Source organism: Drosophila ficusphila, unplaced genomic scaffold (assembly GCF_018152265.1).
Source record: "Drosophila ficusphila isolate 14025-0441.05 unplaced genomic scaffold, ASM1815226v1 contig_791, whole genome shotgun sequence".
Classification (NCBI taxonomy): Eukaryota; Metazoa; Arthropoda; class Insecta; order Diptera; family Drosophilidae; genus Drosophila; species Drosophila ficusphila.
In genome coordinates, this window is record NW_025064737.1 from 220557 (window position 1) to 286785 (window position 66229).

The 66229-nt window shown below is 39.7% G+C and overlaps 2 protein-coding genes across 6 annotated transcripts in view; both read right to left on the reverse strand.

Moving 5' to 3' along the window:
• The window catches only part of LOC108096140 (solute carrier family 25 member 40), a 2199-nt gene extending 1996 nt beyond the window's left edge, over positions 1 to 203 (reverse strand). For both annotated transcript variants that reach the window (XM_017197521.2, XM_017197522.2), the window contains exon 1: positions 1 to 203. This exon is cut by the window's left edge and continues 650 nt beyond it. In XM_017197521.2, the coding sequence (XP_017053010.1) occupies positions 1 to 48 (48 nt within the window). In that variant the 5' untranslated portion in view covers positions 49 to 203.
• A 9187-nt stretch (positions 204 to 9390) lies between these two features.
• On the reverse strand, positions 9391 to 49859 carry LOC108096132 (neuroligin-4, Y-linked). Of its 4 annotated transcripts, none has more exons than XM_017197511.2 (12): positions 49425 to 49858; positions 44748 to 45572; positions 40016 to 40213; positions 39204 to 39356; positions 38953 to 39141; positions 38694 to 38865; positions 32781 to 32912; positions 30152 to 30319; positions 18723 to 18912; positions 13368 to 13519; positions 12581 to 12696; positions 9391 to 12416 (listed from the first exon to the last, which is right to left on the reverse strand). In XM_017197511.2, the coding sequence occupies exons 2-12, from the start codon at positions 45340 to 45342 to the stop codon at positions 10399 to 10401; spliced, it is 4083 nt and encodes a 1360-aa protein (XP_017053000.1). In that variant the 5' UTR covers positions 45343 to 45572; positions 49425 to 49858; the 3' UTR covers positions 9391 to 10398. The 4 variants fall into 4 exon arrangements, with proteins under 4 accessions (XP_017053000.1, XP_017052999.1, XP_017052998.1 ...); XM_017197510.2 differs by having other exon boundaries at positions 44748 to 45668; XM_017197509.2 differs by having other exon boundaries at positions 44748 to 45671.
• Positions 49860 to 66229: the final 16370 nt, after the last annotated feature.

The window sequence follows — 66229 nt, forward strand, 5'->3', positions numbered from 1 at the left end:
GGCGGGAGGCGCCTCTGCGCTGGACCCACCTGTGTCCTCCTTTGCCATGGCAGCCGTCTCTCTGGAGCTTGAACAGTTGAGCAAGAGTCGGTCTGGTTTCGAAGTAGCATTTATAAATTTACATTTCTGAATTTTACATTATTCGGGGCCAGAAGTGAAGTCTTAGAAATCTGACGTTTTCGGTGGCAACTCTAATGACGGGCAGGTGTGAGAAAGAAATGGGGCTTATAACTTTATAAAAGAAGAGCTTACTCTGTTTTTTTATATCTAGTAATAATTAATTTTTACAAATATTGAACAAATATACAAACAACCTACACACACAAGTATTCAGCACTTAAAATACCAATATATCCAAGTTAAAAATTTAACACTTTAAGAGAATACATTTTAATGAGTAATATTAGTTTATATAGTTTTATATGGATCACTATAAACTCAACTTAAGCTAATTTTGAAAATGGAAGGTCGGTTACTTTTGCTGGATAAACCAAACGTTTCCAACGATTAATGTTTTCATTCAATTATTTTAAAAGACATAAGTTTCTATCCATTCTACTTCATTTTCGGTGATTATAAATTCCATTTGAAATTCCTCTTTATTTATATTATTCGCCATTCCACCGTTAGCTGTTCTTTCCTCACTCCTGCCAAAGCAATTAAAATACTTCTGTGCCAAAGTAAAAAAGCAGCCATTCCGGAATTGTTGTCGCTTCTGCTTTACTTTATTTTTGGCAATTAACATGCAGTACTCTCATTGCTGATGGCATTCGCACCAACTGTATCCGTACTTCCGCCCTCGATTTCCCATCCCCTTCGGTTCGTGGCGCCATTGGAAAAGGGGGGTCGTGTTCATTATGCCAGGAGGATCCACTCTCCCACAGGAGTTTGCACATCCCACATCGACCGCACCTTCAAGTCATCCCGCTTCACAGCTGAAAATGTGTCAAAGGTTTGACGTACTCGTAACGGGTTCGCGGGTTTCAGTTTGCTGTTGAATGGGTCGATTTGGGTTCTGCACTCGAAAAATCATCGAACAAATAAAATAAACAATTACAGTGCAAGAAATTGATTCAAATTGGAAATGCAGATTACTGTTCTTAATAATACTCGCCTATAATATTAATTATTCAGTTAACGATTTCCTCAACTTTAAATGGTATTCAATGGGTTTGTAAAGTATATATATTTTTTCATATTAATATTTCTTATATTGCTTAAAGTGTGAATATGTGCAAACCGAGTTGGCTTTTGGCGTAAAAAATAATTGATGTCAAAATGATGCCACCAGACTGATGCTTGTGTGCATCTGACACAAGTGCCACAACCTGTCGCCAGTTTATTTCCTTTCCCATTAATGCACAGAACAAAATATATATGAACAAAATAATTTTTAATCGTCTGTTTTAATGAATATAGATTAAGATGTTTGTCATACTCAAACATAATTCTTTTATACTCTTTTTTTGAAAGCTTGTGCCAACTTCTTTATTTCATTTTACATTTTTAAGAAAAAATATCACAGAAGCTTGGATCTTGTGATTATCTCTTAAGCAGATTACAGATTATTTTAAATTCAATTTTGTTTTATTTTCTTGAGTGGGTTAAGTTGTTTTCTCAATCCTTCCTTAGTGGCAGCAAGGCCAAGCCGAAGACAAGCAAAACAAGAGGAGTTTGGAAGGACACGTTGTAGCGCTTCTGAAAAACACGGGAAAACACTCGCTGAAGAACAATTTGGTTTATGGTAGGAGGCGGTGATTGCCGGAATGTTACCCTAATATGACTACCTTGCTACATAAGTTTCTTGCATGGCCACGACGAAAAATAAAAATGAGTAGTTACCTACTACAGAAAATTCTAAGTACGAATAGGCCATACTACCATACTAAATCTAATTCTATATACAAACTTTTAATTTCAAATATATAAATATTAAATATAAACTCGATGCATTTTTTTGGTTTACCTATTTAAAGTATTTGTTCTATAATTAAACTATTTTTAAAAACTCATTGTTAATGCTGTATATTCAGAAGAGTGTTCGGAATTTTTACTTATGAGAATTATAAAACATAAAAATGCTAAGTATTTCTTCACTATTTTTTTTTTTTGGTAGTCTCAGGAAAAATTACTTGTAAAGCAACAAGCCTCAAAGTGCAAAAGCGATTCTGCAAAACATATTGTGTACAAACAGCATCACAATGAAAACGCTTTACAAAAAATCGTTCTGGGGTGGCCATAACTTTTGGCCAACTTCCAAGAGCTTCTGAAAGAGTATAAAACTGTTCGCTGTGGAGAGAATGGGAAGGTGAGTTGGCGGTTCTGCAGGTAAGTCTTCAGCGAAATATGCCAACATGCACATGACATACTAACTAGCGCTGCTTTGCATCGCCTAACATGTTCCCCCCTTTCAAGTTCCTCTCTCGGCCAAGTTCCCTTCCCGGAATCTCATTCGGCTGCGTGACAACGTACCCGTCATCACATCACACGCAGACTTTGTCTTACAGTTATGACTGGCGTTGCTATTTGGAATTCGACACGTACGCGGGCATCCCAGGACACGTAGGACGGTGTAATCCCGGAGTGGGGATGTTCCATGGGCGTTGGAAGCCAGAGGAAAGGGGGTTGCAGGGGGAAGGGGGAGGGGAAGCAGGTGCCGGTGTCGATTTTGACACGTTGCCAGCGTGTGGGAGCTGGTAATTGCGGTGTAAAACTGTAGAATAACAGCACTTAGCTGGCTGCTAATACGAGCACGTGTCTGCTTTGTTGCACAACACGGCGTATGCGCAATATCCAGTCCTCGTTGCGAATCAATATTAAAAACTGCACTCAAAACGCAAACACAATCGAGATGAACTCGTTAGGCTTTCAATTTGCCATTAGCATGCTCGTTTAATTACGAGTTTCTGCTGTTAATCAACTTCCCAAGTCATTTGTCGATTGAAATTAGAGAAACATTTGTCGGGAATATTCTCCATTGGCAGCATCTGGGCAAACAGATAATCATTATAATCAGCTTAGGGATTGGGAGGATTTCCATTAAGTGCTGCCAGTTCATATGCATATTTTTATTTAATTAAAGTCGAGGGTAAACAGCAAAGGAATGTTGACAAGCGCCGGTGGAAAGCAATTGAAAGAACTTCCACGGGTGGATTCGACATATGGCGAGTCAAGGAAAATTCACAGAAACCGAAAGTCACAAAGGCCAAAAAAAGGAAAAGGACTAAGGGAAAGCGAGGCAAGACAAGGAGAAAATGTGGCACGCGGCATTCACCGCACAATTCCATTACGTAAAGCAAACATCAGATGGCGAATTCTGCGCTGCATGATTGGGTTTGCTGCTCCTTGCGGCTCCCCTTCCCATTTTCTCCCTTTCCCAACCGCTCTTCCCATGTGGGCGTGGCGCCAGTAAAAGCAACATATTGAATATTGATGCGCATCGATTTCGACTTGAAAGCGGGAAAAGTTCAAGCCAGCAACCCACACACACGCACGCATGCTCTTTGTTTATAATAAAAACATTTGCAATTTCTTGCAGCCACGCATTCACCAGCTTTCAACACTGTGCAACAGGGTTCAAGTCAAATTCGTACGATGCGTAATAAAAAGTAAACTTGGTTTTAAAAAACAATATAGTTTAGTAATAATATAATAATATTAAGGGGGTCAACAAAAGTTACATTTATTCTGCTAGTATGAATACATGTACATTCTTTACACTTTCTCCAGTTTTAAAATACAATTTTTTGTTCAATATAATATATTTTTGATTAAACATGTCGGTCCTATATTTATTCGAATGTAGGGTGTGTAATGGTCTACCAATAGACAACTTAAATAAATAATTCGAAACTCAGAAAATTGTAAAATTGAAATTTGGGTCAAGCTGGGGTGGAATAAAATAAATACATATTTCAGTAAAACCTCCACCTCAATTTAGCAACATGCTAAAAAACAGATGCTGTGAAAAAGTGATCGTTAGAAAATAGAACTTTACCCGCATACGCTAACTGGAAGTTTATATTTTCTTTTAATGCTTAAATAAACTTTCAACCGTATTTTCATTATAAGCTCTGCAATTGAACTTTTATGTCTTTCTCGACTTTAATGGAGATACTTCGATGCGGGTCAAAGTTTCGACAGGCGAGTGTAAGTGCACTCAGCGCAGTTAACTGGCTGCGGCGTCGGAGAAGCAATTTGTGAACGCTCGTCGAGCATTTAAAACAATTGGTGCCAAACAATTACGCGGAGGGTGCTTTTCCGCGGAAAACTGGGGGACGCAGTGCGTGGAAGGAAGCCAAAGAGTTCCTCGCCAAATTAGCGACAAATGTGTGGCGGCGAGGGGGGCGTGGCAGGAGGGGGGACTAGGGGCGGGGCGGGGCAGACAACGACCCAAATTGCAAATTGCAACAAACTTGAACCAAAGTGGGGCAACGATGGCGACAACGAGCGCGACGATGGCCGCTTTGTCTGCGCAAGTTGGTAATAAGCAAATTAAATGCCAAGGGAACGCGGCCCGGCAAAGTAGGCAACAATAAAAATCCAGCAACTGCCAATGCGAACGGAGTGACTTGGCGCATTAACACCCCGATGACGCCACATGCCGCCAGCAGCCACCAGCAGCCACATGCAGCCGAAGCGCAATATCATGGGCGTTAATTGCCACTCAATTTATGGGGCAGGGAAGGAGGGGGTGTGGCATGGAAAAGAGCTCTTTGGCCAAGCTCGGTTGTCCCGCACGACCCTACTTAAAGTAGCAATTAGGGCCAAAATAGTTCTGATAAATCTAAAAAGTATTGCGTTATAATATGTTGGTAATACCAGTACACAATAGCTCGTATTATTTTTTTTTAATAAGCTCTTACGTTTGACAGCATTCCATTCATTGATACTAAAACCCTTTTTAAAAAAATACAGCCTTTATACTGTGGTTCCTCTACTTATTTTATATTTGTGGTAAATTTTTTAATTTTTTAATAAAAACAAGCTTAAAAAATGGCAATGTGGCTTGTTTATTATAAAAAAAGGAGTTTTTTTTATAAATGTTTTACTTATTTTTCACGTTAATTAATTTATTATAAAAGCATGATAATGATTTTTTATTAAATAACCAAACGTATGTCATATTTTAGTTGTATTTTTTTAAAAAGGCTTAATTTTTTCCACAGTTATATGCTGCAAGTCACGTTCTATAAAGTTTTCTGCGCTTTTCTACACTTTTATTTACTTTTAAAGGATCTTTGCGCAGTTTCCCTTAAGCCCTCACAATGTTTTTTCCTTGTAATTGCAGTTTTGCTTTTCTAGGAAAAATATTTATGATATAAAAGAAGCGAGAGCAAAAATATGAGAACAACAAAAGTCATAACGTACATATATAAATAAAATGCGCTCTTCCATAAATCTCATACGTGAGAGTGTCCATGTGGGCGATGGTGTTTGTGCGAAGGGGGATTTCGGTTGGTGCGTGCTGACTTGCCAAAGATCCTGGCTGAACAGCAGAGCAGAAGCAGCACAGCTTTCCTTTCTGAAATTTATAAATTTAATAAAGGGAAAACTATGGAGGATGTACATGCAAATGGGCACTTGTTTACATTTAAGCTCTGTGCAATGTGCTCCTGCAGATAAAAAGGCATTTGTGATATGCGCCGAATTTTATTTATTTAAATTTGTTTCTGATATTTGAAATGGGCGGTCTTCCTCGCCGAATTGCATTTGTTTACTCACCTCAGCGAACGCGCGAATAAAAATATACATATAAATGGAATCACTATTCAAAACTCATTAACATATTTAAACATGTTTAGGACGCAACCTCTTTTGTTTTAGTGCTGGCCTTTTGCACTTGGCCAATTTAAATCAATTGCTGAAAGTTATTTTAGGACAACGAAATTTTACGTCCCATTGAACTCTCGACCGCAGAACAAACAAACAAACAATAGATACGTTTAATTAAAAAAAATAATTGTACTGAAGGGCAATCGCAACAAAAAATGTATAAAATTAAATATTTATATTATTATTATTTTGCCCCGTGTAGACCTTTTTCTGTTTATTTGCAAATTTATATTCATTGAGGTTTTCGATGCGAATAATTTGCATTTAACACATGCGCACACGCATACGAATTTAACCGCAAAATTAATTTAATTCTCGTTGCACGAAATTATCAACCAGCAAATCCGGTTATGCACTTGATGTCCTAAATGAATTTTGTTATTGTTGCTGTTCTTATTTTCAGTTGTCTAGTCGGCAAAAACAATTAGTTTAACGTTTTCAGTTTGTTTAGAAAACTTAATTTTGGATGCAATTTCGGCAAAATTAATACACGCCTAAAATAATACTTGTAATAAATTTTTTCTGCAAATTGTTTTGTACATTTTCCTTATGCCAGCGTTTGTGACTAGAAATACGCTAATAAAACATTGCATATCCTAGTTTAAGTCTAAACAATTTTCCTAATTCCTAACTTAAACAAATTCTATCAACTTTAATAGTTACAGCAACCGCTCAAATTATTCAGTATTATTTTAAAGAAATTTGGGGCCACTAAACTACAATAATTGTTGGGCATTAAATGATTTACCATTGTTCATTTAAGCATGTAGCTGTGTAATTTGGCACCTATTAAATTATTAAAATTTTCATTATAAAGTCAAACAAACGAAATGAATGAAAAAGGGGGAAATAAAGAAACATAATTTGCATATTTGCTGACGCTGTTTTTGTTTCTGTTTGCATTCAAATTGCTGGTCGGGACTCGTTTGTTCGTATTTGCATTGTTGGGGAATGTTTAACCAGTTTATTGTTCAAGGCTATTGAATTGAGGACCTGTGTCCAGTTGCCATGTGGCAAATGCAACTGTAGAGCTTGTGAATAATCGTATTATAGTCATAAAACATAAAAAAATGACAATAATAAAGTACATTAATTAGTCATGAAGCACTTAAGCTGTGTAATTACAATCGCAAAATCTTGCGCAATTAAAATTCGTTGTATATCACATTTCTTTTATATTAGCTGTGTCACTCTCAATTAGCTTCAATTAAAAAAGATTAAATATGTACGCAATAATCCGTTTCGTATCCAATTTGAATTTAAGCCGATAAAAACGGAAAGCGAAATATTTTGTGTTTGCTCGTGGCCTTCCTGTCATAACTTTGCATTTGTCTCGCTCAAATTCCTGACATTCCTTCGTCCTTCCCAGCCTCCTCCACTTAACCAGAATCTAGGGAAGTCCCTGAACAGTAAATCAAATCAGAGACCAGAACGACGCTATACCAGTATTAATGCATGAATCGTTCTGTGAAAGTCGCCCCCAGTACTTGTCCTTATATTCTCGTTATTTACGACTAACCCGCCCTCTACATATTTGCCTTTAATATACTCTTGAGTTACTCTAATTTGTGGTTGTCAGCAAATTTTGGACTACAGTCCTGCTGGGTAAATCTGCTTGGGGAATTTAATTTTTCCTATTTCTGTTTTGGTTTTGCTTCTGTCTGAGTTGCCAGGATACTCTGATTTGTTGGGCTAAACTATTTGGCTTTGAGGTTTTGCGTAGTTGTTTATGAATTATTCAAAATGGGGAAACCAAGACAGGACATGAAGTGTATAAAATTGATTCGAATGCTTAATATTTAATGGGGTATAAGTGTTTTTTCGAATTCCGAAAAGTCATTAAGAATAGACAGCAGATTTGTTGCTTTTCAATTGCCAATTTTGTTTGCAGAAATTCCATTACACGCATATCAAACTAACAAACTTCCATTTAGTACTTTGCAACTCGCCACAAAACTTGGGTTGAGTTTATTCAATTCAAGTACCATTTTGAACACTTTGCACTTCACAGCCAGAACTGAAAGACTGGGCAGCAGGAATTTCTCCCGGCGAAAGAAAACACCAACGATACATGGGGGAAAAGAATAAAGTTGAGCAAAGAAACGCCCGAGGAAAATTACGAAAAACTAGCCACAGCACTCTGATAGATAGGCACGGAAAGCAGATGGACAACTGGGAAAACCGAGCATCATGTTTTCCTTTGAGTGGAGGGCAAATGTGGACACATTCTGCAGCATCCATTCATATCAGGTTGCTCAGGCAGTCATTATATCAATTTATGAGCTTCAACTTGATCAAAGGACTCTGATAGAGCTGTTCTTACAGGGTCCTTTCTCTTCTCAATTAATTGATTCCGGCAGGGTATTTTCTCATAATTAAGGGTCTTTGTCAACAAAATTAGCGCCAACAAAAATGCAAAACGGAATGGTAAGAACAATCCATTGGGTCAAACAATTTAATTATGAATTTTTAGGGGCGCTCCGGGGGGAAAACACTTTTGTTAGTCCTGTTTATGACGGAGATTTTCAATTTCACCCGTAGCTCAGGACGAACTTTCAGCTTAACCTGCGTGAGAATCAACAACAACTCGAAGAAAGACCATTTGCATAAGGGGCCAACGCAGAAACGACACAATAACTCAATTCGCAGCACAAAACCGAGGAAAAAAGCCAAAATCAAATGCCCCACAAAGGGAATAAGGCATAAAACCGGCGCAGAAACTTTTCTGCCAAGGCAGTAAATCCTGCAGGATATGGCCCAAAGCTTAGCAACAAAACGCACAACTATTCCTCGGCGTCGAGGGGAGCGACAACTTTGATGTCCTGGCCGGGAGGAGATCCAAACTCTGGCAACTGGAGAAGAGTTAACAACTATGCACGAAACGCCAAATATTTGAAATATGTGTAGCAACAGAAATGTTGACATTTGAACTGATTTCCAGGCGGTATCCCCAGCTCTCAATTTTATCTTCCTACCAAACACTTGGAGAAAATTGTGTCATTTTGCTTTCAAAATAATCTTGACTACTAGGACATTAGGGCTAAAATATATTATCAAATGTGAAATACAAACCACAAATATTTAAGCAACATTTTCTGATAATTTGTACTTTCCCGTGTTATATTTACCCTCTTACAAATAGCATAATGGAACTAATTTTGAAAAAGTGTTTCTGTACCTTTAATTTTGAAGCTTTAAGAGATAACATTTTCTGAAATGTTGGAGCAGGGTGATTTTCCTTGTCATGGGTTCACTTTTTCCGAGTGATGTAACAGGCGAAATGTTGTGGCAAATTAAGTTGGCGGCAGTGCGAAATTGCTTTGCCCGGGGAGTATTGGCAACCAAAATGATAGAGAAAACAGAGGCAGAAACATAAAAGAGGAGAATACATGGTCGTAAGTAGCTTTTGTTTGGTAAATTGGCGGCAACAATAGTTGACACAACTTCTGGTGAGCGAGTGGCGAAATCCAAGGCATTGTTATTGGCAATTTCAGCTGCAGCTATTTTTGCTGTCGGTTGTCAGGGGAATAAATGTAAAATCAGCCACATACAAAATGCTTTCATTGTGTTATTTTTTATTTCACTATATTTCTGAGCATATCTATATGTGCGTATGGTGGCTTATGGTTAACGTAATTTACATTAAAGAGAATACAAACATTTATCTTATAATACTCGTTATTGGGATTGTGGTGAACTCTAAAGTATTTTCTTGAGTTCCATGTTTTCTTTGGCGTTTTATGGCTATTTTCTGTAATGGTAGTCTAAATATTTTCAAGTGCTTAAAACTGGTTGCAATGATGCCTTCTTATTTAAGGTTCTATTTTAAATACTGTGACTTAAATTGTCTAACTTTGATTAAAGTTCAAAGGAGGAGAAATAATGTGTTTTTCCTGTGAAACTTGTGTCTCTATTCCTCTTTTTTTTTTTTTGGTTATACACCTTTATTATTATTTTTTAATCTGAAATGTTACATTTTTATTTCCTTTGTTGTATATACAAGCCATAATTTAATAATTAAATGATCAATATAAATCCGACAATTATTACTAAATAAACAAAATCAAGAACTTAATATTTAAGCTAACTGAAGTTCAAGATGCATGAATATCCAACTAATATGATTTGTAATTACTTCCAGGCAACTGGTTAAAGCGACTTTATCTATGTTTTATTAGGTTGAAAACAAGTTTGCCTCACGGGAATCGCTGCTTATATCGATACGGCGAAGCATCGCTGCAATCTCCAAGGAAACCTTCTCTGCAATTTTCCTAACTAATTTACGCCGGCAGAAACTTTCCACGCAGAAAAGTCAGAGGACCAGCAGTCGGAGCTCTAACCACGAGCAATGCCGCCGAGTCAAAGATAAACTTTACACCAAAATGTATTATTAAATTTTACGCAGGCTCCATAAAATTCCGGACTTGGGTGAAACCAGAGAGATGGCCTGGCTTGGGATGCCGACAACCAATGGAGAGGACTTGGCAGGCAGCTGTCTGTCGCCGCATTGCGGGCCCGGCGGGAAGTCCTTCAGGACTTCTTGGCAGCCGCTCCCTGGCGCTCCTATATATTGGTCGTAATACTTCTCCCCGGCGACGGCTGGAACTGCTGGAGCTCGGTGCGCACGGTGCCAGTGGACGAGGAGGAGGACGAGTCGGTGGTCGAGGCATTGGAAGCCGACGAACCCGATGATATTGTGGAATCGGTTCGCTGCTGGCATCCCAAAGGATTTGTGGTGGTGTCGGTCGTGTTCGTTGTTGTTGTTGCAGCTAAAGCTGTTATAGCTGTTTGCAAATCCTTGCCGGAAGCCTGACGCTGCAATTGAGGAATGCGGCTGGCCGGCGTGGTCGGGGATGAGGCTCCGGGAGATTCCCCACAACCAGCTGCAGCTGCAGCTCCTGGCGGGGATTCGCCCAGCTTTACAGCTCGTGGTATAAGCGATGTCCTCGAGGGCGACTTAATGGGCTGCGCGTACAAATCGCCATTGGGCGCCGACCAGCTGCCGCTCACGGGAGCGGGCTTAATTGCGTAAATGCACTCGGTCCGCTCGCCCTGAGGGGGCGTGGTCTCGTGGGCCGGCGGCACGGACTCGAAGGACTGAAAGGATCCGCTGAGCGAGGATTTTGCCGGTGCCTCGGGCACTCTCTTCACTCGCTTCAGACTGCTGGCCGGCGATTTGGGCACAATGGGTCCCACGATGAGGGTGTTCTGCGAGATCTGCGGCTCCCTGAGCTCCTCCTCCTCGGCTCCGCAGTCCCTGGCCACCTGGAGTGGCGAAGTGGTTATGTTGCTGCTGTCCCTCCGCCTCCTGCCCAAGGTATTGCTTATGGTTCGCGGAGGAGGAAGGGGAGCGCTGAAGTTCTGCGGCGGCAGGGAGTTCCGCTTGTAACTGGTGCTCATTGGATCCTGTTCCGTGGGCAGGACCTTCGGGTAGTTGCGCTGCCGCAGGAGTTCCAATTGCTGTGCAGCTGTCAAAGGGATGACTTCCATGCCATCGGAATCCTCTCTACTGGTTACATTGATATCCACGTCGTCGGCGTGCACAAAACTGGTGACCTGCTCATCGGCAGCCAGGATCATGTCCACAGGATCCGAGTGGGAGTGCGAGTGATTCCTGAAGGGATACTGCTGCTGGAGGACATCATCACAGGGTTCGGTCAAAGCTGAGTGTTGTCTCTGGAGTAACATCTCGTAGTGCTGCGGTTCATGGATATTTTGTGGGATGAGTAGAGCTGCATCGGCCACCTCGATGTCCTGGCAGATTATGAGCCTGCCATCCGATAGAATCGGTTGAGGAGGAGGCGTGGCCGTGTTGAAACTACCCGACTTTGGGGCCTCCTGATTCGACATCCATTCACAGACCTTCGTGTGGGTGTCCACTGTGGAGCAGCTGAGCGATCTCTGACCAGTTTTGATGGCCTCGTAGGTGTTCGACTTCCTGGTCATTTCCAAGACGAAGCTATCGTCTCCATCGCGGGACTTGCTGCACCGCTTCAGCTCCTCATCGTTGGCGCCATCGTAACTTAGGATGGTGCCCCCTAATTTGGGAGCAGGAAATGGCAAAGCCTTCGCCCTCCGACGACGTTGCCTCAAGAGGAAGGTTCCGTAAATCAGTAGATTAAGAGCTATTATAATGGCTATTAGAGCAATCAAGAGGTGCATCGTGGCCTCTGACTTGGCCACCGTTTCAGGTGGAGACTGCTGCTGATCCTCTTCGCTTTCCAAGGGATTCGTAGAGGTCACCAGGTCCTCGAAGTCACTGCCACCCTGCATCTTGTGCACATGGCCAAAAGTGGGCGGGGCATTGTACATATTCTCCGCCGCCGTTTCCGTGGATTCGCCACTCTGATTAGGACCTGCCAAGCTGGGTTCCTGAAGAAGCAGCTTGAGTGTCCTCACGGGGTCCTCCCCTCCGTGGTCCCTTGGCCCGTACTTGCTCATGTGACCCGTAATCACCTCTTGATGGGGGAAGTGCATCTGCTCCTGAATGGCAGCAATCTGATTCAGCTCGTCGGGGAGTTCCTTGTTCCAGAAATTCATGTAGATCTGGCGGTATTTATAACCCACTGTGGGGGGAATGCCTGTAGAAAAAAATGTATAATAAAATATTTAAATAAAATATAAAACTTTTAAATACAAAAAGCCTTTAATAATGTTGATAATCGCTTGGGATTATTTATTCAAACAATGAAAATCCTTGATTTAAACATTTATTTGACTTAAAATTATAACTGAAATCACTTACCAATATTCAAGTACGCCTGAGCCCTCCTATTGAATTCCGGCCAGTCCAGATCATAACGATCCCACTCGAGGGCATGGGAATTAAGGAAGATCCCCTTCCATGGAGCCTTGGGATTACTGAAAAAACATCAAGGCATTAAGAACTCGAGCCAACGGATGTGTTATCGTCTAGTTCACATTCACATCCCCCCTCTTGCCCAGAAATGACTCTCATTTTATCGACATAATCCGGCCATTCATTTGCTCATTTAAATGACTTGGTTATGGCCACTAACCACACTCGCCGGCAGCCAAATGCCGAAACGTCCTGCTAACGATCTCTGATTTCAGTTTTGATTGCCGCACCCATTTCCATTTTTTCGCCAGCCTTTTTTATCCCAGAGCGGCGGCCACTTCAACTAATAATATTTGCATGTGCCGCCACCCGATCCGGTTGCTGTGGAATAATAATAAAAGCGGCACTAAAAATTCTATTCATTTCGCTGTCCAAGCGTTGCAGATTGCAAAACGTGCCGCAGTCGAAGGGAAAGCCAATGCCAAACCAAAGCTAAGAGTCGTAGCCATTGAAAAACTCATGAATATCCCACACAGCATCCGCATTCGCCATCCGCATTCGCATCCGCATCCGCATTTGCATGCAGCACTGTGACTCTTCGTGTTGATGTTGATGGCCCTCCCAGTTTTACATTCCTCACCCACTTGCACTCGCAACTCCCTTCTAACTTTCTTCAAATGCACTTTTCACATCCGCTTTTGGCCGCAAGTCCAGCAGCCAGTACTCAACTCACCCAGTCTTTACGAAATTCGTCCAATATGCCATTACCGCCTCGGAAAGCAGCTTTTCCTGCACCGTATAGTTTCCACTGGGAAAAGGACCTGCGGGAGCCAGAGGAGCCCCGAAGATAAACGCCAATTCCTCGCCCATAATGCTATGCGGTAACTGCAAGTGAAATATATATGTATTGCCAAGTGCTCGGTGTGGGTCAAGCCGGTGAGGGAATACTCTAAAAAGCAGGCTATTAACTTAGGAAGGGAAGCTATAAATTATAAAGCATAAGTTGGGGACGGCAGAACGGAAATGCCATTAAAGTTTGGGTATTACAAAGAAATCAATAGTTGGGAAAAATTAAAGACTAACTTATACATATTAAAGGATTTATAATCAGATAAGACAGGGTTTTCCTAAAGAAGATCTTTTTGGTTATAACGTGAAATCCCAACACAAAGATTAAAACATTTTTAATTTTCAATCGTTTCTTCTATAAATGAATACTCATATAATAGTAAACTTTTGAATAAAAAAGTTTTAAGTTAACCAAAACAAAGCACACCAGATGCTATTGAAAACCTTACTAATGGTAGTGAAGGCTTTGTTCCTTTGATTCCAAAAACAAGACCCTAAATTTTATTAGCATCGACCCTAGAAAAAGATTGATTTAGGACTGAAAATCTCATAATGCTTTCAACCTTCATCACGAAGTTTATATACCTCCAAGCAAAATTTAATGCGGTTAGGAACTTGGTGACTCGCAGATCGGTGTGAAATGTTTTCAGCAGTATTTTAACGGCTTTTTTTTGGCCATTGTGACCAACCGGCATCAATCTTCTCAGACGGCCTGCATAAATATTTAGCTAGCCGAAGACAGGCCAAAAACGTGAGAGGGCCAACGAGGAGAGAAGAAGGGACCGCCGGAGGGAGTCGCTGAATGTAAGTAGGTAATAAAGCCAAGTTTTTATTGTTGCCATGAAAAATGTAACAAAGTCACAAAGCATTTCTGTCTGAGCACATCAAAATGGCACTGTCCTGGAGCTGCTGACTGTTCTTTTGGTCCTCGGACGATGTCCTCTCCGCCGCTGAAATCTTTTATGGCATTTATGAATGATGAATTTCGCCTTTGATTTTCATTTTGCAATTGGGTGAGAATTTGATGAAACGAGCCAGCGGAATTCAATATTGCTCCTCAATGGCAAGGCTTAGTCTAAGCTCTTTGTTAAGCATTCTGCGATGAATACACGGTTCAATAGCCTTCTAACGAAATCAAAGCGGGTCTTTAAGATTTTTTACGATTGCAATTGAATCGGCAGGCTGACGTAAATATGTTTATTTTTACGGTTAACATTTTGTTGACATGCCAGAAAAGCAAACAGAGGAATATTTTCGAATCAATCAAATGGAGTGTTTGCTAACGGCAATATTTTTTTTATTTTTTTTAGCGGCCGAACAATGTGAATTTCCATCACTTTACATATTGCTAAAAACGATAACATAAAATCTAACTTTTGAATAAAACACTTCCGTTTAAATCTGTTCGATCGAAATTAGCACACAAAGCGAATGCATAATTAAAGCGTTCAGAAATTGGACGAACATTATTAATGTATTTATACAACTGGCGAAACGTGGGCACTTCCTGTAACAAATTATCTTTATTGGCCGGCCAGCGATTCGTGCTTTAAAGTTACAAATAAAAAATTACCGGAGCGTAGGCGGAAATTCAATTTGGAATAAATGCGTAACTTTTGAAATTTATGCCCCTCCGTTTTGCCCACTCTTAAGTTGCCGCTTTGTGCCCACGGCAACGGAAGCAACAATTTGACTTAGCGCCATTTGTCGTAATAAACCTAATGGAGTTAATGGCACTCGCAGCGTGTAAAATTTCCAAAAATATTTCCCCGAATCGGGTTTTTGTTGGCACTGAGGATAGGAAACCTGCGGCAATTGCCTGGGCGTTAATTTGGAAAGAGGTCGGCAATTCCCTCACACAATTTGCTCTCATCTTTTTATCATTTTATTGGATTACACAAGAGTTGTCAAGGCTGGGACTCTTTAATTCTGTATTTTTGTTTCTCGGTAATTAAATTCTTTTCGCTCACAGAAATTTCGACAAAAAGTATGATGTACATTAAGCATAACCGGCACGTTTTTCAGTATTTGCCATACACTCGAGTTGCCGAAACCTTTTTGCGGACTGCGGTCGCAAAAACTTTCAACCACGCACAAAAATAAAACTTTAGTTTCGGTCATATTTATTTTATTTTCATAAATTTCTTTCCTTCCTCAACCACTTCGCAGTCTTATCAGAAGGGGAAAGTCGGGGCAAGAGGGACTGCCCAAATAGTCGAGGAAAAAACTTTGGCAAGAAAAAAGCGACCGACCAGACGGGACATACTTCAAATGTTTTTTATTGTGGGGGTTTTTGCGGAAAATTCTTGGGATGCTGACCGCGTTTAGAATGCGATGATAATGACGTTTGTCCACGTGGGTCTATGTGGGCCTTGGCAGTAAGGAAAATGATAAATTTAATATGGAAAACTTATTAAACTGTCCTCAAGCCGAAGTCGTTTTCATCTCTTTTCCCTCGATTATGCCCAAATAAATTGGAACTTGTTTTGCCAAAGTTTTCGACTCGCTGAGTTTATTGCTCAGCCTGGGAAATTAGAAGAGAAGAATAGAAAAAACCTCCAGAGCAGCAATTCTGTCCAATCCCCATGTTGTTTATTTGTGTGCGCATTTTGCGTTTTGTCTTCGGGATTAAATTCAATTAGGCCGTACTTTGCGCACAATTCCCACTCTGACAGCAATGTTTGTTCTTTAACAGGGATCCCGCCTTTTGGTGAATTTAAAAGGGATCAAGTCTTTGGTTGGTTCTTTGGCTGTCAAGTGTAGCGAAAAAAGGGTATCCTGTTTGCTCTTTTTCTTTTTATCATTAAATTGCGTATCTTTAAAATTTGCCTTATACCATTTAGAAATTCCATAACTGTTCTTGAATTTGTATACAAAATACATTAAAAGATGCATAAAAAGTTCTTCAATTTCATAATAAGTATGCAAATAGATAGAACAATAATATGTTATGCAAAGATATTTGTTACATTTATATTCTCTGCCACTGTTTTCCATAGAAATATCCAGGCCGGTTTTGCTACGCCTTCGCTGGGATTAAGTCTATTAAGCCCTACTTTAAGCGGAATCCCAATTTCGCTGGAATTAACTATGCTTAGAATAATTTTCGCTATTTTTAACAATTGCCTTGAGGCGAAGCCTCGTCTCCGCGGAATGGACGGACACTTCAAGCCGAGTACGTAAGTAGTCTCTTTGGCCCGTTTTGAGGCTGAGGCAAACAGGCAAGACATGTGCCAAAAAGTTTCACAATAAGCCCGCGGCCCAAGGCAGATAGTCAAACAATTTTGGGCGGTGGCAGGGAGGCGGAGACGGGGGCGGGGGATTTTGCTGAGTGGGCGTGGTCCAAGTGAGTGGCTGACGCTTGAGATGGAGTGCAGAAGCGCAGTTTATGCACAAATTCATTCGCATTCAGTCGAGTTCTCTTGTCCTCGTCCCTGACAAACTGAGGATGCGGGAACTCAGAGAAAGACGTTGGTATAAATAAAATAAGAGCCAGAATGTTGTGCTATTGTGTGGGCCTTAAGTTGTCTTTCTGTTTTCCTGTCTGCTCCCCCAAAGAAAAAAAAAGCGAACAGAACAGAACAGAAAACGAGTAGGTCGCGTTGGCGACAGCCAGCGATAATTTGTAGGCACGCCCGAATATCCTTGGGATCCGCTTTTCATGTTTAAGGCTTCAGAGCAGCATGAAATATTTAAGTGAATTTTATTCTCGCAATTTATTCGCAACTAATGCGATGCCTGGCTGCTGAACCCGGCCATATATCAAGGGCATAAACATGCTCTTTTGTGTGATTTGGCTACTCTCAGTCGATGGCAAACGCCGGCAATTTATCAGACTTATTTTCATACTTTAATTGCGGGCTATTAAAAAGTTGTTGCACCCCGCTTACCGCAAGCTGTTGTCGCATTTCGAGCTGTTCATCTATTTGCAGTTGCAGTTTGTTTTATGGCCAACTGCTCCGCAACTACGCCATAAAAATTCGCTTAGCGCGAGGCTAAAAGTTGGCAAAAATATAATACGAAATAATAACTTTCCGCTGGGCGGAGGGAGTGTCTCTTTTGTTTTGGATCCCTGTTTGAGTTGTTTTCAAATTCATTATTTCTCTATGGGTTGTTTGTGGAAGTTTAGTCTCCGTCTGCTGAGCAATTTGTGTTTTGCCAACGCTTTTCTCTCCGAGTTTCTAGACGAAGTTCCAAGGACCCTAACTAAAAGGAAAGTCGGTGCGAAGATGAAAGGATTCCCTGCGAATGTTTATTCAATGCGTGCGGACTCCCTATTTGCCTATCAATCCAATCATCTCAATTACAAATCAATATGCCCATTTCACTGTAGAGTAACGGAGGTCCGAGGCCAAGACAGCTTCATGGCAACACAAAGCTATCTCTGCGAGGCAATCAGTAACAAATCCATAAGCATGACAAAGCCATAAAAACCAAGTCGGAGGGACAAGGACACAGATAACCATAACCATAGCCGGTCTGCAGCCCCGCCCCTCGAAAGTGACCCGTCCTCGGAGTCAGATGAACCCGGAGTCAAGAGGATGCCGTCTGCTTAGCCAAAGGACACAGCTTTTCTTTTCTTTGCTAACCATGTTTTTGTTTTGGATTTGAACGCCTTCTTCTTTTTGGCTGCACAGGGAAAATGGAAAACCAAAAAAAAGTCGGTCAATGAACCAATGGAAATTATCATGTGTTTGACATGAGATTATTAATTGAAAAAGTTTCTCTGTAATTTTCCCTTGCTTTTAAAATCACAATTTAATAAGTCAATGCCTTATGGAAACTGTATAGATGAATTGATTTCTAGGAAATGACTTTAAAACTTATTAGAAAGAACAAATATTTCCCCTGGTGTACTGGCTCTAATAATTCTTTGCGTGGGTTTTTAGCCATTGCTGTTGCTTTGGGGTTCAATGGCTTCAATACAATCATTTCCCATCGGCAGCTGCAAACTTGTGAATTGTTTTGGCCAAAAAGCCGAAAACAAGCACCGCCATCCAGTGATGAAGTGAACTGAATGGTTCAGTGCCACAAACTTTTCAGCATTATTGTTCCATTATTGGACGGGAGCAGTTGGGAGCGGAAGGGGGACTGGAGTACATTATGGAAACTCATTAGATGCCAACTCATGCTGGGTGTATTTTCAACGGATCGCGGGCGTTTAATTTAAATGCGCTGTAGAGTGCGTAATTGGAATCGCCATTCGGGCATTTGGGCATTAAGGAGGGCTAATACTTACGTGGGCATACGGTCCTGTCGCGCTGTTGTGGCCAAATACGTACATATAATTGCGCCTATTGACATCCGCGTGGAACATCCCCGTCTGCAGCAGCGGACCAACGACTCTGGCATCGGACAGGATGTCCAGGACGACGTCACGATGCTCCAAATTAGTGGCCTTAATCGGATTGTTGTACATGTCCTGGTATCTGCGGAGGAAGAGCGAGGGAAGCGTGAGTGTGCGACTCGAAACAAGGGGAACATCATCGCAACGTGGCGTATGCGTAATGTGCATTGTTAACATTCGGCTCGCTGTGGTTATGGCTGTGCGTGTGTTCAACATTTTGCGTATTTACTCTCAGTCCGTAAAGCTTAATTGCGCGGTTGGCTTTTGTGCAAAATTCCCGGTGGGACACACTCAGTCCACCAAGGAAAACAATGGCAGTCTAATGCCGAAAATCGCGAGAGAACCAAGAAAGTTCCGCTGATTTGAATTGGTTTTTGCTTGATTTGTGAACTTAGCGTGTACCAATTAAAAGGAATTCAAGCAAAATCATTTGTTATATTTTGTACAACTTTAAGGTAAGCATTGAAAGCCAAAAGAATGTATTTTGCTTAAACTCATTTTGAATTCATGTTTGTTGCCACAAAGACTAGATTGATGTTTGTTCATTCGTTGTATTCCCAAATAACCATTATTTTATACAGCTTTAAAATAACATTTTAATAAATTGTATCGTTATCCCTCTATTAAATGCCGCATTTCTTCTTCGTTTTATGGCAAAGAAATTGCCATACATAATACACAATTGAATACATATTTAAGCAACAATATCAAGTTTGAAAAGAGAAAATTCAAGAGGAAACTTTCTTTGCTGCTTAAACTTCCGTTAAACTTTCAGCGATTCACAGATTCAGCACTTTTGGGAATGCTTTAAATGAGTCTTTAATTTGCTTTTAAACAGTTTGTTAAGTTCAAACTTTTTCATCGCTCTGCCGCCTTTGGTTTTTATGATATTTATTACAGATAAACTGCCGTCATCAATGATTTTGCAATAATTTACAAGTGGTGATATTCATCGATACATGAAGATGCTTGAAATTTAAATAAAATTGGTTGATAAAATAAAAAGGGTTTGGAGCTTTCGAGAGGGAAATATGAGAGAAATATGTAAAATGAATACCTTTCTCATTGAGTTTTCCTTAAATAAAGATTCAAACCTTTCTTGTATCATGATATCATTATAGCCTCAATCGATGTTGTGCTTAGCATGTCTTTAAAGAACGCATTTTGTATATTTTCAATTAGAAGCCCGACAATTAAATCAGTGTTAGGCGAACCTTCCCCAAATTCGTTCCCTTTGTTACTTCTTTAATAAATTTGTCGCTCTCCACTCCCACATTAGATAAATCGGTGTGCTTCTGGTTAAGTCCAACCCAGCATGAAATTATTACGGCGCAGCGGGACAGACACGGCGACTGGAAAAAATACAGAAATCCCTCTGTGGCGCCTTGTGTTCATGTCAAGCACAACACTTGGCCTTTTGCTAGCAGCTGTTGGAGCAGGTACAACATGCCACAGGACACACACAAACACACGCTCACTCCGGAATATATGTTGGTGCCCCGAGTTTTTCAACGTCTTGGCGTGGCCTAATGTACAAATAAATAGAGCCATATTTTCCACATTTTCGTACGGGTTGTACTTGCTTTTCCTTTGCTTGCCATCCTGTCTGCTTGTGTTTGTGTTTCGTGTGCCATGTTATGCATTTTATTGTCGGCTACTTAAGTTATGCACTTTGACCTCCATTCAGACAGCAAAGTCGACCCCCCACGAAGAAGGCTCGGGGCAGGAAAGTCAGCGCACGGCGGGGTGTACAGTGCCACTCATGAATGTATGGCCCAAGGTGGCTAGCAAGGCGCCTCGCCTTTGCTCTACTTGCTGCTGTTTATGCAGGACTCAAAGGACATGCTACAGCAGAGGTCACTTCAGAATGCCAAAATGCATAATGTTTTATATACTCAAATTTTGTTTGTTTCTGCTTAAAAATGTGGATTACATTTCAACAATGTTAAATTTATAGCAAATGTATAGAGATTTTTATATACTTCTTTTTTATGTATACATGTTCCCATTTTTTTAACCGCTGTTGTAAATGCAGAGTCAGTTCCAGTTGCCGTCGCCGGAGACACATGTTTGCATTGGAATCGTAGTCGGAATCAGATTCAGAATCGAAGCAGCTCTCAGCATCGCTTTATATTTATTTGCGGTTTCTATTATGTAATCCCACATAGCTGAAGAGACGCTTTAAGCGTTTTACTGCCGCTCAGCGATGCGAGTGCGCAATAAATAAAGTGTGAGCTTCAAGTTTAAAATCCTTAGCTTCAATTTTCAAATGCACATGTGTTAAGGTTCCCGCAGCTGGTGAAAACTTTAATCTCATTACGCTCCGCACAGTGGAATATCGATATGAGCTCATCGAAAGCCCGCACTAACCATCGACATAATTAAAAATGCATGCAAGTTGTCATAATTCCGTTTGAGGAAAGCGGGAAAAGTTTTTGGTCGTCCATTGAGAAAACCATAAAAATTTCATTGCAAATATAATTTGGAAATCACGAGAAATGCTCTGGAAAAACACGCAAAAAGTCGGGTAAACAAAATTCGAATGCCAGCAGACCAGCACAAATGCTTAATTAAAAGTTGGACGAATGTGCATTGGGGAAATCCCATGAAAAACATGGAATAGCCGGAACGTGTGGTGCTGTTGGTAAGGAAATAAGATTAAAGTGCGCCACAAACAAACAATAAGTGGAACAATTGCGAGACCAACGCCAGCAGAAGTTTCATGAGCGAGACCAGTGCCACCGACAGTATAATTAAATATAAACGTGTGTATTTAGGCGACAATGTTAAGTAAAACATATACGCACCGCAAAACGACCCACAAAAGCGGCCAAACACACGAAAACACTCAAAAGTAACCGCAGAACTCTCGAAACACCAACACACGTGCACACCCACACACATACACTCACAAACGCCACCAACAAATGGCCACCGGAAATATGCACAACAAACACTCGAAAGTATGCAGTGGAAAGCACACACAACAAAACCAGAAACAAATAGCCGGTGAAAGAGGTGTACAAAAGCGATGAGCGTCATTTGCTTTGTGCCACTGCCACGCCCACCTTGGCAGCCACTCCCCTCCCATCATAACCCCTTTTGCACACCTTGAGTGGAAACCAAGGAATGACCATTCTGGGAACCCACAGGAGTGCGATCCAATTTGGCAGAACGTTAACATTTTTTATTTGTAACTTGAATACACGTGTACTTAAATAGCAGAAAATACCGAGTAACACAATATCCCTTTTGAATTTTAAAATTGTTTTAGAATAAACTTGTATACAACTAATTTTAACACTTACATTTGTTTATTCAAATTCGTTATTTGAATTTCCCTCTCGCTTGCTTAAAAGTTATAACCCAGTAGGCCCTTTAAAAGTTGGAACAAAGAACACGCCAAATTAGCAGCCAAATTTCTTGTGGTTTGGCAAACGGAGAACGTTCTCCCCTTAACTTGGTTGCACAGTGTAGGTTGCTGACTTCCGCTGCTCGTTTCTAGAGCGTGAAGCAACACTCACATTTAATTTCCGAAGAGCGTATGTGACACTTTAAATATTTCCGCACTCAAACAAACACTTCTCCGCCAGCAACACACTCGCACACTCGCAAACAGCGACGGATGTGAATGCGAATATGCGGATACGGATACGGAGACGCAGACAGAGACAGATATAGGGAGAGACAGGGACAGAAAGAGAGGCAGACAGACGGAGGTGTTCGCCGTACTTCTGTCCGGAGTGTCTGGTCTTTGGCTGCCTCACCCGGTTGCACAATTTTCTAGTGCCCTAGATTTTTGGCAGCTGCAGCAGTTCCGTAATGAATTTGTTGAGGAGTTTGCTAATGAAGTACGACGCCCTTTCGAATAAAATGCAATTTGGTTTTAAATTGCATTAAGCGGAAATGAGAATATGCTCTTAATGGCATTCAGCAGACTGGACAAATGTTCCTGCAGTTTCCCTTTGCTCGGGAAAACTCGTTGGCTCTTTAACGACGTTAAAGAAATTTAAGCACCCCGCTGGCACATAAAGTTCAGTTAACTTTAAGTGGAGCCAGACCTCAAATATTCCACCACCGCTTCAAATCACAGTTTTCCACGTCCCTGTGAAAGGGGGAAATCAAATCCATTTAATCACCCGGAACCGTGGCACACTACATATATCCCCGTAAACACAAAACACAGCAAAGCGAAACAACTCGTGTCTCATATCCCGAGCACATATAGACACAAGCATATAGGATGCGGACCACTAACTGGCGTTAATGCCCGACTTTTGCGGCGGATCGAAATGAAAAGCTGGTAGCAGTGTGGGTTCATGAACCCCACTTAACTGGGAATCGTGGAGAAGGCGAGGGTCGCCCATTAAGTGTTCAACCGCTGCCACGCCAAACAGGCAAGACTCCAGTGGCAGTATGTGTGTGCCCTCGAAAGTGCCGCTTGTTCCTCTAACCAACTAATGATAGAGACATTTACGGGAGAGGATACTATTTTTATCTAGTTTGAGGACATGCTACAGGGCAATAAATATTCAAAGGCATCGTTACAAGGTACATAATGTTTATATGTTTATTACCCCACATTTATTGATTAATGTCGTTCTATTTATACATACATATATGAATAATGAAAAGAAATCGTTCACTTTTTATAATAGTTTTGCAAATAAATTAATTAACAACATTAATTGTTATTTGTTTATTTTATTTGACATTCCTTCCGTTCCCCTACTTTTGCAAGCCGTGATTAACGCGAATATTTCCTTTCTTTCAATTACAAACATTTTGCAAATTACTTAGTTTTTTTGTAAAACGAGTTGATGTTTTATCAACACAAATTCGCCACTAATGCAGTAGCCAACATGGCAATTGTTGAGTTTGAACAATTCCCAGACCTGGGTAATATGCCAGTTTTCAATTATTTATTGCGCCCACGCGGGCTTACAACAATATTTGGTCAGTGCGGAACATAATATAATATATTGCGTATACGCCCCGCGCTCAGCCCAAAAAGCGTTTACCAAAATTGCTTTGCCGCATTCTGCGGCCGTTCTGTATGCTAGTATGGGTTTTAGTTGTGGATAAGCACATGTACACCAGAGACCAACAAGACCGACATACAAACAGGCACACAGAGCCCTCAGCGCTGACAAACGATTATGAATAACTGCAACACGCCGGGGAAATGCGACCACTCATGATGGGGCAGAATATCACAGCGAGTGCCTCTGGGCGCGTGTGTGCGAATATTTATGACGCTCACAATGCAATAAGCGCCATTTTATTACACTTCAACTCCTACACTGAGCAGCAAAGTTGAGCTGAGTATCGGATGAAGTAGAAGCTCTGAAGGTGACAGTAAAAAAAATAAATCTAAGCGTTTGGCTTAGCAACCTTGGCACATATTAGAAAAAAATACATAAATGTAATCCTGTATTATTATAAAATTGGATAAATAAGTATTTATCGTTTAGTAAAAAAACCATATCTTCTGAAGCATCTAAAAAGATGTAATATTATTGTTAGCATTTGAAAGAAGCTAATTCGGCACAACAAATTTCTTTGATTGCAATACGTAAACCATTTTTTGTTTGCTTAAATTAATGTTTTACGGCCATCTCCGCTCTTGATCCACCTGAAAACCCAGCATAAATGATTTAAAGCCCTCGCACTCCATGAATTAAGTTCGCACTCGAAATTCTCGCATAATATTCTCTTTGCACATTTACCTCGCAAGGAAAAACACTGAAAAATGCAAAGTAAATAACTGCTTGGGTTTGAGAGCGGTGTTCCGGCCGGTTGCATAATCGAAAGTTCTCCAAAATGCATGTCAGCAGCAGATTGGCCCGAAAAGGGGCGTGGTCGGCGGAGGGCGTAGCTGGGACATGTGGGCCATCAGAGAATGGCCGAAAACAATCGCTGAGCCGGATTGAGTTTGAGCCCGCGAACACACAAGAGGAGTGGCAAAAAGCACGCATGTAATTTATGATGTTTCAGCGTGTAAACAACACGTTCCGAGCCTTCAGTAAAAAAAAAAAAGGGAAAGCAGGGAAAATAGGGGAACGTACATCTGCACTAGCTGCAGCAGCATGTAATTTACGACAGAAGTTTGGCAAATAAAACGGGAGCAACTGGTTCAAGATGCCGCTGCTGGGGTACTGGGACGCATGGATGTGGATGTGCATATGGAGATGCGAACGAGAGCAGCTGGAAACCAAATGCATATTTAGCCGGCATATTTAGCCAGCATATTAAAGCGAAAAGCGTACGGGGTAACAGCAGAGATTGCCATTCAAAAGTTTATTGCTTTAGCATCGCCCACTAGCAAAGGCCACGCCCACATTATTTTCCACGCTATAAGCGTTCCGTAATCGGTGTTGGAAAGTCAGCTATTAAGGCAAAAGTTGAAAAAAGGAATTATTAACATAAAAGAGCTCCTAATTTAGTTTAAAAACTCTTGATCGAAAAATTTGCAAAATGCTAACCAAAGTTAACCACTTTGAGGGGCTTAAAGGTTGAAATTTTGTGGTTATAAAAAAAAAAAAAAAATTACCAAATATATAATTTCTTATAAATAGATAAATATTAAAAACAACAATCTGTATATCGCGTATTTAGATACGCATTTAGTTTATTTATCCAAAGGGAAAGCAAAGTTGTTATGAAAAACGTAGAAACAAGCTTCAAAATGAATAGCTGCCTTATCTCCTTTATTCTACTCGCAATAAATGTTGGTTTTAAATAGCTGGCAGCACTGGCCATAATATATGCGACTTCCTGCGAACAGCCGGAGGACCATAAATTCCGTGCCCGAACTCACGGACAAGCGCCGTCTGTCGCCAAGGATCACGGAGGTGACCCCGACTTTGCTGCATATTTTTGTAAATAATATTATAGTAAATAAGTTTATGCTATTAAGCGTCTGCTGGTGCCATCGGCGTTGTTTGCCCTCTCCCACGGGCATTGTTATCTATGGAACGCGTGTCTGACGCGGTTTCATTGCGGAGTAAACAACTTTGTGGCCGGCCGGGTAATTAAGGAGCCCGCTCGGCGTTGCGGTTTATAAATGGCTGAAATTAAAACGACAATATAAAGCTGTCAGCGACACTTTGAGTTGGGTCAATTGTGTCTCGGGCAGATAAGCCGGGGATTAAGCGACTAAGCAACAGTTTACAAAACAGGAAGACGATGAGGAAGGAGCTTGTGGTGGGGCGACAATAAAACTGAACAAAAGTAACCAGAGGGAGTCCCCTGTACAAATGAATATTCAATTACATGGCAGGTGTATTTGATTTGATTTCCTCATCGCACAATACGCAAACAAATTAAACAGCCGGAGAATTCAATTTGATTGCATAATAGCAGAGTCGAATTCCTGGGGGAATATTTACCTCTAATTTTCGGTAGCAATCTAAGAAATATCCCGAATGAAAGCAAAGCCAGTTATTTTCTATTCTCTGTCTAAATAGTGCAAGTGCAAACCCACAGACTTAAACCCTTTCGGAAGTCGACTTAAAGTACAAGATACGGGTACAGCACTAAATAATTGCCTTCTCACTCCGACAGTTTTCCTTCTTAGCCAGAAAACAAGCAGAAACTGGTAGACATTTTCGATGGGGCCATAAATCTCGACCGGCCGAGCGAATGTGTGTCAGCTTAGCGTTTAAAAGAACAAGCAGGATGCCGCAGTAATGCCAAAATAGCCAATTTCATGGCTAGTGTAAATCAAACACACCTGCAATTAGGCCAACACATACACACGCACACACACGAGCACCCACGTAAAGGCTCACCCGAGGAGCGGACAGAGCTATTTAGGCAATGGCCCCAGAAACAATTTCTGGCAATTGCCGGCAACTCATTAACATGCAGCTCTCAACCTACACCCAGAAAAATTAACTCTGTTAATATAAAAACTAAAAAGGCATTTTTAGGTCGGCTAAAACTGTTTTCCTGTTTGCAAAACTATCTTATTAAGTGAATTTCCAATATAAGCTTAGATAGTTTACTTATACCTGCCATGTTAATATTTATTCTTGTATTAATTTGCATAGTTATTTTTCCAAGTGTACTAGCCTCATCCTCTCAAAGGCTAAGCCATTGTTTGGCCATCGTTCCGTTGTTGCTTGACGTTGGAGTAGCTAATTTTTAGGGACCACAGGTGAAAAGGGGGAAAGTCGGTTGTATTTTCCCCCGTTGTTGTAGTATCTGTAACTGTATCTGACCAGCCATTAAACGCAGCCAGGGAAACACGCTAGGGGCATGCTAAAAGGGGTCGGATAACTGGTCTCACCTCGTCCACCGATCCCCTCCGCAAAGCTGGGGGCACTGAAAAAAGCCAAACATAAACCAAAAACTGTTGAAAGTGGCGCAATGCCTAAAAGTTTCGAGCGCTGGCTGAAACTTGCGACACTGCAGCAGATAAAATGGCCCAAAGAGGATATGCACATAGAAAAAAGTGCATTCGAGGGTCCTTCGCATGGCCACTTTGAGTTGCTTTGAGTTTGGCCAAAATGAATTCGAGGCACGGCAGCGGAAGCAATTGTGTTCGCTTTAAGGCGCCTCAAAGGGGATTATGATAAATCGCAGGCGGGGTGCTGGAAAACGAAATGCAATCAGCTCAGGAGATTGGCGGGGAAGTCATAAATATGTATAAGGGAGAATTTTATTACCTATATTCCCTGTCAAGACAATTTCGAATTAAATACGCTAGTTGGATCCGCTCAAAGAAATAAATTATAAGAAGACCTACGTTCATCTTCGAGATTACATTCTGTTACACTGTGATAAAAGATTAATATTGACTAATAAAGTAAGAGGTTATTCTAGAAAACAAGTTTAATACAAATAAATATTTTAGTATAGCTCAAAAAACAGATTATTTTATATATGATAGCCATATTAAAAACAATTCGGATTACAAATTAAATGCTTTAAGTAATCGTACGTTTTTGTAATTATAGGTATTGAATTTTTTTGATAAAATATGTATGTTATAAATCATACCTTATCATAAGTGAGTTCGTATTCGCTCAGAATTCTTGACAGTGTGGACAAAGAGCTCTTCTCCCCCTTCAAATAATTAAGGCGAAGTACATGTCCAAAGGAGCTGCGGGGGTTTTGAGCGGATGCATTGGCTGTCAAAGGTGTCGAGTCGAACATCTGAACAACGGACAAGTGCAAGAATCCGCGGGATGAAAGCCCTGGAGTGCGGCACTCCTGCCATCCTTCAACTTGAAAGACACCCTTGGGGGGAAAAGCAAGGGGCATCAGCGGGATGCAACGAAACGAAACAAAAGCACGGCTGTCCATCAATGACTCCGTCTGTTTTTACGCTGTCCGTGGGTCAGAATGCTGTTTGGGCTGCCATTTAATTCAATGACGGACAACAAAGCATTGCCACTGGGATGCAGTTAACAGAACAGTGAGGAAGCGCCAAATATGTGCAAGCAAAGCCTGAAAGGCCGCCACTTCCAACGGGCACGCCCATCAGCCACCCGCCTTCCACCCACCGCCCCCAGCGACGTCATACAAAACAATTTCCCCTGGAGAGTTTCCATGTTCAGTTATTCGTATGTGAAAAAGCGCATCTGTTGTTGATTGTGTGAACTTCCTTTCAATCGTTTGTTTGTCCTTCTTTTTTCCCTTCAGTTGTCGTTGTCGTTGTGTTTTTGTTTTTTGTTTGTTGCTTGTTTGTTGTTTATTCTTATGGCCCTGTTGTTGCCTTTCAAGCCGTTACCGTTTTTGTTGTTGCGGGTGTTATTGCTGTTATTCGCTTCTGGCGAACGCCAGCAGCTTAGATAGTTCTACACCACTTTCCTCCACTCGAGGGGTATTTCAAGTTTTCAACGAAGTTGGTACTAAGGCGGTTTCATATGAGTGAATGCTATCTGAAAACTTAATAAGTGGAAGAAACCTTTCAGTTTTTAAAAACAAATTGAGCAGAAAATACATTTACAAATGTTTTAAACCTCAAGTATAACAACTCAATTTACACTCAAGATTTATTGAACAGCAGTACATTAGTAAACTTTCATTTTCCTCCCAGTATTATTCAATTTTATACTTTATTTGGTCAAACTTTCGTTTAATCGACCTTATTGTATCTTACACTAAATTTGCATATAGGTATTCGGCTCAAATTGACTATGAATTACTTTTCATAAACTACTCAAAACATTTATCAGTTCTAACTCACTTTCACCCTGCTCTATTGGGAATTATTTATTTCTCATTCATTCGTTCGGAATTATTTTAGGCAAACAAAAGCAAATGCAGATCTGAATCCCGTTTAAAAGGGAATTGAAACTTCTGTTAAACCAAGTTTTCAATCGACCGATTTATGCGCTCTATTTGAAGCACAGTGGTCTCCCCTAAAATGCGATTTTGCCTGTGTAATCTCCCTGAAAAGCACATACAACATTCGTGTTTGATCCGAAGGGATTTTCAATTCCACATGCTGCTGCGTCTGGGCATTCCGCTTATAATCCTTGCTGGGCATCTTTAGAAACAATTGCATCTTTTGTGCAAATAACTTTATAGGATGCGACCGAAAAAACGGAGCTCAGGACCGTTTTGGCCAAGGAACGTTGACATCGAAGGGGGGACATCGTGGGTGTCTGGGAATTCACCCGAGTGCCAGGAGGTCACTGCTGTGCATTGTGCAATTTATTTATTGCACACAAAACTTTCCCGAGCAAGGAGAAGGAAAAGGAGCAGGCGGAGCAAGTTTGCGAAAATGAGATAGTCAGTGGCATTGTTTTCCCAAAATGAAGGGAGTAATGTCGACCCGCGGGAACGTCAACATCTCCGAGTAATAAGTAGCCAGCTGATGACATAATAGTGCTCTCCTGCGGCAGCTCCCAGGATCAGTTGAGTTGGTCGTTTATTATAATTTATGGCGGCGGCTTTTAAGCAGCCTGCCAGCAATAAAATGGAGCCCGAGACCCGAAATTTTTAGAATAAAAAGTCAACGAAACCGGAATAAATTTCAATTTAAATTAAACCTTAAAGCCGGATCCACTGGATTTCGATGACGTCAATGGCGGAGTAAATTGCCCAACCGACATTTCAGGCAGGCGTCGCTAATCCGCGGCACTTAGTAAACAAATTGCCCCACATAAACAATTCTAATTGAGATGAACGATATGGCCGTGTACTTACATCCATGCAAACCAGTCAATCGGATCGCTCACTCTGCGGCAACTAAATGCTAAATGCGAAGTAAGTTAACCGCCCATCGGTGGGCGGCTTTCTGCCTTTCTCCTGCGGGCGGATTTGCATTGCCCACCGTCATAAAATGGAGCATAAATTTCACTTACTTCTTCAGCGTGGCAGCCAATGCCAAATCGGGGCGTACATCAAAGCGGCTCTGCATATAGAAGCGCAATAAATTATCGCGTTCATTTTCACGTAATCCTTCCTCGAGTGCTAATGCGGCCAGTGTATGATAGGATTCTGACTCCGTGATGCCGAATAATAAATCATAACTGGAAGAGAAAGAGCGGGTGAGTGGGTGGGGTGAGTATTGGTTGGTCACGGGGGAGGTGCGGTTGTGGGAGTGGGTTGGAGCAGTCAACATGCATAGTTTGTGTTTGCCGTGCTGGCCGAAGGCTAGTTACGTGCACTGCGGAAAACCAGGTGACAGTTCATTTGGGAGGTGTCAAACGTACGTATTCTGAGCTGTTCGGTTGTGAGAAGCAGTCATAATTATAATTTATATTATGAAAGTACAGAGTACTTCTTCCACAAAAGATACTGTGAAGTATCTATGATTTTAGATGACAAATAAAAATAATTAGAGAAATTAAACTTTATAAAAGCTTTAGTTTTTCTCTTTTCAATTGTATTATTTAAGGTTCGAACTTAAAAACTTAACTTAAAAAGCATTTAAAAATGTACCTATATTGAAATTTTATAACGTTTTCACTAGAAGATTCAAACGTAGCGTACAATTCCACAGTATACAAATTACTTTATGAAAATTTAAGTATGAATTTTCATAATTAAAACGGCTTGTAGAGTCTATTAGTTATGTTCGTTACCGAATAAAGTAGAATTACTGTTTACATTTCTTTTAGCAATTTAAGCAATCTCTTCATTAATGCCAATCATTATCCCAAGCTCTCCACCATTCTATCGCTAGTCATTTAAATAGTTTTCAGTGCACTTTCTGAAAGGGGGGAACGGCAGTCAAATGAATTCCCATAAAACGCAGTTAAAAGCACTAAAATAAAACGAGTTCTCGTTCCTGTGGCGTAACTTGTTACGCCGCCTGATAAATGGTGCGACTGGCACTCGTCTATGGAAAGTGCTCCTCCGCTCCGCTCCGGGATCCCGGCCACGCCCCAGTGGAGCCCCTTGGGCCACCCAATGCCCAATGCTCCACTGGGCAGCTGGGCAACTGGGCAACTGAGCATTGTCTTCCTGTTGCGCCGTGGACATGGCATTAAAAGTTCCACTCAAGTTGGGCCGGAAAGTTGCTACGATAAAAGTAAATGCAAAGCTGCTGCAAAACTTGCTAAATTGAATGGAGATGCCGATGGAATGGCAACCGGAGACTTGAGCGTGCTCGAGCACCGCTTTTCCTGCACTTTGCGAGGACCTTACTCATCTGGGAAGGCTTTAATCCATGGTCATCGCTGATTACGGTGATTAAAAGCCAAAGTGGAGGGGAACCGCCCCCCGAAACAACAGTTCCGGCCGTGTGAAACGTGCTTCCACCTCGGTTTCCCAACTCAACCGTGACCTGACCCTCTCCGCCCGGAAGTCTCCCTGTTTGCCGTAATTAATGGCTCTTCCTGGCAGCTATTATTCTATTTTTCCCGGCACTGCGTGTCAAACACGTTTGACTTGCAAAAGGATAACAATTAAAATCAAATTAATCACGCATTTTATTAGATTATACCGTGTTAGGTTGACTGAATGAGCAGCTAAGCAGCACGTGCCCTAATGTCCTCCGGGAAAATGCGAGTGCGGAAGGAGTCCTGCCCGAAGATTTCCTACGCGGTGCGGAGTCCTGCGAGGAGTTGAGTTATTACTTGTTGCCCAATTGATTGATGGATCGGTGTAATTTATAAGGAGGCATCCTTGCCCAATCTCTCAGAGATGCCCTTTGATCCCTCTCGAACATTATTTGTATTAGGCTTATTTAATTTGCTTTTGCCACACAGGAAAAAATTTAAATGCTTAAAATCTAATCACAAGATCTTTCAAATAAACTCTTACAAACTTTACATTTTCCTTATTAATTTACAAGTTTATTAAATTCTGTGCGTAATTCGATGTGGAAATAAATTTATGACTAAGGCAATTAAATCGTAATTTAAATTACGGAAAACCATTTTTGACTAATCTCGTTACTGACCACAAAATACGATTATCTAGCCCCTGGCGGTATATTGCTCAAATATTTAGATTTTCCTTAGTGCGGGCTCAATATTATTATTGGCTTTTAATGTTTCACCTTCAGGCTGACCGCAGGTGAACCCAATGCCCATCCGAAATGGCCGAAAAGGAAGGCTCAATGGGTGTTGAAGTGAATGCTATTTCGGCAACCATTCAGCTCTACAAGTGACATTCCAGCCGCAATTTGCTTGATGATAACCGAGCGAACGCCAACGCAAAATCGCAGTGTTAAATGGTTTACCCCAGGCCCCGATTTTCACAGACGATTTGACTTCACCTGAGGCCAAACGCACGCACCGGAGAAAAAATACCAGACGTCTAATCAAGTAACGCACAATAAATAGTCCGTTGAGCTGTCTGTCCGGGCCAAATGCGAAAAAAGGAAGGAATGTTTGACAGGTCCCAAACGTACGGTCCGCCAGTAAATATCAAACGCAAAGGAATTGGCAATGGTTTAGGTTAAGCTTTTGGCTTGGGCTGGGGTCGGGGTTGGGGAAAAGCAATCGCAATGGATGTAAACAGGGAGGGAATTGCTTAACAAACCGGCTGAAGTGCTCCGTATAATGCCCCATGACCTTGTACGGTTGATTTGGTATAACATGTCCATCGACAATTGGACCCAATGATGTTGAAAATTGTGTGAGCGCCGTCGGTATGTGCAAGATATCCTGGTAGCTGCAAAGAAACAAGAACGGCACAAAATGCGTTAAAAGGTCTCGCAAACGAGTTGGGCATAAATGTAGGAGTAGACGGATGGATTCTGGATTCTGGAAGAGGGACCGCCGCTGGGATTGAAGCGGCCCAGCTGGCTGACAGCGGTCACTTTTCACTTTGATTTGAAATTTCTAATAAATTTTATGTGTGATTTGTTGCCCGACAGTCACTGGCACGTAACACACACACGTGGTCCACATAAAGCCAACGAGATGGCCTACAAGATACGCATATGGTCCTTGGGGCATTTCGAAATTACCACGCAGAAAATTAAAAGCAACTCGAACCGGAGGAAATTTTTTAGTGGCACAAATAAAAGGAACATAAGGATCAACTGCTTTTTCTCCCTTGATTATAGGTTATTGTTTTTATTTGCTGCTTAAGCTGATAACAGGGGTTAAACAAACCAAGGGTAAATAAGTCTTTTTCCAAGTGTTTTCATCTATAATTCTATGATAATAAAACATATATTAAAGAAACATATCAAAAACCAACAAATGACATCCTACTGCTGCCACATATGTCTGCATGAAAAACATTTAAAGACATTTACTTCAACACAACATCTAAGAGTCTCTTCCACTTGGATTAACGTGCCTGTTCCAAACTTAGATGTCTCCCCAGTTACGTGCGCAAAATTATAACCCAAAACGAAAGGGAAGAAAATCCCCCGGCTCATATTCCCTCTATTATCGTACTTTTCGTATTCACATATTCAAATTTGGCTCAGAAGTAACCGAATGCCTTCCATCAACGTTTGTGCTCTTATCAGTGGCACTTGCGTTGCTTCCTGTAGTTATGACATTTTCGAAAAGTATTTTTTCCCCATTCAAAGCCATAATAGAGCCGCAATGCAAACCAATTCCCACGCACAACCTCGCCCGGATTTACACTCGAATTTGTGTGTGTGTGTGTTGCCAATACAAACAGGAGAGCGCATCCCTTTTCCGACATAAAAATGCTTCGTCGAAATGAAATACAATCAGCACACATTCAGAATGTTCCCGCGATCTCTGGTCTGAAGTTGCTCCTCCTGCAAAGCATTTCCGTTCGGTGCAATATTTACGCTTTTTGCTCTTTTTACCCGCTTGACTGGCTCTTTTGGCCTTCGTTTGGGCCAACCCATCGCTCCCCGTATTGATACAAAATTGCAGTGGCGAAATGGTTCAGTTGGGTGCAATTTCTGGCATAGTTTGCATAAAAATCCACATGCCAGTGCTCCAACTGAAGTGTCGATGGCACAGAAATTGGCACAAATTAAGAAAAGGACCGACAAAAAATATAACAACAAGAAGTGGGGGAGAATACGAGAATCTGGAATATTTTGGCTGTCGGAGCTGGACAATTGTTATCTGCAGAATGCAGACCAGAAATGAACCAGCTGAGGTGGAAATGCTTGTAGTAGAAATTCAAATGGACAATCTGCACGCTCAGCTTTGCATAGTCACAATACTCGGTTCGCCTTCTCCAATGATTATGCGAATGTGCCCGAATTAGGGCCCAAACGCTCTTAATCATTCAGTCCTCTTTTGCCGGGATTGAACTTGAGTCAAAGCAGCTCTGGGGAAAATCAATTGGAAGCGATGACAGGGATTCCAATCCCCCATCCATTCACATGCTAAGCCGAAAAAATACCGAAAATTGCCATCTGTCGCTGGATGTGTGTGTTAATTCACTCAACACCTTGGGAACCCATTCGAGAGGGACATTATCGTAATCCATTTAAGCTGAGAGCTGACTGCAGCATCCGATGCAATGCCATCAAACACTTTCCCGAGCAAATAAAGTTTTCTCGCTCTTTAAAGGAACTTAACTGGGATACAGTAGAAGAAACTGTATGCTGAAAGAATGCGAGGCTAGCTGAACTTAAAAAAGTTCAGTAATCGAATCATTATTGTTATATTTTAGTCTAGATGAAGCACTTCTGTTTCAGACAAAACATAGTTTAAGGTAAATGGAAGTTTTTTTTGTGCAGGGAAAGTTCTGCTAGTTTGACTTAAAATTCCAGAATGTGGTTTAGAATAGCGAATTGCTTTACTTAACGAAATATATAATCATTTTTATTACATCTTACTCCAGGTTGCTCACTTCTGTTTTAGACATAACATAGTTTCAGGTAAATATGTTTTTTGTTTAGTGCAGGGAAAGCTCTGCAGCACATGTTCTTGGCTTATGTGGTCATTCTAGGCTTGGGCCATCGACATCAGCAGATGGCCAACTTTATTGCTGGAGTCTGGACCGCACGGCCACAGCTACGTGAGGTTGTGTTTTCCTCTGACTTTGACAATTTGTGGAAGCTAAAACAATCCGGGAAAGTGAGTTGTGCCCCACCGATTTGGGGTCCTGCGAAAGGACCCCTTCGCCGGAGAAGTTCTTGAATCTGCTGCAAAGTTGTTGGCCAAGGAGCTGTGTGATTTATGATTTTCATATGGTGAAGAGTTTATTCCTGGCCCGTTGTTGCTTCTTATTAGCTCGACTGGTGCAAAACTGTCACAAGTTGAGCTGCAACTGCGATTAACTCGTTAGACACACGATATGTGCGATTTCTCTCTATATATTGTGTGCGGTGGCACAGATACAGAAACTGGATACTGGATACTGGATACTGTATACTGGATGCACAATTTGTCAGTGTGCTCGTGGCAGAAACGAAGATTGATGATGTCCTTAAGGCTGCATGTAGCAACTTCAATGAAACACACACACTCACACATGATTGCAGGAGTCCTTTGCAGGCCAACCAAACATTTATTATGCCCCAGTTTGGCCTTGTCCTATCACGGCTCCAGTTTAGTTTTAGTTCGTACTTGGGCTTTTGGCCCTGCTTAAGCTGTCTGCATCTGCTGGCTTTCTATTTAATGAATTTTTAATATGCTCTGCCTTTTATTTTGCCAATTAGAAGCGCTCCACAATGCACAATGCGAACACATGGTTACACACAAGGCTATGGATTATTTGTGGGCCTTCATGGCGTATACTCGATGCGCTATTGGTTTTGCTCTCTTTGTTGCATTTTTAAGAAGATTAAATATATAGAAAAAATGAATTTAAGATGTAAGAGTATGCTTTATTCAAATCAAGCAGCTTAAATCCAATTTAAACATACATAGTATTCACGTCGGAGTTTGTCTTAATTGATTCTGAAATTACAAGCTATAATCTGCCGAACAAAATATTTGCATAGGCAGAAGTCCAAAGGAACGCATTGCTCATTTCTCGGCCAAGTGGCAATCGGGAACTAAGGCATTTAAGCATACATTTAAGACAATAGTTTAGACGAGCCTGGCCAGAAGTAAATAAAGATCACATGCCCTGTTTGGCAGGCAAACACATTAGGCCGGGCCAATAGGTAAATAATTTGAATAAATTAACAAGTTGGAAGGGCACACATTCAAATCAATGGCCAGGACTGGGGGAAAAGTTGTATTAAATATGTACGAAGCCTAAGACTCGGAGACAAAGGCTTATGCCTGTGTGTGTGAGAGTGGGTTAAACAAATGCGACTGTGACTCTCCGCTTGTTTGCACAAGTAGTTGTTACCTGTTTGTGTTTCAGTGACTGTGTGTGAGTTGTGTGCCTTTGCTGCAAAGCGATGAGCACATTTGCTCAGTAATTCATGCATAATTCATTGCATTCATTTAACACTCGCTCTGGCTGGCACACATGCTACTTAACCACCACTCACTCACTCATTCACTCGTTCACTCGCTCAGTTGTTTAAGTAAGCTGCCACACGAGGCTGCAATTCTCAGGCTTAAACCGAAGCTTAGCTCGCTCATTAAAACATTGCAAAAGCTACTTGTCGGTAGGGGAATTCATACTGTTTAAAGCGCTAGATGATCAGTAATGACTGGATGAATGGCACTCTCAATATATATTGACAAAAAAAAACAAAAATATTGGTTTAGTTAATCAAACATCACAATTTTTAAGTGTTATTAAGATTAAATAAATTACGCAAGTAAATAAATAATATTTGTTTCTTATGTCATATAACAATTTTTACAAAAGGATTGTATTTTCCATATTTAAATTCTTCACTCTAATATTTATTAAATAGAGCCTATAGAATTCGTCAGACTGCCACTACTGAAATAGGCCATTTACGTCAGCAAAAGTTTTGGCTTGAGTTTCCAAGTTCCTGTGCCAATTTGTATTAAGGACAAGAAAGCAAGTATAAAGTTTTCGAAGACACACACTCTCTCAAATAAAACCGACTGTTGCATCAGTGTTTGTTGGCTGAATGTGTGTGGGTGAGTGTGTGCTGGCATAATTAACATAATTACTATTATTGTGCCGCTGTTGATTTAGTTTTGCATATTTAGTTACATGCGCTTTTTTCGTTTTGTATGCAAATTGTTTTTTAGTTTTCTCTTGTGTACTCCTCTTCGCATACAAATGAATATCCTCACACACAAGAACAGAAAGGCCCACCCACACATGCATTAAATTCGCTAAATAAAAAATGCATTTAAGTCGGGTTGGTTTTCAAGTGTTTTTTTATGTCGGTTAAATGGAAAGGGATACCATTCTGATAGGATAAGCCGCTGATATGCGTGCAATGAATATGAAATATGAATAATTTGAAGCAAGAGATGCTCGTTTGAAATAATATTTTATAATTAAACATGTTTACAAATTAAATGTGCAGGTAAAACCATTTAAAATGATTCAAAGGACACTCGTAATTGTTGTTAATAACATTAAATTTTATCAATTATATTTTAGTCGAACATCTCTGTTGAAAAATATATGCTCCTAGTTTGCTTCCAATGTCTATTCAATTGTGGTCTTAATTAAAGTTAAATTACCAACTGATTGAAAAATGAAACAAAACTAAGCCAGTTACTTTTGTTTAAAATTTGCGGTTCAGTAAACTAACGAGGTATTTAAAGCTCAGTGCTGATTCTTTGTGTTTTGGTCATTAAAAACTTTAGTGGACAGAAAAACATTTTTTTAGCGATACTAGGCGAGAAAAAAAAAGGAATCGCTGTACTGGATCCAACTGAAGCCTAAGCATGAAAAGTTAATCAATTAAAAAGTAATTAAGTTTGAACCTTGCCATCCATCATCGAAGGGAAGGCGTCCACTTCCTTAAAAGGGCACTTAACCAAAGTGGACACAAGAGCTTTCCAGTAATCGCCATGCAAAGTCCGAACCATCGACATGGACATTACTCGTGATTAGTCAAGGTCCTGGTTGCGGATTTTGAGGGGGTATTGAGTCCCAAGCCTTAACGCCTCATTGACAACGCTGTGCTCCAAGCTCGTAAATTTACCGAATCATTAGGCTGGTCACAAAGCCGCCAAATTCTATTGGTCTGACGAATTGAATCAGAGGACGCACAACACTATTCAAATGAAGATACCAAAGCAAATGAAGCTGCTGGATTTACATTTACCACAACAGCATTGGGTGTAATAACAGTAAGAAAAATTATATAATGTTCCTAACTTACTCCGTCTGTTTGAGAAACAATATAATTCATAAAATAATAAGAAATAATTTGCGTAGTATTTTTTATTTTCTTAAAATTAATTTACTCCAACAGAAGACGTAAAGCAATTTATAGTGCTTTTCTGTTGGATAGCTTAAAACGCTCAGAGCAATTTGATTTCAAATATTTCCTCTCAGTGTAAGCTGAAAGGCTTTAGCCGACGTTACGGCTGGTTATAATGTGCCGCATATCGCTTATGCGCTCTTTGGGTGGCTGAATAATTCAATTGGTCGAGGACTACTCACCGACGATGGCGCAAACAATCGAGCAGGACATCCTCGTCCTCCGCGTCCACGTGCTCGTTCAGAGGACAGTCGAGGGCATGGGCGATTTGCATGGTCAGTTGCAGCGACTGATTGCTGGCTGCCCAGTCGGACATCGCGGATCCGGACATCAGGATGGCGCGGTGGAATAGGCCTGCGGGTAGGGAGGGGGACACACAATAAATGTCCGCAATGTGCTCCCATCGTATTATGTCGGTTGTAGTCTGGGCTGGATACTCACCTGAGGCCACTGGCGATACCATTAGGTAATTGACGCATGCCGCACCCGTGCTGTGACCCATCAAAGTGACACGCGAGTTGTCGCCGCCGAAGGCGCCGATGTTCTCCTTGATCCAATGCAACGCCGCAATCTGATCCAGGAGTGCGTAGTTCGCTATGTTGTGTGCGTCGATGCTGGGCCGCAGGAATCCTTTAAGCGAAACCGCATTAAGGACCCGCCCTGCAGGCAGAGATTTAAAGGGACCAACTTACCCAACACTCCCAGGCGGTAGTTTACGGTGACCACAATCACCTCTCCATAACTCGAGAGCACGGATCCGTCGTAGGGATTGCCACTGTTCCACTCGAAGGACTCGCCGTGCAGATACACCAGCACAGCATACTGTTTCGGGACGCTCTGCGGCTCTAAAATGGTGGCATTCAAATTGCAATAAGTGGATGCTTGATGTATATTTACCAAAAAATCTTAATATATATATTTTTTTCAATATGCAATTTTTTGGAAAGGCCAAAAAAAATTATACATTCCTTTCATTTTGTTTTCTTATTTATTCCTAACCATTTTTGTTTGAATCGGTTTTTACAACTTCAAAAAAATTACTTATTATATAAAATTCGTGCGGCTCCAATAGCTTGTATGGTAACTTTTAAAAATATATAAGCGAAAATCTATACCTTGCTGAATGTACCCAAAATATAAGTAGTAACTTTAATAAATTAAAACTTACAAGGATTTGGTAAATTAATTTTACAAAAAAAAAATTTAAATCATATATACAGTTATAGAAATCGGCCTAATCACAAACAAAATGTTTGTCTATAGATTTAAGTTTAAGCTGCATGATTTTGAAAGATTTTCCTTTTATACTATTCAAAAGAACTCGGGAAGTTGAAAACATTACAAACATTACACAGAAATATCAAAAGTTCTTTTAAGTGTTTTGACATAAACATTTTGAATAATAAACCAATGTTATCTCGCACAATATGACAACACATAAATTGCATTACGGCGGCCTGACAGTATCGCATTTTGCGATATAAAACTTCTGGGGCGGACTCACCTTCGTGTGGCACATACAGATTCAGATACAGACAGTCCTCGCTTTCGGTTCGCAGATATGGCAGCAGGCGACTGAGGTGTTTATGACGACCACGGGACATGTTTTCGCTGCCGTGGGCAAAAAGATCCGGCAATTTTTGCGGACATACCGGTGGAAGATGCCGCGCTATTTTCAGTCCCTGCCACGGCAAAGGGGCACCTGAAAGTATAGTAAATTATATAAAAATATAAACGATTGGGGAAGAAACTAAATGTTTCCTAAAACTGCCGGATTTTTTGTTAACATAATAAATAAATAACGTAGCTTATACATTTCAAATAAAATAACAATCCCTACTTTTATTATATTCTAATTACGTATTATGTTTGCCTATATTTTGGTTGATATATTTTTATATTATACATAAGAACAAAATTTCTCTACACGAATACTTTTCGTTTAATAAGTTTATTTTTAATCTACGGACTTCTGGAAGGATCTACTCATATGTCCGAATACAATTTTTTCCGCACGTTGCACAACACGTTTTTCTTAAATTTTAGATGTCCCAGCAGAGAACAGACAGCAGAGCACACAAAACGACATCCTAGCCCATTGTGGCCGAGCACATTTCGGTATTCCTTTACACTGTTTCGTAGCCATTCGATTGCTTTCGAAGGGCTGTGGCCAAAAAGTCAATTCCGTATTTATGTAACACGGTCAACAGGCACTTGAAAACGCCATAAACAAGCAAGCACAGACACTGACTCAAAACCCCACAACTCGGACTTTCTGCACACAAGTGCCATGGAGACCAGGGGACACTCGGTGTTCGAGGTTTGGTGTTTGGTCCTCTCTGGATCCGATTCGTGGCCAAGTTGACTGCGGTTACGCTTTGGTGTTGCAGTTAACGTCAAACCGTGCTCGCAGATGCGGAGAATCGTCGGTAAATGGCCAACCACGATTTGGTCAAGTTAGTTCGGATTCCGGTCACCGCTTCCAAATCCAAGTCTATGCGGTTATCAGGACGCTGGAAGGGAACAGGACCACATGCCAATCCATCTCGGCGGAGGGTTGGCAAATCGCTTACAAATTTTGACACCGCATTGTTACGGCTTCAGATTGTTTTGCGGTTATTTAGGAGCGATCGATATGCAAATACCAGGGTTTAGGCAAATTAAGTGGCTTCAATCACACAGCCTTGATTGAAAATATTATTGCAAATTTGAACACGAATTGAGTGAGCGCAACCAACTCAATAACAATATTAACACAAGGGGATGTCAGTAATTGATTCAAGACAGAGCAAAATACCACAGAGAGAAACAATGCTAATTTGATTTTATATTGAAATGCTCTTTATGCCCTGATAAATTGTATCCATATTATTTGATATGCTCATTAATTTATTTTCCTTAATATATTTTAATATTCAAACTCTATCTTTTAATTATAATTCTATTGAATTTTTGATTTAAAGTACATCTACAGAACTCGAGAGGCCAAACCAAGATTATTCACATGCTTTTCAATTAAATAAAACATTTGCTTAAATTATACATATAGAAATACAGTCGCTTTGGGTATGACTGCTGTATTTATTTCCTCTCACTGCATACAATTTCAATTCCAACAAGTTTATTCATCCCAGAAGGTGAGGGTCTGATATCCGAAATCAATGCCGAATTCAATTTTGTTGCTGGCTGGACGCCCCAAAAATATGCAACATTTACACTTTGACACATTCGCGGAGGCCAAATTTCATTTTGTCGAGTTATTGAGCTCCTAAAAATACAAAGGAAAGAGCAAACTCCAAACGCAGATTCAATATGCGAATGTGAGCATTATTTGCATTTTGTTATTAATAAATTTCGGAAAAGTGGCAAAAGGAAGAGGTTCTTGTCTGCGAAACCGGGAAACTCCTGCGGAAACGGGAAACGCAGAGCCGAATCGAAAGCGACGTGTATTTGTTTGGCCGCCGTGCACAAACAAAATCTATCACACGAACGTTCAGCGCCTTGTTTGCATACGGGTTTGGTTGTCCTCCGCTTTGACAGGCTCTTCACACATTACGCATACGCAACGTGGGCATATTTGCATTGGCTTATATTTGCGGGGCGAGTTTCAAGGCAAGTTGTATCAGCGACAGCGTGTTTGCAGTGGCACACAAACAACAACTTCCCCCGACAAATATGGCGTCGCTGGCAGCCTCCAGTTGTTTCTGCCGCTTGTGTTGCTGCCACTGATGTTGCTGCGGTGCAGCGATATGTTGCCGCCGTCCGCTTGGATTGAGTGCACGGCACTCGAGTGCTCAATAAACTCAGCGCGACAAACGGCGGAGTGCGAACTGGAAGCTACCACTGGAAACTGCAACTGAAAACTACTGCCAGCCCATCTGACACGCAAATCGCGGCCGGCGCTTTCGACAGCCCCCGGGGCGTGTTAATTTATTGTCCTTACGTAATGCGATTCAAAAGCACGGGACCATAGAATGCTGCTACACTTAAAACTTTTAGGGTGCTTTTGAGTAGAAAAACTTGCTAAGGATTTTTCATCCTGAGATATGTAAATTTGTTGTTTGTTCAACACAATTATTGAAATTTATTTATTTCTTTAGGTATTAAATGAAAAATCTTTGTGCTTCAGGTTCTGTGTTCTTAAATTTAATCCACTTATCACAAATACTTTACAGCAGTTACAACAGTTTTCAAGAATTTAATTTAAATTCGAGCTCTATAAATTTCGATTTGAATTTTGTTGTGAGATTTGATTAAGCATTAATTTTGAATTTATGAAAAGGGGAACACTTCCTAATGATATTATGTAATTTCTTAGTTTCAATTAGAAATCTTTATTTTAATTCATTTGAAAAGTTAAGGAAAAGCACAAAATAAAAACCCACAAATAATAAAAATTGACTAGTCGTCTCAATTTTTCTCAGTGTGATTCGTGGGAGACCGGAGAAGCCAGCGGCAAGGAGGAAGTTATGGTGCCAACACCCGAGGCTTCGCCTGTTTATGCTCGGGACAGCGGGACAAAGGACCAAACTTTGTCTGGAGTGTTGGCAGCTTGACGGCCACAAATCTCACACACCAGTTGGCACCGGCAACTTAAATCATGTTTTGATAAACAAACTTAAAATACACATAATACTAGCAATTTTCACTCTTAATTAAACAAGCAAAATATGCGTATACAATGCCCCAGCATAATCGCCAGACATATGGTCAAATGAATGGCCAAACTGGGGAGAGGTGGCTCGAATTTACATTGAAATCCTTGTAAAAACAAGCTGCAATAATAATAGCCATTCGAGACAGGAAGCACACACACAGGCACGTGCTTTCAGCCCGACATCCTGCAATATTGGTGCTGCAGAGGGCACATGTCAGGTTGTGAAAGCCTAATGCCGGGCCGGCTACAACGATAATTGCTTAAATTGCAGGCTAAATTCTAAGTGCCCCAGCAGCGTTCGCAGGACCAGCAGGATGTTCTAACACGGACATCAGGAGGAGTGTCGGGGCATGTGTAGGCCAGCCAAGGAGCCCCCTTCCCGACTCGAGCTTTGGGGTTTTTGGGGTTTCGAGGTTTTCGGGTTTGCCTGTTGGTGCTGCAAAGTGGCAATTTGCCATCATATTTGCGGTCACAAGCAGTGATGGCGGCCTACGGCGGGAAACGTATATGAAAGCCCAAATAGCTAGGATATTCCAGCTTATTGAGTACCCTCAAAAAAACGATGTCCTATTAAATTATATAAACGGCTGTTCTTAGTCGTGTGTACTAATTTTCATTGAATTATTTTTATCGCTTCAAATAATACGTTTTAAGCCTCTTTTGCCGTTTATGGTCAATTAAAGCAACAATGCCTTTTGTTGTGGATAAATATCATTCATTTTAAAATAAACACAAAGCTATCATTACAAAATAAACATATGTTCAGCCGCTTTAAGCCAGCTTAAGTCCAGGGGTTTTCGTTTTTGTTGACTTCATTGATGATTTTGTTATGATGATTATTCAATCATGGAAATGTGTTTTTTGAAAACATGTGTTAAGATTATGAGATATAAAAATCAGGTAGTTTAAATGTGGTTTTTTGTCCAACCCAACAATCGTGCTATCAGGAAATGCAGGATACAAAATGAGAATGCCAAACAATAACTTATAAATGTTAAATAACGCTTTTAGTAAGTTTTTCTTTTGAATTTTTTTGTTTATTTCCAAGACAGCTTTTCAAGCTGGAAAAAATGGTTTACGTACTAGTGAAATCATTTAGTTTGTATGCCTCATTGCTAAAAAGCTAAAATTTTTATTATAACTTCTGTGGCCTATACGTATAAAAAAGACGTAGCACAAGCTTCTTAATTCATTTCAACTAGATTTTTACTTATATAAAAAGTATAAGTGTACACTATATGACTTTATACTTTTCGATACCACTTTCAAAAGCAAGAAACTTTTGGAAAAGTTTTTGACAGAAAGCTTTGAAACCTAAATTGTAATACTTATGAACCTGATATAAGTAATATCACACTTTTACTCTTTGAGGACTTTACCGCCAGCTTATCCTTTTGTATTTTAAATGCAAATTGCATCTTCTTTAAACTTTTCGAAATTCTTTTTATCGATATAATTTATCGAGTGTGAACGTCAAACTGAACCAATAACCGGAACACCCTTTCAACATGCAGTACGACCCCTTTCTTGTTTAGGCACTAAATTTAAGCCCGTAAGCGTTTAAGTTGAGGACACTCACCCGGTGGCATGAAGCGGCGACTGCCGGTGGGCGCCTCCGCGTATGGCAGTCCCAGAAATTGGTCCACTTGGCGCAGCCCGCTGGTCACCTGGAAGCGCCTGGTGATGCCCATGAGGCGGCCCTGCTTCACCTGGATCTCCTGGGTGTACTGCAGCTTGTCGGGGACCACGTGTCGTCGCCCCGGGTGATGAGTGGTCGTCGCCTCGCCATCGCGTCCATCGTCGGTGGCCAAAAATGCGGCCGAGGGCAGTTCGGTGGCAGTTGCGTCGCCTCTGGTCGTTTCGTCGCTGGAGAAGAGCTGGGACAATGTCTGCCTGAATTGCAGCTCCAAACTGGGCGGGGCGGCCTTGGCTGCTCGCAGAAACTGATGGCCAATCGATCTGGCATCCGGAACCGGCTGAATTGTCGTCGTGATGTCCCCGATAACCCGCGTTTGCTTTGAGGTCTCACGCAATTTCATTGCGTTTTCCAGTTCATTTCCTTTGTGCAACTGCCTGTCGGCCGCCACGCCCCAGTATCCAACGTGGCTTAATTGCCAGTGATTGCCGCCAACTGTCAGCAGAAATAGCCAAAATGCTGCCAAACGAAACTTCATGGCTTTGTTTTCCGCCTCCTGCTCTTTCCTGCTGCGTTCTGCTATTTTCGATATTAATTTTGGTCTTACACTCGGCTATCCGCAAACTTTTCACATTCCGCTCGTGTTTGTCTTTCCTGTTTGGTTAATTGTTCTTTTTCCCGGCTCTCACTGTTTTTCCTACTTTGTTGTGCCCAACTGAATGCTTACATTTTCGTTACTCTGTATTTACATGGATTTCCTTTGAGCGCCTTAAATAGTTTCCACACTTATTTACTTCCAGTATTTAGCATTCTCCATTGTCCAATTCTTTCTGTATTTTACTTTAGTTGCTACAAAAGTTTTGCCTGCTTTTGTGTGCCGGTACATTGTAAGAGAAAAGAAAAATGTTGGTAAAAACCACTAAGCAAATTAAAGGCTCCGGGAAATTGTATTATTCCTTAACTTTTGTTAAACAAGCGTACAAATATATACAGGGAAGCAAACTTTTCGTGACACTTTTTTAAGTTGAGGGTAGTTTAAATATTTTATGGGATTTCCAAGTGCAGAAGAAGTAATGTATATTTATCTTGACTTTCAATAAAAAGGCAATACTTAAGAGTGAGGAATTTTCTCTGTCGAATTTTTCCGCAGATCTCGTAGTTCGTTTGTTTTCTTTTTAACAAATAATGTATAGTAAAATCGAAATCATAAAAAATATTAACGCCTCTGTCTGAATGAGTCATCTTTCAGCTCTTAATGCCACTGCATTTTTCAATTGACATGCCCCTCATGTGTGGCATGCAATCATATGCTACTCATTTTCAGAACTTCAGAAATTATTTTAAGCCTCTTCGATGGAATGGGGGAAGTCATTTATTTATAGTGCCCATTAGTTATGAGCGCCTTTAGACTTTGGACTTTGTCAAATCGATTCGATCGAACTGAAGTGAATGGAAACGAAATGAAAGGAACTTCCGACTCATTATTCGAGTGTTTTCCACGTTAAAATGATAAGATGTTGCCATTAAATCGAATATTTGTATACAAATAAGAGACACTGAACAAATGTCCGTCATTCAGGTCTTGACATATGGAAAATGAGCTCGGAAGACTTTTTCGAATTTAGTGCCGTGCAGTTTCTCATTTGCGTAACGTAAACAAATATCATTCAGAAGTAAATGGAATGGAAAAGCCAGTCCATAACGAAAGATTTCCCATGACGATTAATCATAAAAGCAGAAATACCAATGAAAATTCAATTAGGTTCCTCTGTTTCTTTTCCATCTCGATTTATGTCGACACGCCAGCGAAGTGAGCTAATTTCGCTATAATAAAAGTAAAACGCACGCAAAATCTAAAAATGAAAAGGAATTTAAATGTTTTTTTTACGAGCACGCTAAGAAAAGCGCAGTGTCGATGGGGGAGGGGGTGGCACATGGGGGGCACATGTGTGTGAGGGCCCAAAATGTGTGACGGAGTCTGCGAGTGTGCGCCCGAGTATATATCAAAATAATCACAACGCACTGACACACTAAAAGCATTTTTCACAATAACAACAAACTAAATGGAACAAAAAATAAAAAGACACAAAAATAATAAAGGAAAAAGGCGTCGAATGAAAAGCAAACGCTTTTTTTGGTTCTTACTTTAGCTTTAAAAAAATATATATGCGCTAGTGCAATTTCCTTCTTTAAGAGTCTCAAAAAAACTTAAATTGTTTATTGCTGATCTTGATTAGAAATTGCAAACTTTCATTCATTAAAAGTTTATAATGTGTTTTTCATTTTGAATGTAAATAAGCAATTTTTATTTATATTTTCTTATTTTTCTTATTGTACAGTTTATTACATTTCAGGTTTCAAGAAAGAATATTATGACCAGAGAATAGTTTGCATTAGCAAGCCCCAAGGCACTACAAAATATTTTTTGTTATTAAATTCTTATTTATTGCACATTTTACTATCCATGGATATGGTTATGTGTACACGTTTTCTCTACAAACACACATAAATGTCAAGGTATATTTGCTGTGAACGTAAAATTGACCTTTGTTAAACGAGTAGAATGGACTGTAAAAGTGCTGTGATGAAGTGGAGTTTATCGAAGCACTACGGCAGCCGTAAAAATCTCATAAATTCTTCTACCAACTCGATGGCTACCTAATTGAGTCAACGAGAACGGATGTTGCTTTTAAGCTATTTTGTTATAGCTCTTCTATTATTTTTAGAACAAAAAGAAATAGAAAATCAATCCTATTTCTGTGATGTTTTCTTGGCAATCTGTCGGTTTAACGCATCCACTAAGTGAAAGTAAATTAAGACAGCTGTCGGTGGCCATTAAATGCAAATTTCGAAAAACGAAAGCCAAAAGTGCAGGAGCTACAAATGCTCGCTACTAAAAATGGGACTAATAAAAAATAAATACTGAAGAACAGATAGAAACACAGTGGCAATGCAAATTTAAACAAAACGTACAGCGGTAAAAATAAACACCAAGTGCTTAAAAATAAAAACGAATGAGCAAAAATATTCACGGAATTTTCGTTGCATTGTCCGCGCACTCCACGAAATGTCGTCACCAAAGGCAAAAATAAATAAATAGAAGAATTTTCGAAAATAAGAGAGAATCACAAGACAAACTTGCCAGTTGCCAGTTGGCAGTTGGCAGCTGGCGAAAAGGAAAACGCACCAAACGGAAACAAGACGGGAAAATGGGAAAATCAAGGAGAGCTGGCAGAGCGGGAAAAGTGCAATTGGAATTTAAGTAAAGTGATTTGATTTGGATTACTCTGTCGCGAAGTCACTTATTTTCTGCCGGTCCACTTGGCCTGGTCAAAACAATTCGACGAATGCCTTTCTGCCTCTGACGAAGTCACTCAGCTGAGCAGTTGGCATTTCGATTGCAAAAGCGCGCATTTTGTGGGTCAATTGGTGTGCCCCGACCTGCTTAAATAAACTCTGAACGGGAGCGAAAAGGGATCCGTCTACGGACCGCATAATCGATACCGAAACACTTTTGACACAGTTCCCCAGCAGATGTGACACTGTCATAAATTATTTTCTTCCGGCGAGGTAGCAATCCCGGCGAGAGTTGGGATTCCTCCAACGCTTTTGTGATGCAAATGACGACAGAAGGTCCACGGAGCAGGGGTCCCCTGGGTTAAGCCCCCAACCCGAGAGGAACAACATTGTACATCGCCCGGACACAACGCAAAATTTGCATAATTAGCACAGAAACGTCGACGCATCGAAAGCTGTCACTTTCTGACAGCCAAATGAAATGGGAACTACAAAGTACAAGCAAACAAAAACAAGTTATTTGCAACTAATTTTAGCGGACTTGCAGAAAATAAAATTTGGAAATGGGCGAATGCAAAACCGTGACAAAAAGTTCAACAAACCCCAAGCTAAATGCAAGAGATCGTGCCGAATTATTTCGAATTATGAGGTTTATTTTTGGTCTCCCTCGCAAAAACACACACAAGTGGGCGGTGGGCATGGCACACTATCGCGCAAATTAAGTGAAATGTTTATTTTTAAATAATTCGGTTACACGAATATCGAGCGAATTATTTAAACTTTTAACACAATTGTTTTGTGCGATGAACTGGCTTTGTTTGCTATTCGGTTCTAGTAATCTCGTGTAAGCCGTGTATTTTAAAACCTAAATATACGTAGTTTATAGATAGACTTGAATTTTAGTCTAACTGCTAGGTGCTTAAGTTAATTCGCTTTGTCGGATAATCTGCGCAAAATATTCTTGTTATACATATTATTTTGCCTTTATTATATTTTGCTTGTTTATATATTATATATATTAATAGACGTCAAAGTGTTTACAGACGTCACGCATCAGAGATTTTATGCATATTTACTGATATTTGCACAAAATTCGAGATAAATTTAACGAGCTTATAAAGTTCATGCACTTGGAAATACTTTGGATATTTGTCTACAAATAAGATCATTATATTTCTCAATAAAACCAAATCGACGTGGTCATTTTTAGTTAAAGGAAGGCCAATGATGCACACTAATTTCGTTGCTAATTAATTTTACGGGCTATTTCACTATTGCATTTTCGATAATTATGCGCGTTGTCAATTTCGAATTTGCATTTACCAATTTGCGCTTAATTTCTTGTATCTTTGATGTGCCCGATAAATGCGCAAAACAATTTTGGCAAGGGCTGTATTTTCATTTGTCACTTTCTGTGGCTTTGCACACAAATCGAAGACTTTTTGATTATTTTTCATTCAGTAACGATTGCAGCACACTTAAAATAAATCACTCTCCGACTACTTTTCTTTTTCGAACTGATTAACTTTGGTGCCTTCTGCGCGTAAACATTTTCACTTGAGCACTTGGCACGCGCTCTGTTTGTGTCCCCTTTTGCAGATATTTTCTGGGCGTTATTTTTGGATCACGCACAAGATTTATTTCACTGCTGTTTGGCTTGGCACAAGATTTTCCCCCTCGGAAACGAAGCGAACAAGGGAGCGATGTTCGACCGACACGATCCGCGTTCAAACTGCAACTGCTCGGTGGAAAAATGCCTGATCCGGCGGAAGAATTGCTAAGAATTCCCGGGATCTTTTCTCTTTGACGATATCTTCTCTTTGGTGAGAGAATTTCACTTTTTGTACCAGAAGCAAATAAAAATTATATTATTTTTGGTTGTTTACGAAATATTTGTCATTTACAAAGCATATAAAAACAGCTTGCTTAAGGTAACAACGATTATTGAGAAGCTTATTAATAGTATTCTGGCTATATAACAAAGTTTAAGTTAGGTTTAAGTTAACTTACCATCTTACATATAAATCTAATAAATAAGAAAAGATAAAGCGATAGATTAAACACAATATTTATAATAACATTTTGTTTAATTTTTTTTAACTTTTTCTGTCAGTTAGTTATCAATAAGATATCAATTTTATTCGTATTCCATATTCTAATGCCATAAATTACTATATCAAACGCAATGCAAATTAGTAATTCAATATTTCAGATTGCATATTCCAGCAAATAGTGCTCCCTGAACCTGTTTTCCATATCTCATTAAGGTGAAATTTCCGCTACTTCCGCTCCGTGAATACGAAAATAAACATCGTTTGATGCCAAACGGAATGCTTTTTCCCTTATCAAAGACTTCCTGCCGCAAATCTATCCCTAAGTCTAAGTGCACTGAAGGTAGCCAAGTTAAAGTCTTAAGCCAGGTTGGCTGTTAGCCAAGAAGCAAAGAAAGAAAAATGCAAATAGAAAAGAACTCCCCCAAAAGAGACAAAGCTAAACTCCGGCCTAAAACTACTTTTTTCTTGCATCGCAGCACGCAACAGCTAAGTGACTTGTTTGACTTCTTCATTCTGCCTTCACTTCATCGCCAATTTGGTGCGGACAGTAAATAAAGGGGAATATCTGAGGATATGGCCAGTGCCAACCTGAAAGAGAAAGGCCAAAATCTAGGGAAAATAGGTAACCGATATCAACCATGTTTTACTCTTTTACTTCCAAGAAAAATGTAATTTTATACCATATTTGTTGAGTAGAAATAGTAAGTAAACAAGCTTTTTATCTGCCCGAGTGGTTTATTCGTTTTATTTCAACTTAATGTTTTTAAATTAACTAAATTACTAAATTAAATTTGTCCTTCTGTTTTACTTAATTTTTTGTATAAGGAATAAATGAAACGCTTTATTAATCAAAGTGGAAACAGGTACCTATGGGTACAGCAACCCATGCACAACCCATCACTGATTGCAGAAAGGCTGGAGTGGTGCGGGAACCAGATCCTAGGACCAATTTTCGCACCTTTCACACCCATTTCAAGGTGTAAAGGAAAAAGCCAAAAACGGCTGTCAGAGTTCCACGATGGGCTTTCTTTTTTTTTTCTTTTGGGCACACACAAAACCCCACCGTTCAGGGAAATTGATTTACCCGGCTGACATTTTGGAAGTAACTCGAGTAGCTAATTTACGACCATCAAAGTGCGCCAATAAATTTTGTTTAATTGCAAGTTAATTAAAATCGAAGCCCTACACTTGAGCCTCTGCGCTCGAAAATACACACACCCAGGGAAAATGCCATTCGAGATGTTGGCAGGAAAATTAAAAATAACTCAAGTTATACGTCAAAGAGCCTGAATCACACGTTCATATATATAAATAAACATAAAAACACACATAAAACCAGATCTTTAATATACCTAGGAAATTCTCAAATATTTCAATTATTTAAATATCTAGTTGTAAACAAGCAGAGCGGCAGGCAACTACTGAAATATTCATCTCGGAAAGGCGATGCAAATTTGAATTCTAATTCCAATTTAGTTCGGCCCAAACGTTTATAAATGTTGTTGTGTTTGCGGGCTGTCAATTTATCTAAAATACATTACTCATCCGAAAGATTTTTAACGTATTTTCAAATAGTTTTGCGTTAGATAAATTTGTGCTTGTGATTTTATGTGTCAAATATTTTATATGTGTGACTTATGGCACTTTAGGTGCCAAATGGCTTTCATAAACAAATTATATCAGCTAGCTGGCAAACATTCTATCAATAAATTTTTGGAAACATGAAAAGAAAATGTGTCTGATTTAGGAATACCTTCCTGAATATATTGTTATAGTTACCTAGCAAGGTTATTGTTTTTATCAAGGGATAAAACATCAATAAATAAATAATTTTGTGATTTCCTCAGGAGAGTAAACTAATAAATTACTAACCAGTTGAGAAAGTGGTAGATGGAATCTAGCCAACTTTTAAAGACATATTTACAGTGCGCCTTTTACCCTTTCTTTATTGAAGCTTAACCAGTTATTCATGCTGCATGACTTAGCTCATTTTTCTTCACAGACGTTTGACGTTTTTATAGCCCATCCGATTCCTTGCTCAATTTCTTTCTTCATTCCCAGTTGCCACATTCCGACAGGGTCAGAGATCTGGGGGCTGAATGACTTGCAATTTGCGATCTAATTAACTTCGATTCCTTCGGCAAGGACATTTACATAATTGCATTTCGTGGTACATAATTCCGCCACGGCCGCGCCCACTTTTAGCCGTAGATAAGAAAAAATTAAACCATCGCAATCAAGTTAAAAACGAAAGTTGCCCATGGCACAGGCGAAAGGATAACTGAAAGAATGGAACTGAAATTAGAAAAGCAAAATGACACAAAAAGCGAGTACGAACGTAATTGTGTTTTGCCGCTGCCACTGCAATTGGATTCTGGCCATATGGCGGCCACATTACACCGAGTTAAACGAAGGCCGTGGAGCGAAAAGGGGAAAACTGTCAAGAGCGAGAGAAAGAGGCAAAGGCGCCGAATGAAAGCCAACACTAATTAAGTCAGCAATGGTCAAGTTGCAGAAATACTAAAAAGAAAAGAAAAGCGAGACCAGCTTTTTTTCGCTGCACGCCAGAATCAAGAAAAGTTTCAGCAGATAGCAGAAAGGCATCCCGAAAAGGAAAAGCCACAGAGGATGATTTAATCCAAGAGTGCACCGGCCCAAGCCAACCTATTTCGGGCTAATTATATGTCTTAAGTCGGAGAATTATGAATGCAGTTAGGTGCTCTTAAGCTGCCATAAAACGGGAGTATTACCAAAAAATAAAGGCGGGAGATCCCTACTCTAAAGTGACTTCAAGTACTTAAGTATTTGACTTGAGGCTGGCGAAGCGCAAAGTGAAGTGCAAATAAATTATACAAAAAATTGCTCAAGAAATGCCCCCAAGAAATGCACTTATCTCTGCCTTGTTGACTCGCCAAAAAAAGTTGTATGAAGTGGAATACAAGACTCGGTGAACTTGCACAGAGAAATATTTTTCGTCCATATTATACTTAAATTAATATATGAAAAAAGTTGTTACATTCTTATAAGGATAAGATATGGGTTGGAAATAACACTCCCGCCCTAAAATAGAGAATTTAATAGAAAATAAATAAAATGTTCCTATTCTTATCCTTTAGTTTTGTGAAAGCTTCAACAAAAAACGGAATTTGAATTATTGCAAACTTATTCTCAGTCGCTCTTTTCCGGACGGAATTCCCCTCCGTAGCCTTGCTCTGAACTTTTCGCTAATCAGGGAAATTCCTCTGCAGCAAAACGAGTCCCACAACTAAATTGAAGTGGTCCAAACCCAATTGAGCAGAAAACACAGCCAACGGCAACTGGGTTCTTCTCATGGGCTTTGGGGCAGTAAATTTGGCGTAAAATAGGCTATTGATTTTTGAGCCCAGCTCGGCAGAAATTTAACTAAACTTGGCTAAAGCGTTAACAGATTTGGCTCTTTGTTGTGATCTGAGTGTTTAAATTCCCATGTGCATATGCAAATGAACCCGACAGTGAATTTCATTTGTTGGCAGTTTAGCATTTAAATCTCTGTGGAGTCTCTTTTATTTGGAATCTGTCTTTCAGTCAAGTGAAACTAAATGACACTCATTTACAATTGTCGCCCTCGAGCTGGGCCAAAAAGGAGGTGTAAATAAACGTTAAGTAAACAAAATCCGCACAAAAAGGAAACTAAACGTTGACTAAATCAAAACGAGAGTCCTCGGAAAATGGGACCCAAATAGGAACTGCCCTTCAAGTGGTTAGCCGTGGAAAGTTGAGGAAAATAAAAACGCTCCACGACCGCACTCTGGACTGTCCACTTGTATTAAAGGAAAAACGCCGCAGGCATTTTAAGTGTTGTTAATGCCGATGCGGCGGCGGCAGCAAAGTTTTTCCACTGCGCAAATGAAACAAGTTTCCTTTAGTTTTCCTTTTTTCGGCAGCTCCAGCTCACGTACCTCGTCCGCCCATTTTTATGCATTTATAAAAACCATGGGACTTCAAACTGAAAAACAATCCAGGGAAGAGTGGAAAAGTTGCGCCGCTTTTTGTTAACGCGTCGCTGCTTACGTGTGTGTGTCATTTGGCCCAAGTCCCTCGCTGCCCATCTCATTTTGGTTCAGCTTCCATTAAAGTGGTGGTCAGTGGTCGGTTTGTCCATGTAAATGGCATCCGAGATTCCGCACAACTTCCAACTAGAAGGGGATTAAGTCATTCCTTTCATCAAACGCTCTTAACAATTCAGAAAGCAACTAAGTTTGACCTGGAATACTTTATCCACCAGTTATAAAAGGGGTAGCTATAAAGCTTATCTCTGTGTTAATTATCGTTAAAAATGAGATTGAAATTTCTTTTATAAGTAGATAAAGCACGATAATTCAGTTCAATTATGTAATTATTCAATTTATCTTAATTTCTTACATTTTTTTTGTTCCGCTTAAGCGATAATTCCTATTACTCTGATAATCAAGTGCCTTTTAATTTAATACAACTTAATTAAACTATCACTTTGTTTATCTGGCACTAAACTTGACTATTATTTGTTTTTTCTTTAAGGGCAAAGGTAATAAATGTTTACGATGACCCTCAAAAAACTACTCTGGCTCTTGAAATATGAATTAATTGAGCTGTCTCTGTCATTTGCATTCAATTAGCCTTTTTGTTATTGTTACCGCACTTTTCTTTCGCATCCTTGTGATTATTAAACATTTTGCAATTCAAATTAATTCACGAGCGAATCTGCCTGCACCTTTTTGACGGAATATTTATGAGCTTTTCAGATGATTTTTTATTCCCGAATGGACTGCGATTATTTCATAATTACGACAAAGGCAGCTGCAGCAAAGACACCGTATGAAAACGGCATGAAATTAATTCCTGATATCGAAATGGGAAATTACGCTGCTCCGCCCGAAAAGTGCGCATCTGTTTCGCATTATAAATATGTCATATCCTGTTTCCTGCAGGCACACCGAGCAGCTTATCAGACCCACTTGCAATTGCAGATACTGCAGTGGAGCTCAAAGGAAGCGAAACTGGCCCCCATCTTTCATGTTCCCGAAAGGGAAAACTCAGGGAACCTGAGGAGCTCAGGCAAAGTAGCAACTCAACCGAAGGTTTCCTCATTTGCTCAACGGAGATAAACAGGGAGCGGTGTCTCCATTTTCAGCTCCCTGTGTAAATCGGCGCAAAATGGTATAAATTCCCTTCTTATTTGCGATGCAACTCGATATACTCTTGTGCGTAATCATTGTGTATCAACTATAGCAATGGGTGGATAACTGCATTGATTGGAAAACAATTTTGAAGGGGAAACTCATAGATGATTGTGTTAACCAATACATAGAACCAGAAAACGAAGAACAAATTTGGTTATACTTCTGTGGAAAAAAAAAATTGCAAAAGCGGTTGAGAATAAAAATATAGATTAAAATAAAGTACAATAAATACTTAAAGAATTAGGGTTTCAAGTTCTACTGAACAGTAGAGAAAAGGAAAAGGCATCAGAAAAGGAATCTATTTAAAAATATTTATGAAAGTTTCAATTAAAAAAACTCAATCATATTCATATAACTTAGGCAGTATTTAATAATGTGATGAGTTTCATTTAATTAATTTGAGATGTGAAAAGTAATAACTAACTATCAAGTCTTTCTTACAAAAAAATTAAAAAAGATGAAAATGAAATAATATTATACTAATGAAAGACTGTATTGAATGTTCAGGAAAATATGGAAAGAGAGTTTTCAATTCGACTTCGGCCTGATTTTTGTATATATTTATTTTCCCTTACTTCTGCTCTGTTTGTTGTCTTTTCAGCCTTTTTACACTTCGGGACTATTGTCGGCTTAATTGTTGTTGTGCGTTTGCCTGGTCCCTTTGCCATTGTTGTTGGTCGTATTGTTTCCGCTGTTTTTCTCCAGCAACAGTAAACTGCTGATGTTTCTGTGGGTGGAAAAGGGGAAGGGGAATGGGGGTGGGCAGCCTGTCTTATTGTTGACGTGGCTGAGAAAGCGCACACTTAAGTGCACTTGAGCGTTTTTAATTAAAACACAATTTTTCAACAAGCAAAAGTCGAGCCGGCGAACAACTAGGCAGACAAGTAGGTTGCCGATACGGATTTTTTCTAAAATATTTGCAGACTTGTTCAGAATAACACATGGTGCATGCTAAAGGCCAAATCATTAAATTTGTTTTTAGGGTTCTTTCCTGGGGGAAAAGGTGAAGGAAATCCCAATATATCCACATACTTTGTCTTGCACATAGACTGAGGCTACACACATCAATCATGCTGGAAGTAGTACGTATAAAACCAACACTGAAATGTCTTTCAATCAGAAGTGCTTCCAGCAACAGCAAGGGTCTTTTAGTGCAGATTTGTTTTTCGTGGATGAGGAGACAACAGTTGTTGCCTCCAAAACATAATCAACGTCATCATCCCCAGTCACCCAAGGCGAATTTGCCCATCGTGTTATGTATGCAACTTCCCCTAATGCACAAAAAAAATATATATAGCATAAGCATTCACATTATCACATTTAAAAAAAACTTAGTCCGATAATCAGCAGATAATTCAGCATCGAATGATTATACTTGTATTACTGGGTATTTCAGAAAAAAATATTTAAAATTTTAAGTGGTAAATTGTTGTCCCTTTTTTGCAATATATTTCCGCATATTCCATCTCCAGCATGCAGTGTGTCCCCTATTTTCCATTTTATTATACCAAATATATTTTAAACGTCAGTTTTCTATATAGCAAATTAAATAAGTTATGCTTGACATTTAGTACTTTTTAGAGAAGACAACCCCTATTTGCTCCCATATTTCTCCGTGTACCAACACTCTTGATTTCGGTGTTCCGCCAGATGATATGAAAGGGGATTGAGGAGGGGCGTGGTGGGGATGATGATGATGACAACAAGTGCACAACCCTTTTGCCCCCGGCGCTGACTCCACTTTCCTGGCGTCTGATGGCTTTGGCTTCACCGTGTCCGTGGGGGATATATACGTGGCCCCGATGAGGGGCATGCCACATTTACGCGCTGCACTTGCCACGCGCGTACCAAAATAAACACGAATTTCATGCAGTGCCACGCCAAAGTCGTGGCCCGCAAGGGTTCTCAAAACAACTCCGCAAGTGCAGCAATTTAGGCGGAAAAGCTGTGTAGAGTGGAACAAGGGACAAGCTGCTGTTGCCATAGGACTCAAACTGAAATTCCTTTACCATTTCTCAACGAAAACCTTCCTCTTTTCAAGCAAAGCTATTATTAACATACCGTTTAATAAGAGTAATGGCCAACAGTTAGTTGAAATTTCAAATGTCAACTCTGAATTGGATAAAAATTTATTCAGAATTTTTCATTATTAAAATTTAATCCTCATAAAATTAAACAAAATTATATGGAACATTCTTATATAATTCTTATATATATACATAAAATCTATTCCACTTAGAAGTAACAATATTCTATTTTTGGAAAGACAAATAATGTTTTGGGATAGTTATGCTTTACTAAATCACAATTCTGGACAATTTTCATTTCATTTTTTAGAGGAATAAACTAATTGACTCATGAGAATAATACCGAAAATCAATTCATCTCATTCTCTCCCACCGACAACCAATCAAAATTCATGGGAAAGCAATTATTAAACTATTCAAAGCCCTAACCAGAAACCAATCTGCCATCACATGGCAGCCGTAATTAATATAACATCTCCGAAATGCGTATCATAATCCTGAACAGCGGAGGAACGAAGGAGACAACTGTTGAGGTGCAACACCACCGCAGGATTCGCCTGCAAGAAGCCAAGGACGACAAATTAACAATAACTAATTGGAAGCTAATGGCCCATTCAAGCATTTACATCCCGGCCATATTGGCAGAGGCAACAATGGCAGCCCGGTCGTGACAAGAAACACTTCGCCCGAGCACCCAATGGACGGCTTCTCTTAGCCGGCATATCCGAGCATCCTCGAACTATGAAATCCCACATATTTTGGCATAATTAGCACACAGCCTGCAGCACATATATGCAAACAGGGTTCACATAGTGCGGACATGGCTCGGAAGAGATGAATAGGGTGGGAAATAGGTATGATGAAGGCGAACTGATTATGCTCGACATCTATATACATTTTGCTGTTAAGTAACAAAATAAATACTACACAAATAATTGAACCTTTACTTATATGAACAAACTGTATCAGAAACATTTTTAAAAATATTTATACACCACGAAACGTATCAAATGGAAATAGAAACCTTATATATCACATAAATTTAAACCTGTTAAAAATAGAACATTTTTCTTGCTTACGAAGAGCAGTCAAGCGTTGCTAAAAATGTACTGGTCTCCTATCTTAATAACTCCAAAAGTAACTTGACTTGGAGCTCAATAAAAATCTCTGCTCCTCACACTCAGGTTCTCTGGCTTTTCCATCTCCATATTGACACATGTGCGTACGTGGTGTCTGGTAGATATGCATAAAAGATATAGCAAACAGCTTGGCAGTTAGGCGGGAACACATCGTGCAAATGTGCGAACTCATTAGAAAGCCACTGCCAAACGGAGGCAATTAGAAAATGATTTAGCGCAATTTTCGGTGTGATTAAAAACGACGTCATCTGACAATTTAAGATGCTGTACGTGCGCAATTTGGCCAGCCCGAAATTACAAATAAAATTGCAAATAAAAGTTTATGGTATAATCTTGTAAAATGGCAGGGCCTGCCGCTAATTAAAACAAATAAGTTGCCTACTTTTGCGCGTCCTCAGATGAATTACCATCGTCTTTGTCTTTGAATTCCATTTAGAACCTTCATCTTGGCTTGCTACTCAACTCTATTACCATTACCATTACCATCTCGAGCTAGAAAATAACTCAAGTGGCTCGGCTGAGTGGCGAGATAGTTGGCGTGCCTTTAGTTACCAGTTACCAGCAACCAGCCACCAGAAACCAGTTACCAGCACAGCCTTTTCCCTGTTCCACGTTAACGTTCCTGGGAGCGTGATATAGCCGTCATTTCGTGCCGTCCTGGGTGGTGGGAGCTTGGAGTGACAGCCGTCCCGGCGCATCTGTCTGCATCAGTCGGCTAATGGCCGCTTTGCGGCTCAAGTGGCAGGCGCATCGTGCCGCCCGGGAAGTCATGAAGTATTTAAGCCAAGTTGCAAGTTTGTGCAAACTCAAGGCCCAAGCTCGGCGATGTCTTTGTCATTTGCTTAAAGACCCCCTTTAGAAATTTATAAACAGATCGGTTTAATGGCTTAAGGGATTCGAAAGGTAGTTTCTTTTTTTTTATTATTTTGTTATATTCACATATATTCACATACATACATTATTTTATTGAAGCAAGTTAAATCATTACTTTAATGCAATTTGATTTTTTGCATATATTATATATATTTTTTAAGTAATGCAATTTATTGAACAAGAAATTAAACAATGCTCATTTAAGTATGAATGAACAACACAATTAGTTCAGTAAAATTTAGACGAAGTATTGTGTTCGCGTAAATGATCTTTTACCAAAAATATATTTATTTATAAATATGTTAAAGCCTCCAATTATTTGATATAATACAATTTTCTGCTTTCAAGCATTTGAGTATTAGGTGTTTTTGAAGCTCATTTCAATCCAAATTAGGCTTGGCATCCATTTAAAAACTTCATTCGAGCACTATGAACCCAATCCATTTATTCAACTTTTCGAAACTTGCTGATTGTTCAGAAAATTGCAAATTTGCAATCATATCATCCACAATCTCCCCGAACGTTTGCTCTTTTCCACCGAAATCCCGCCCACAGTATTTGGGTCAAAGCATCATGCTAAATTTCCGTGGCCAGTACCCCAAACCCCCAATATTCTGGTCCACCTATCGGATTTCATTGTTAATAAATTTCAGGCTTAATTCATTCATGGACATTTCAGACCCCCGTTTCGTGTGGAGCTGCCCGCTCCCATTTTGTTGGCAAAAACTCCCGAATTGAAATCAATTTTGGTTCGCAACTTTCCAAGCCCCCAAGCTGTCAAACTGGGGGGAAATATTGGAAAAGAGGAAGGGTGCCTCCAGGCAGCACTAAATCAATCACTTAACTATTTCCCTGCTCTTTTCAGTGCATTTTATATACCAGTTCCCAATAAAGAAAAGCGGGGCAAACCGAACGGAATAAACAAAACAATTGCCCGTGTACAATACCAAAAAAAAGATATATGTACATGAAAACAAAAGAAAAGCCGAGAATCGTATAAAAATTGAATAAAACGCAGCTTCACCCCCAAATATATATAAAAATATTTTTTATTTGGCTTGGCAAGAGCATACGTCAAGCTGTGTTTCGCCGCATTTTGTTTCTATGTATGGCCCAAAAGTTGTCTGCTATTTTTTGTTCATCGCTATTGCTGAAAAATGTATTTTATATACGAAGGTTGTGTTATTCTTTCTAGCCCAGAACCAAAATGTTGAAATGGCCTTTGTTGGCATATATTTTTGGTTAGCAATAATGGAAAGCGCAACAGCGAAAATGTTTACTACACGGATTAGTCAGGTTGGACGATGCCCTTTGTCATCTCAACGATGACAGCGAATGGCTTATAAATTTACATAAATGTCAGCAATAGAAAGCCGTTATTTGCCAATATAAATATTTTTATTTTCACATATGAAGAGTTCTGTTATTAGTGAAAACTTTATAAGGAATAGATTATTTCATTTTTAGTGCTGAACTTTGGTAGTGTATTCCCAATAAATTTGCCAAAATGCTGTATGCAAATTTCGGAATAATTTTATTTTTATGTACTGATAGTCGTTTTCGCATTTTATGCTTTGTAATAATTCTTAAAAGTGCATATTTCATATAAATTCCATATTGAATCGAACGAAAAAAGTAAAGAGGGGGAGCTAGTTCGTTCCATGCCAATGCATTTTTGATTTTCAATTGCCGGGTTTCAGTTCACAACAAAAACCGCGCGGCTGAGCATATTATTTTGCATGGCATGGCAAGTGCAGTTCAGCGTTTCAAATTATTAAAAATCTTTGGAAATCATTACGTTTCAGTCCGGGGAGCGCTCGTGGCTAAAAATGACACACAATTTATGCATTTTTCCTACTTCGTTAGTTGAACAGAACTGAATCTTCAGATTTAATCCGATTTAATTTCCAACGAAATTTGAATACTCTTGTCACGACAATTTCTCGTTCTCTGAAGTTGTACATAAAATGCTAATATGGTTGCCTGGGTCTTTAAAATATTATCTTTCATCTCTACTTGTATATTTTTCAATTCAGAGAGTTTTGAGGGACATTGTACTTCAAAAAATAATAATAGTTAATAATATATACATATTGTGCAATCCTTTGGATGACAAATTTGGTGTTATTTTAACTGATTTAATCTGAGCTTTTTAATTCCCCATTAACAAAGTTTTTCCACTTTCCCACGAATTTTTGGTACTCGCCGACGCCCGAGGACTAAACAAAAAAATGTTTGTTTACCTTTTTGATGGCGTCGGTGGTGGCGGCGACAAAAATCAAATCAAAACAAACCACACAACGCCAACTCTCAGTTCAAACACCCCGCAGCCAGGGCGGCAAAGGTCCCAAGATGTTGTTGATGAGGCGACCTTAGCATAAAGTTGCCAGCCAGCCTCCTCTTTTGGGCTCGATGTTATGCTAAATTTAAAATATGTTGCGGTTGAGATTAGAATAAAGAGGAGGGGGCTGCGTGCACTGAGAGACATAGTACTTCTTTAAGCCGTAATGAAAAAGGATAAAAATATAAAGGATAAATATAAAAAATAAAAAAGGCAATTTGTAATTTCTATATATATTCGTACCTTTATTCGACGAAAAGTGATGATTTCTTTAATAAAAACACAAGTTATTACTAAATATTTAAAGAAAAACCTTTTAGATATATTATATAATTTTATTTATTTATTCTTTTTTATTTTATTATTCCTTTCAAAAAAATGTATGTTTAGAAAGTGATATTGACTTATGTTCTTTAAAGTAATTTTTAAGCAAATGCAGTACCTCACTTTATGTTTACTATGATAATTCCCAAATTATTCTTCAATTAGTTTATAAAGTAATAATAATTTATTACTTGGTATTTAGGACTGTAATTACGTAGTGTTTTTCTAAGTGTGGATGTTGTAGCTGCAGCTTTGCTTTTACGTTTCCCTTGCGACATGTTCCCTGCGTTTTGACGCTGGTTGGGTGAGACATCTACTAGCTAACATCTGGCGTGGCATATCACACACGCGTGCGCGCTTTAATTAGCTCCTCGAGGAGGGGGAATATCGGGGGATAAGGCTCCCCTGAGGGAGGGGAACATCGGGGATATAGCAGAATTGCTCGCACTGCTTGCACATGTCAACGCGCTCGGTGTGTTTGTTTAGGGCGCCCCCCTTCAAATCTTTGGGAACCCCATCAAGTAATGCCTCCGAGAACTCGTGTTTATGTTTAGCCACTGCACATTCGCATTGCCAAAATGCTACACTTAAAACGATAAGTACTTACAAACGTTTAAACTTAAGCATCAAACTCGTTTAGTAAAAATTGTAATACTACCTTTTAAAAATAAGAGTTTTTATACAAATTCCATGGTGTGATAAATGTAATTAATTTCTGAACAACATTTAGCTATTTTATTTAAGTCCTTCAATCATTTCCACTTAGTGTACGTCTATCTTGTCCGGAATGCAAATGTGGGTGATTGCAAATCGAACTGGAGTACAATCGAAATGCCAAGTTCAAAATTAACAAAATATTCGGGATAGCATCAGTATCCATCTTCCCCCTCTGTGGAAAATGGTCAATCCTGGAGAAACGTGTGTAAATTACGTTTTTGAGGGTGCTGGGAAATGCAAGTTGCTAAGCGTCGGATATTGACGCAAACTCGTTTCGTACTGCAAGCAGCTGAGCATGAACACTATGGTAACTGGACTCTCACAAAGCATATCCTGCGGAGAACTCACTCCAAGGAGCCTAAGACTTTACCATTTAATATTTGGAAACTTACAGCACATTTAAATATAAGTACATCAAAATGAATCTGCTTGCCAGGACTATGATAACATTTACCTCGGATTTAATAGTCGTAGGGAGGATTAATGCTCTCTAGTGCTCTAAAATGTTAAAATAAGTAATCTGTTTGTCTCTAAATAAATGTATTTTTTGCATTCCATTATAAATTCCACTTGGTAATGTTTTCTTCTGTGCATCCCTCTTACTGTTGGCATATCCATTTCGATGGGTTTTTTTTGGCTGGCTAAGTGGTCTTCATATTGCGGAATTCTTACCCCTCAACCAAATGCGTTATCAGCATATTGTGGTGCTTTCGTACCCAAAACGGATTTGAAGTAGAAAGAGCCCTTGCAAAACGAAAGCGGAGACTGAGTTATTAGCCAGGGAGACGAACATTAGGCAGCTGACAGGACTAGCCATCAATCACCTGCACATGGAGTTGACTAGGGGCCAATATTAATTCCACTTCCTCCATTAAATTCATCGCAGGACGCAGGCTACTCCCAGCAAAAAGAACACTCTCTGGTGCAATTGCACTTCCGTTGATCATTTTATTGTTTGGCCTTTGGCTGCCAGACACAAAACCCCGGCCATCCGAGAAGAAAAAACAAACGGAAACTAAATCCGAGTCAAAAAGTTCCTACGACTGTTGCAGTTTTGGCCCAGAAACGACTGCGGCGGTTTAATTGTCCGTGAAGGATTTATTTCTTGGGAATTATGATTTATAAGGTCAGCAGCCAGTTGCATTCACAGATTTCATCCACATCCACAGACGCAAGGAAAACCTGCCACATAAAGTCTTTGCTAGACTTTGCTGTCCTGGCTATTGACCTCAATTTCCTCTCGCCAAGAATGCACCTTTTGTCTTTTAGGAAAAATGAAATTAAGCTGAATTATGCAGGGCTTTTAACTGCATGTGAATCATATTTTCGACAATGCAGGAGTAAGCACAAAATGCACCAAAACTGCTTTGCAAATTTAGATTCAATTTCCTAAACTATGTGACTGTGAAAACTCAACAACGGAAGTGAATAGAATTTTCTGTTAGTTTATGTGTTTATGGTTTCGTTTGCCCCCAGGACAGATGTGTTAATGATATAGTCTCAAATTTTTACAAAACTGAATTTCTGTTTTAGAAGGTGCAAAAATGTCTTAAGATAAAATGTTTCATGGTTTTTAACTATAAATTGAAATTTAATATTATTAATATATTTCAAAAATTATATATTCCCGAAAGGATCAAACATTTCTATTACTTCTGCATTATAATTTTTTGAGCAACATTTTTAATCCCTGGCAAGTGTATACATTAAACAAAACGCATCTATTGGAGAGTGGCTGAACTAAATTAAATTTAATGTAAAGAACAAGGATTCCGACAACTTTTTTGAGGGAAGCTTTTAAAAAAGCAACACAACTTTTAGTTCCTGAAAGCTTCAAATGGGCTTTAATTTCAAAGCTTTTAGACGGTTGCTAAAACAAAAATATTAATAAAAAAGCGCTGGTTGTGTTGAAATACGTTTTTACACAGCTTTTTTTTGTAATCTACATAGGTGTATGTTAATCGTAATAACAGGTGTGTGTTTCAGCTAAAAAATGTGCTCTCAACCAAAAATAAGCTGCTACATAAATAAGGTACACTTTTGCTCACTAAGAAGAAACACACAACGCACACACAACACAATTTAATACAAATTGGACCACTTTACAAATAAAATTTTAGAGCAAACAAGAATAAGAGCAAGATTATATATGATCTCAGTTAGAGTTCTTCTAAGCGGATACGTCTATTAGAATTTTTCGCAGTGAAGGAAACACCTCAGATTTATATGTTTTTAAATTTTTCATATGGCAGCTATATGATAAATTTATCCAATTTGGATAAAATTTATTTCAAAATTGGATAGTAGTTAAAAAACACCATCTGTAAGAAATCAAGTCAATATGATCAAAAACGACGGAGTGATAATTTTTGTTCAATCTCTTTCCATAGCCCCATAGTCTATCCGATATAATCGCCTGATCCGGCTCATTCTTTTGGTAAGGTTTCAAGCAGTGGCGGATCCACGGGGGGGGTTTTCGGGTCCGGACCCCCCATGGGATCATATACTTTCAAATTTTATGCTTTTATTGGGCATGTTGGTGGAGTTGAAACACAAAGTTATTAATAAAAATTCGTAATTTTTTTAATGTTTTACACAAATTTTAATTTATTTTCGAATAATAAATCAAGAAGAAATATTATATATGATCCACAAACGGTTCTAGTCACTCTTAAATTTCCGAGGTTTTTCAAAAAACTTTCTGAGAATTTCGTCTTCAGTCAAAGTTATGCGATGATGAATGTTCAAAGATGCAAGACCATTGAGACGCTCTTGACCCATCGTGTTTCTCAGATAATCTTTCATTCTCCTCAAAGTCGAAAATGATCGTTCTGGAGTTGCTGTGGTAACGGGTATCACCGCCAAAACCCATTGGGACAGTTTTAGATCAACCAAAACATACACTGCCGCTCAACTGAATAGGTTCATGATCTCAGAGGAAGTAATTTGTCTATAATTCCTAAACCAGTGTACCGATTTCCATAATTTTTTTTCTTTGACTCCTGAATCATTTTATAATAAAATGCTGAAGAAGGTTTTTCAAAAACATATTATTTATTCCTTATTTAATTTTTCTTCTGAAAGGTTAACTAAATTCATGATTTTTTTTGGGTCAGCCTTTATGATAGATTTGTAGGTTTCCGCGCTCGTTTTGCAAGTAACAAATTAAAGTTCGCAAGTGCCAAAGACTGATACCGACCCCCACACCATTACCCCACCCTCACAGCTATGTCGACGGCTAAGGAAATGCTCTTCCTTTCGAAGATCGTGATAATAATAGTTGTAGCTATTGATTTACGCTTCTAAATTAAATTGATTTTGGTGTGGGGGTCGGTATCAGTCTTTGGCACTTGCGACCTTTAAATAGTTACTTGCAAAACGAGCGCGGAAACCTACAAATCTATCATAAAGACTGCGTTTCCTGATTATTTAAGTACTTTTCACTTTATCAAATG

Coding starts and splice junctions, on each gene's coding strand:
- LOC108096132 (XM_017197511.2), bottom strand. CDS start 45,342: ATGAAGTTTCGTTTGGCAGCATTTTGGCTATTTCTGCTGACAGTTGGC. Junction 40,214..44,747: donor TCGCCGCTTCATGCCACCGG/GTGAGTGTCCTC, acceptor CTATACTTTCAG/GTGCCCCTTTGCCGTGGCAG. Junction 38,866..38,952: donor GGTATCGCCAGTGGCCTCAG/GTGAGTATCCAG, acceptor CCCTACCCGCAG/GCCTATTCCACCGCGCCATC.